This window comes from Zea mays, chromosome 8 (genome assembly GCF_902167145.1).
Source record: "Zea mays cultivar B73 chromosome 8, Zm-B73-REFERENCE-NAM-5.0, whole genome shotgun sequence".
NCBI lineage: Eukaryota > Viridiplantae > Streptophyta > Magnoliopsida > Poales > Poaceae > Zea > Zea mays.
In genome coordinates, this window is record NC_050103.1 from 154,150,558 (window position 1) to 154,222,646 (window position 72,089).

The following is a 72,089-nucleotide window of genomic DNA, read 5'->3' on the forward strand; positions in this document are numbered from 1 at the left end:
GCAAGGGCACCTTTCCTGTCGGCAAAATAGAGCTGCCTCTCTCCTTCGGTGTAGCACCCAATGCCCGAAGTGAGCAAGTGACCTTCGATATTGTGGATATGGTATATCCGTACAACGCCATCATGGACCGGGGCTCCATCAATAAGTTTGAAGCAGCCATTCACGGACTGTACCTATGCATGAAGATACCAGGTCCGTTAGGCGTTATTACGGTCTATGGCAATCAACATACTGCGCGCAACATAGAGCGGGACTTCGTCCCCGGACAAAGAAACGTGCACTGCCTCACGGCCCAGCGCGAGGTCCTTGCGGCCGCCAGCCCAACCGACAAAGAGCACGACAAGGCACAGCTGCAGAGCAACGACGGGACCAAGACTGTCCCCCTTGACCAGGCCACGCCCAAGCAGACAGTCACTATCAGCGAAGACCTCACTTCGCATGAAGAGGAGAAGCTCCTCTACTGCCTGTCCAAGAATAAAGATGTCTTCGCCTGGTCAGCCCTCGACCTGGTCGGGGTCAGCCGATCCATAATTGAGCACAGCTTGGGAATCGACCCTTCGGTGAGGCCGAAAAAACAGCGGCTTCGCAAAATGTCCGATGAGAAGACAGAGGCCGCCAAGGCAGAGGTGCACCGCCTCCTGGAAGCCAAATTCATCGAGTCGGGGGCTTACCCCACGTGGCTCTCCAACGTTGTGATGGTGCAGAAAAAGAGCGGGAAGTGGCGAATGTGCATCGACTTCACCAGTCTCAATAAGGCCTGCCTAAAGGACAACTTCCCGTTGCCGCGGATCGACAAAATAGTCGATAGCGCAGCCGGATGCGAAGTCATGTCACTCCTCGATTGCTTCTCCGGTTACCACCAGATATACATGAAGAAGGAAGACAAGGCTAGCACCAGCTTTATAACACCCTTCGGCACATATTGCTTCATCAGAATGCCGGAGGGACTCAAGAACGCCGGGTCCACCTTCTCAAGGCTTACCAAAACAGTGCTCGAAGGGCAAGTTGGCAGAAATATATTCACATATATGGATGACATCGTCGTCGCCAGCAAGAGCAAGGAGGACCATCTCGCTGACCTCGCCGAGACATTCACGAACATGCGAGACGCACGACTCCGCCTAAACCCGGAAAAGTGCGTCTTCGGCGTTCGCCAAGGCAAAATATTGGGCTACCTGGTATCACACCGCGGCATCGAGGCCAACCCAACCAAAATTCAAGCCATCATAAACATGACGCCTCCGCAGTCCGCCAGAGACGTCCAGCGCTTGACGGGCAGATTGGCCGCCCTCAACAGATTCATCTCCAGATCCGTTGAGCGAAGTCTTCCTTTCCTCAAAACTCTCTGTGGCGCAAAAGACTTCGCTTGGGGACCAGAGCAGGCAGCGGCCTTCGCCTCTTTAAAACAGTACCTGTCGGAGTTGGCAGTCCTTACAAGCCACGACTCTTCGCTACCCCTGTTGCTCTATGTTGCGGCTTCGCCGCATGCGGTCAGCGCAGCACTGGTGCAGGAGCAGACAGTTGAGGGCGTGATCAGGCAGTGCCCAGTCTATTACGTCTCCGAAGTGCTGACACCGTCGAAATGTAACATGACAGAACTGGAGAAGATTGCTTACGCAGTTGTTATGTCTTCGCGCAAATTGCGCCATTATTTTGAAGCATTCAAGGTCCGAGTCACCTCAGACAGGGGACTCAGAGAATTGTTCAGAAACCCGGAAGCATCGGTGAGGATTGCCAAGTGGGCGGCCGAACTCTCCGGCTACCATATCAACTTCGAGCCCAGGACAGCTATCAAGTCACAAGTCCTGGCAGACTTCGTCGTCGACTTGACTGGGCCAATAACACAACCGGACCCGTCCGCAGAGAAGGTTTGGACGATCCACTGCGACGGCGCATGGTGCCATGCGGGGGCAGGCGCCGCCGCAGTCATTACCTCGCCCACCGGGGTCAAGCACAGATATGCAGTGCGCCTCAGCTTCGCTCTTGAATCTGACAGATGCACAAATAACATAGCAGAATACGAAGCAGTCATCCTCGGCCTCCGCAAGCTGAGGGCCCTTGGGGTCACCACCTGCATCATCAAAACAGACTCCAAGGTAGTTGCCGGCCAAGTCGAGAAAGACTACGCAGCAAAGGACCCCGCACTCATGCAATACCTCGCGGCCATCCGAAGTCTCGAGAGACAATTTAAGGGATTCACCTTGCAGCACGTGGACCGGGCCAAGAATGAAGAGGCCGATGCACTAGCCAAGGCTGCCACCAGAGGCGAGTCTCTGCCCTCCGACGTGTTCTACCATGTCATCGGCACGCCAGCCGTCCGGAGCCCCGAAGGGCTCAAAATAACCAATGACAGCGAGGGCCACCGCATAGTCAACCTTATCATGACCGAAGACTGGCAGGCACCAATAACCCTGTTCCTACAGGGGTACTATCAACCAACCGACATCAACGAGGCCAAGCGCCTCAAACATCGAAGCCGGGACTTCGCGCTGATTGAGGGCCAACTCTACAAAAAAGGGGTCAGTCAGCCAATGCTTAAATGTGTCACCGAGACCGAAGGCGTCCAAATCATGCGCGAGGTCCATAGTGGTACTTGCGGCTCTCACGCAGGGCCAAGGGCCCTAGCCGCAAAAGTGATCCGCCAAGGCTTCTATTGGCCCGCAATGATTTGCGCTGCAAATCGGGTTGCAAGGTCCTGCGAAGCCTACCAGAAATTTTCTCCTCGATCAGGCAGCCCCTCGCAATTCACAAAACTGATCGGCCACACATGGCCTCTCCAGCACTGGGGTCTGGACATCGTCGGGCCCTTGCCTATGGCTCAGGGGAACCTTAAGTTCGCCTTCGTCGCTGTCGAATACTTTACCAAATGGATCGAAGCGAGGGCCGTTTCCACAATAACATCAAAGACTGCACAAAAATTCTTTTGGCAAAGCATTGTTTGCCGCTTCGGAGTACCGTCCGAACTAACAGTCGACAACGGCAAGCAGTTTGACAGCCAAGACTTCAAGGACTTCTGCTTCTCCATTGGCACCAAGCTTGCCTTCGCCTCAGTATATCACCCGCAGTCCAACGGAGTTGTGGAACGAGGCAACGGAAAAATTTTCACAACTGTCAAAAAGATGCTCCTCGACGAAAAAAGGGCAAGTGGGCTGATTTGCTACCTGAGGCGGTCTGGGCGCTAAACACGACTGAGTGCAGGGCGACCGGCTTCACCCCTTTCCGCCTTCTATATGGATCGGAGGCCATGACCCCACAAGAAATAAAACATGGCTCCCCGCGAACAGTTCCGTCAGCCGTCCCCGACGTGGACGAGCCCACTTCGAAGGATCTCATCGATGGAGACCGAGTCTTCGCTCTACAGGCCCAGAACAAATACCAAGCCCAGACAAAAGCATGGCGCAACCACACGGTCACCCCGAGAGAATTCAGCGAAGGGGACCTCGTACTCATCCGAACAGCTCGGACAGAGTCCAGGGGCAAGCTGGAGCCCAGGTGGGAGGGCCCTTTCATTGTCAAGACGAAGGCTTCCCCCAGCGCTTACAGGCTCACAACGCCAAACGGCGAAGACCTGGAGCACTCCTGGAACATCGACAATCTCCGCAAATTTTTTGTTTGACTCATCAGGGCCGGTTCGCCCTTGTAATTCGCAAAAACAATTTTATTCTGGCCCGCACTCTTTTCCTCCCGGGGGGTGAGGTTTTTAACGAGGCGGAGCCATGTAATATACAAGTGAAAAATCCCCCGCAAAAGCATGCGTCGAAAAAAGACCGCAACGACGGTCTTCAACATTCGACCAATACAAAGTCACCGCGAGGCTCAGCGCTGGCCACCCTCGCGTGCGACAACTCCGCGCAGAAGTCACCTAAGGGTGCAACCGGACTAGCACAATAAGTGCGGAAAATCGAAGTCTACCGCGAAGACTATCCGTGCAGAAGTCGCCTAAGGGTGCAGCCGGACTAGCACAATAAGTGCGGAAAATCGAAGTCTACCACGAAGACTTACCGTGCAGAAGTCGCCTAAGGGTGCAGCCGGACTAGCACAACAAGTGCGAAAAATCAAAGTCTACCGCGAAGACTATCCGTGCAGAAGTCGCCTAAGGGTGCAGCCGGACTAGCACAACAAGTGCGAAAAACCGAAGTCTACCGCGGAGACTATCCGTGCAGAAGTCGCCTAAGGGTGCAGTCGGACTAGCACAATAAGTGCGGAAAATCGAAGTCTACCGCGAAGACTATTCGTGCAGAAGTCGCCTAAGGGTGCAGCCGGACTAGCACAATAAGTGCGGAAAATCGAAGTCTACCGCGAAGACTTACCGTGCAGAAGTCGCCTAAGGGTGCAGCCGGACTAGCACAACAAGTGCGAAAAATCAAAGTCTACCACGAAGACTATCCGTGCAGAAGTCGCCTAAGGGTGCAGCCGGACTAGCACAACAAGTGCGAAAAACCGAAGTCTACCGCGGAGACTATCCGTGCAGAAGTCGCCTAAGGGTGCAGCCAGACTAGCACAACAAGTGCGAAAAATCAAAGTCTACCGCGAAGACTATCCATGCAGAAGTCGCCTAAGGGTGCAGCCGGACTAGCACAACAAGTGCGAAAAACCGAAGTCTACCGCGGAGACTATCCGTGCAGAAGTCGCCTACGGGTGCAGCCGGGCCAGCGCAATAAGTGCGAAGAATCGACTATCCGCGCAACAGTTCGCGCAAAGACCGACTACACGCGCACCAGTCCAGCATAACAATTACACCCGACCAAGTACGTAACGCCTTCGCGAGCATAGCCGAATGTGCGAGGGCACACAACTTCATCATACAAGCCATTACACATGTACAAGCGAGGGCATCACACTCTACATCGGCTCAACCTTTGGAATAATTCCCATCTCCCTATAGTTAAATAACATTATCCTAAGCTCCTCACCCGCAAAAAGACTTCGCAATTCCCCCTCACCTGTACTCACGGTGGCCGGCAAGGACAACAGTTCCTGCCGGCCAGCCCTACTCACACGAAGCCGACCGCCGTCCGCCCCACTCACTCTACGCTTCGCAACCGCCCTTCGCCGCTTACGCCCAGTACTCGGACCAGGCACATCTTCTGCATCCGCAGCGTGCGGTGAAGCCTCCGCCGCTGCCACATCCAAGGCCGCAAAGTAGTCCAAGTCCTCATCCGACGACTCATCAGTCCACTCAACCGAGCTCCCAGAGTCACCAAAATCAGAAAACTTAGATGCAGACCCATCCGATTTATTACCATCATCCACGGTCGAAGCCGCCAAAAAATTAGTAGTGGCGGTTGCGTGCGCAGGCCCAAAATCTTGAACCTGCGTAGCAACCAAGATTCAGCAACATATCCAAAATTCCCTAACTACCCACACCCACTACGCCACCTGCGAAGACCCAGCCGTCGCGGGAGCCTCCGCTGTCGCCTCCGCCGCCACCGTCACAAGATCCTCAGCCCTCGGCGCAGCAGTTGGCGGCGGGCCTCCGCCGGCCGCAGCGGCTGCGGGGGCATCAGGAACGCCTTCGGCGGTCTCCGGGGTCGGGCCTCCGCCGGCCGCAGCGGTTGCGGGGGCATCAGGGGCGCCTCCAGCGGTCTCCGGGAGCGGCTCCAGGGCGGCCTCCGCCGGGTTTGACTCCGGGTCAGGCAGCGCGCTGTTCAAAGCCCCAAAGTCATCCACCCTCTCACCACGCACCGCCTGAGACACAACACATAAATTCAGCAAACCCATACATAGCCCACATCCAACAAACACCAAACAAAAGCCAAACATTACCTGACCCCTCACCGTCTCGGCCCGTTCCCTGACCACCTCTCGACCGTGGGGGCCCCACATCCGGTCGTAGAGGGCTCCGGCGGATTCCTTCACTATAGGGTCCTCAACCTTGTAGATATCACGCTCGAAATCCTCATCATCTTGGTCGAAGACTTCATAGTGTCGGCACCCTTCACGAGAGAGCGCGTTCATCGCCCCCTCGCAGGTGACCAGGGAAGCATAAGACATAAACCCCTCCACGATAGTGGGGAGCGCCTGCAACTCCTATACCCACTCCAGGCAGCGAAGTCCGGGCTCTCGGTCCGGCACTTCGAAGTCAGCGGTCCGTGCGCCCAGCTCATGGTATGAATCCATAAGCTGTTTGCGAGTCCGCTCAGCCTCCGTGCGCGTCGTGGCCTCGGCCCTCTCCACACGGCTCTACAAAGCGCGGAGCCACTCCTCCAACTGCTCGGCGCGCTCCCTGGCAAGACCGCCCTCCACCCGCGCCAAATTGGCCTCCGCCTGCGCAGCCTGCGCCTTGGCGAGGGCCTCATTAGCCTCCTTCCTCTCCTCCGCCAGTTGGCGCCGGAGGTCAGTCTTCTCCCCCTCCAGCGCGGCCACCTTGTCCGCCAGCTTGCGGCACTTACTGTCGGCGGCCGACTTCTCCCGCACGACGTCAGCATGTTGCGTCCGAAATCTCTCGACTTCGGCAGACACAACTGCCGTCAGGGCCCCCGACGCCGCACGATCTGCGAAGTCAGCCGCCTACAAGACACACATAAGACCACAGCCCCGGCGCAGCCGGTAAAAAAACCGAAATCTAGCTCAACGTACCTTTCTTAGCGCCTCCTTCATCTCCTTCAGCCGGCGGGACACCGCACCCGCCTCGTCCCTCACAGCAGTGAGTGCCGGCATCTCACCGCCAGCACTAAGGGCACCGCCCTTCGCCTTTGGCACTACGGCAGCCGCCGTGGTCGCCGCGGCAGGCGGAACAACGACAAGTTGGCCTTCGTCCAACCCTGCGACGTATCAACAAATTACAAAAAAAAGAAGAAAATCGAGCCAACGACTTACCAACAAGATAGTCATCCACACTAATGTCGGTGGCGAAGTCGGCGACGCGCTTGCCCGGCGGCGGCAAACCTCGGCCCGCCTTCGCGGCCTCCGGCACCCTGCTGGACGCCGGTGCAGCCTTCCCAGACTTGGAACCACCGGCGGCAGCCGCAGCCTCCGGCGCCCTGCTGGATGCAGGGACGGCCGACTTCGCCGCCAGCGGCGGCTGGCCTCCGCCGGGGGCAGCAGCCTTCGCAGCCCCCGCTGCCTCTTCGGCCTGGCTTCATGAAGCCTGACGACCGCCTGGCGCTTCTGTACAGCTCCCTGGTGATCCTTGTCCATCACTGCCGACACAACAGCAGCAATATTCTGCCCGTAAGGAAACACTTTCCATTCACGAACCATGCGAGATGTAAAAAAGTCTTCGCCGGCCGCGCGGGGGATAGGAACATTCCTAGGCCACCAATCCCCGGTAACCCTCAGCATCCGCGCCGAAGACTCCCGGAGCTCGGGCGAAGTCATCCTTCCCCCCGGGGCCGCGCATGTCTTCATCAATTCTCTAGCAAAACCATCGGAAACCCCAAGTCCTCCCATAGCAGTACCTAGTTTCCTCTTCTTAGAGGACGGGGCGGCCGCCGGCGCGGGGTCGTCTCCAGACTCTACCACCGGGTTCTTCCCGCGACGATCCACATCGTCTTGGCCGGGATAACCGCCATACGACAGTCGATTCAATTCAAAAACCCTGTTCAAACGGTCATTCGACCCGCGGATATCCCAGCTACGCTGGCCCTCTGTCCTCGGCACGTACGACCAACGATCCGCACCGCCCCATCCTCCGCCTCACGCACAAAGGCGGCCGGATCGCGGCTTTGCAGATCCAGCGCGAAGACAGGACTTCGCACCAGCTTCCCACCATGGGAAGGCATCTGGCGAGGGCACACTTCGCCCAACGCCCAGCCATGCGCCAAAGGCCATACCCCGTACGCCACAAATTCCTCAACCAAATCGCGCCCACTGCTCAGGCCGGCGGTGCACCGAAGGGCCCCTTCGTTCGCCACTTCAAAAGGCGGGTATGCTGAGTAAAAATGCGAGCACATCTCGGACACGGGGAGCCTCGGATGGTCTTCGACGGTACCCTCCGCGACGTAGAACCAAAACTCATGCCAATTGCCCCACTTGTTGCGGGCGCAAGGAACCAACTCAACTACCTCCATCGTGGTCTTGCCGGTCTTCGGTGTAAATGTACAGGACCAAAACTGGGCAACTTCATCTCCAATCATCCTCTTCTGCCAGTGCAGGCAATAGTACTTCGCGAAGACTTCGACTGATGGCTGTCCGCCGTATGAAGTCATCGCCCAGACATACTTCGACAGAGCCACCACGGCATTCGGAGTCAACTGATGGATCTGAACGTTAAATCTACGCAGGACTTCTCCAACAAATCGGTGCGCAGGCAGGCGGAGACCGGCGGTGAAGAACGCCTCGAACACAACCAACTCGCCTTCCGGCTCGGGGACTTCCTCCGTCTCCGGGACACGAGCGACTCCGCCGCCAAAGTAACCCATCCGCTGCATATCTTGCACGCGGACCGACGACATCCGCGACACGCCAAAATCCACCGTATCGCCGGCGCGCAACTCCTCCGCTGCCAAAGTACTCAGCGTTTCCTCAGACGACGCGTCGGCCGGCGGCGTAGCGGCAGCGGAAGAAGAAGAGGTCGGCATCGCTACGTACCGTCGGCGGCGGCGGGCGGTCTGCTTCACTCGAGCCAGATCTCCGGCGAACAAGAGCAAGGAGGGCAGACGAGCAGCCAGACGGTGGAAAAGGCGGCTAGGGTTTTCACGGAGCGCGGAAAGTGAAGTTCAAAACGCGCCGCCCCCCGCCCCCTTTTATACACAGGGCGCGGCGCTTCGGGAAACCCGCAGTCCAACAGTACGGTGTCAATCAACGGTCATGTCAAAAAACCCCGCAGAACCACTTCGAGCGAGGGCAGCGTCTCCGCCATCTAGCGACGTCTTCAGCACCATATGACTTAGTCGAACTGGTCCCTCGGAGGGCAAATGTTGGGGCGAAGGCAAAGACGCCACCCTTCGCTCGAGGCCTTCGCTGCAGTCGTTGGTCGAACAGAGACAAGACAACGGGCAGGGACACCCTCCGCCCCATACGACATCAGACGAAGACCTGCAACGAGGTCATCCCACCATGCGGCCTCATCCAGCACGGAGGCCCACGTATGATCCGGCCCATTGTAACGGGCCCTGCGTGGCCGCTGCGTGTTACAGGCCTAATTTGTAAAGGGATCCCTGTAATTACAGTCTGTAACCCTGCTTTATGGGAATATTCTGGGGATAACCTAGGTGTATGAGGGCACATGCGTCCTTAACACAGGACGCTGGGCACTCAGATACCTATAAATACCCCCGCACAGTGCTCGTGAGAGGCTAGATTAACAGAGCTATTGCCATCGAGCGCGAGAACCCTGTTTACGTCACTACACCTCCCGTTGGATCCCCTTGCGTCAGAGAGCAAGTTCCAACATCGTCCCAGTTGGAGATCTGCGCAGGAGGCAGATGCTCCAGCCAGGCCCGGGCGGCGTCGGAGAGGAACAGGGGGAGGTTGCGGATGATGCGGTTGTCATCGTCTGTTCCACCCAGCTAGCAGGCCAGCCGGTAGTCTGCAAGCCACAACTCCGGCCTTGTTTCCCCCGAGTACTTGGTGATGGTAGTCGGGGCTCGGAACCGGGTCGGGAACGGCGCCCGTCGTATGGCCCGGCTGAAGGCTTGCGGACCTGGTGGTTCGGGCGAGGGGCTCCGATCCTCCTCACTGTCGTAGCGTCCCCCACACCTGGGGTGGTAGCCTCGGTGCACCTTCTCGTCGAGGCGGGCTCAACGGTCGCAGTGGTGGTGCTCGTTGCCAAGGCGACCCGGGGCTATAGGCGTCGCGTCCCGCGTGCGCCCGGTGTGGACCGAGGCCTCCCGCATGAGTCAGGAAGTCGCTGCGCGATGCTCCGGGGAGCACCCTTGCCTTCGGGAGGCAGAGCTTTCGGCCCGTCGGACCACGGCATCCTCCAGGAGATTCTTGAGTTCTCCCTGGATACGCCGCCCCTCGGTGCTGGATGGCTCTGGCATTACTCGGAGCAGTATCGCCACTGCAGCCAGATTCTGGCTGACTCCGCTGGAGGTCGGGGGCAGCCTTGCCCTGGCATCGTCAGCGATACGGCGCTGGACGTCCCGGGCCTGATGACGCGCTTCTCCGGCGAGTGCTCGGCCTGCCCACTCCTGCTCGATGTTTTGCCGGAGCTGCACAAGTTGCCCTGCTTCCTCGTCGAGCTTGGCCTGCATCTCGCGGATTTGCTCGAGCTGTGTGTCCTGACCTCCCGCAGGGACTAGGACCACAACTAACTCCCGTGGGATGTCAACGCGAGAAGCAGGCCCAGGGGGATCGTCATCCTCCAGCATACCAAGGTGGTTGCCTTCGTCGTGACCCCCCAGATCGACGTGGAAACATTCGCGACTTGGGTCACAACCTTCGTCGTCAAGGTTGTGGCCATCATCGGAGCAATCGGAGAGATAGTAGTCACATGCGGTCATGAAGTCCCGCACGACACTAGGATTACCGAGCCTGGAGAAATCCCAACCAGAGTCGGGCTCGTCTTCTTCCTCGGAACCCGGGGGCCCATAGGTCGAGACGGTCGTCAGTCGGTCCCAGGATGACCACATATGGTACCCCGGAAGGTTAGGATATGCCTTTATGAAAGCGCTCACCGAAGCGGGGTTTGCTTGGTGGATCGAAGCTGAATCTAAAAGGCACAGGGTGGAAAACGGACGGTACCTCTCGATCGATGGATGGTGATGAGGTCGCGTCGGGGACGAACTGCACCGTTATCTCAAGTACAAGGTTGACGCTCAGCAAGTCCTTCGCGAGATGCTGGCGTCATCTGTCCACTTGGGGTTGGCATGTTGCGGGGAAACGACACTTGTCGTTGTCTCAGGCGCGAGGACAACGCCCGACATGTCCCCCGCTGGGGTGCCGGCGTCGTCGACTCGCTCGACAGCCAACGAGGTGCCGCCTCCTGCCTGGCCACAGTTGCCCCGCCTCCTCCTCCTGCAGCGAGGAAGGCGGCGGGACAAACCCGGATGCTGCTCTTCCGCCACGAGGGGAAGACGTCGTCGAGTTCGCCGCCGCCGGGCGAGTTGACGGCTGTCGTTGTTGCTGTCGCGCTGCGGGCGAACGAGTACCATGTCGTAGCTGCCGTCGAGGGACATGAACTCGAGACTCCCGAAACGGAGCAGCATCCCGGGCTGAAGAGGTTGCTGGAGACTACCCATCTGGAACTCAACGGGAAGTTGTTCGTCAACACGCAGCAGGCCCCTACCTGGCGCGCCAACTATCGGCGTTTCGACCCCGGGGGGGTCCCTGGGCCGACGAGTAAATTTGTCGCTGCACGTCCCAGACCAGATGGGTTGGCGCGAGATGGAACACAAGGGGAAAACGCGGCTCGTGTTACCCCGCGCCAGGGGGGTGTGCTCGTAGTAGGGGTTACAAGCGTTCACGAGAGGGAGAGAGTGAGCCTGTTCGTCAGCTCGTTCCCCCGCGCGACCCTCTCGCATGAAGGCCCTGGACCTTCCTTTTATAGGTGCAAGGAGAGGGTCCAGGTGTACAATGGGGGTGTAGCTAGGTGCTAACGTGTCTGGCAGAGAGGTGCCTGAGCCCTGTGTACATGCCAACGTGGCTGTCGGAGAGGTGCTAGAGCCCTGTGTACGCGGTAATGTGGCCGTCGGAGGAGCGCTTGAGCCTTGTAGAAGCACAGCTGTCGGTGCTGCTGGGAGCTTGTTGACGTCTCCTTGCTTCCGTAGGGGGCTGAGAACCACCGTCGTCATGGACGCACGCAGGGAGCCATCATTACTTGTTACCGGGGCGAGCCAGATGGGACGCCGGTCTTGTTCCCCCGTAGCCTGAGCTAGCTAGGGGTAGGGCAATGATGTATCCCCATGGCGCGGTCGGTCCGAGCCCAAGGTCGGGCGAGGCGGAGACTTCTCCTGAGGTCGAGGCCGGGGTCGGGCGAGGACGCGATTCCTCCCGAGGCCGAGGTTGAGGCCGAGCCCTGGGGTCGGGCGAGGTGGAGACCACCTTCCGAGGCCTAGGTTGAGGCCGAGCCCTGGGGTCGGGCGAGGCGGACCTTCCTGTTGCGCCTGAGGCTGAACTTGGCATTTGTCAGCCTCACCCTGGCGGGTGGCACAGCAGTCAGAGCGGGGCGAGCGGCGCTGTTTTCCTGTCAGGTCGGTCAGTGGAAGGGTGAAGTGACTGCGGTCACTTTGACCTTGTCGATTGAGGCACGTGTGTTAGGATAAGGTGTCAGGCGATCCTCGCATTGAATGCGCATACGATACAGTCGGGTGGTGAGGCGATTTGGCCAAGGTTGCTTCACAACGAAGCCTGCCCGAGCTGGGCTTCGGGCGAGTCGAGGGTGCGCCCGTTGCTTGAGGAGGCCCTCGGGCGAGGCGTGAATTCGTCTGGGACTACTGTTCCCGCCCGAGGCTGGGCTCGGGCGAGGCGAGATCGCGTCCCTTGAGTAGACGAAGCCTTGACCTGAATCGTGCCCATCAGTCTCTGCAGCTTGTGCTGATGGTGGTTACCAGTCGTGTTTAGGAGTGTTGGGGGGTACCCCTAATTACGGTACCCGACAGCAGGTGTCACACCGAGCCACATACTATGCTATCTCTTTCTTCATCCCTCTCCACCAATATTTGGTTTTGAGGTCTAGGTACATCTTGGTGGTTCCTAGGTGGATGGAGTAGGCTGAGTTGTGAGCTTCATTGAGCAGGACTTCCCGTGCCTCTCCTTTTGGTACACACAGACGGTTCTTGAACCAAAGGACTCCTTGTTCATCTGTCCTAAGGTCCGGAAGTTGTTCTTTGCGAGCTTTTTCCATAAGTCTCGCTGTTTTCGTGTCCAGGCGTTGAGCCTTACATATGAGGTCTTCTAGCATTGGCTTGACTTCTAGGCTACCGTTGTCTCCCAGACATGCATTCAGCTGAGCTGATTCCTTCTTCCAATCGTCTAAAAAGTTGGTTCCCTTTATCCCGAAAGGTTTTCGGCTGAGGGCGTCTGCTACCACGTTGGCCTTTCCGGGGTGGTAATGGATCTCAAGGTCATAATCTTTGATCAGTTCAAGCCATCTTCTTTGACGGAGGTTGAGGTCTGGCTGAGTGAAGATATACTTCAGACTCTTGTGATCAGTGAAGATGTGGCATTTGTTCCCAATTAGATAGTGCCTCCATATTTTTAGGGCATGCACTATGGCTACCAATTCCAAATCGTGGGTGGGGTAATTCTACTCATGCGGCTTGAGTAAGCAGGATGCATAAGCAATAACTTTCTCATTTTGCATCAGGACACACCCTAAGCCTTGCCTTGAAGCATCACAGAAGATGACGAGTTCCTGGTGTATATCTGGTAGAGTGGTAGCGTCAAAACGGGCGCGGACGTGAGCTTTTCCTTTATGATATGGAAACTTTCCTCACACTTTGGGGTCCACAAAAACTTATTGTCCTTCTTGAGAAGTTCGGTCATAGGTCTTGCTATGCTAGAGAATCCTTTGATAAAGCGGCGGTAATACCCTGCCATTCCCAGAAAGCTTCGCACTTCACTGACGTTGAATGGCTGCTTCCATTTTGAAACAACTTCTACCTTGGATGGGTCTACTTCTATTCCTTATGCAGTCAAGATATGCCCAAGGAAGGCTATCTTTTCTAACCAGAATTCACATTTGTTGAGTTTAGCATAGAGTTGATGTGCCCTGAGTCTTCCAAGGACGATTCGAAGGTGATGCTCATGGTCCTTGCGATTCTTGGAATAGATAAGGATGTCATCGATGAAGACTACGACAAACTTATCCAGTTCTTCCATGAATACCTTATTCATGAGGTTCATGAAAAAGGAGGGTGTGTTCGTTAGCCCAAACGGCATTACTGTGAACTCATGTTGTCCGTATCTGGTGACGAATGCGGTCTTCTGAATATCTGCTTCCTTGATTCTCAGTTGGTGATATCCCGACCTTAGGTCTATATTGGAGAAATATTTGGCTCCCTGTAGCTGGTCGAAGAGATCGTCGATCCGAGGGAGTGGATACTTATTTTTGATTGTAACTTCATTCAAGGATCGGTAATCAATACACATTCTCATACTTCCATCATTTTTGGTGATGAAAAGGACAGGTGCTCCCCAGGGAGACGAACTGGGACGGATATACCCTTTTTGTTGCAGCTCTGCGATCTGAAGTTTTAATTCTGCTAACTCTGTGGGGGCCATGCAGTATGGTCTCTTTGCGATGGGCGCAGTGCCAGGAATGAGATCTATATAGAACTCCACTCCTCTTTCAGGCGGCATTCCAGGCAACTCTTCCGGAAATACATCCATGAATTCTTCTATTACGGATATATTTTCTGCTGCTAGATTAAACATTATTGGATCGTTTGCGGGCGGTTGGGCCTGACAAGAAACTGCTTTTCCTTGGCGGTCGGTGAGAAGGACGGTCTTGCTTGCGCAACTTATGATGCCCTTGTGCTTAGTTAGCCAATCCATTCCTAGGATCACATCAATCCCTTGGGATGGCAAGACGGTTAAGTCTATAAAGAACACTACCCCACTTAAAAGAATTCTGACTTGGGAGCATTTGAACTGGCATAGAAGGTCTGACCCTAGGGTTCGAGTGACCAAAGGGGTTTCTAGGGGTGTAGAGGGGATGCCATGCTTTTCCATAAAACTAGTGGCTATAAATGAATGGGATGCTCCTGAATCAAAAAGTACAGTAGCGGGAGTAAATTCGACAAGGAACTCACCGAGCACTACTCCCGGAGCTTGCTGGGCCTCTTGAGCATTGACGTGGTTAAGTCGTGCTCTGCCCTGATACTGGGTCCTGCTTTGCTGACTGTTGGAGGTGAGTGCCTTGGAGGCAGGTGCCAAGGTATTCTTGGGGCCATTCACCGAGTTGGAGTAGGTAGGTCCGGGTGCCTTCAACTGGGAGCAGTTATTCTTGAAGTGACTGGGGTCTCCATAGTGCCAACAGACATTTGCTGGCGGTTGGTTGTTTGCAACCGAGGGGGCCTGAAAAGGAACTCTGACTCTGCTGGCTGAAACGTGACGGAGTGGGTCCAGCTGGTCTATTGAAGCTTGGTCCCTTGGGTGGAAGCTCGAAGGATCGAGCTCTCTGGTGTCGGTCTTGCTGCTGAGCTCGGAGAACTTGGAATTTCCTCTTGAGGTGACTTTTTTCTTCTTCTTTTGCTCTTTCCACTTGTATGGCTTTGTTGGAGAGGTGCGAGAAGCTGAGGAAATCTTGGCTGGCGAGGATGGTCTTGAGTTCTGGTCTTAGCCCTTTCAAAAAACAGGCCATCATCTTGGTTTCTGTGCTGACATCGTCAGGCGCGTAACGAGCCAACTCTGTGAATTTGTGCACGTACTCACTGACAGATCTTCCACCTTGAGTAGTTCCCGGAATTCATCTTCCTTGAGCTGAACGATCCCCTGGGGTACATGGTGCTCACGGAAAGCAGTTTCAAATTCTGCCCAGGTAGCGTCCCTGACGGCCGTGCTGAAGGTATCCCACCATGCTAGGGCCATCCCAGAAAGTTGATGAGCAGCCAAATGAACATGTTGATTTTCGGGGCATCCGATGGCTTCCAATTTCCTCTTGATCGTGCGCAGCTAGTCGTCGGCATCGAGGGGATTGCTGGATCCAGCGAATGTGGGAGGCTTGAGTCTCAGAAATTCTCCCATCCTGTCCTGTGGTCTTCCACCACCTGGGCGTTGATTCTCCAGACTTCTAGTGAGGACTTCAATGAGTCGGGGTTGATTGGCTAGAACTTGGGCCAAATCTAGTGGTAGTTCCGGAGGTGCGGGGAGGTGGGTCTCACTCCCTTCTCCGCCAGCTTCTCCTTCCGCTCCTAGGGGAAACCCTGCTCCAATCCCGGAGGCGGTAGGCGTGGTTTTATCCGAAGCCATCTGCCAGGGAAAAGAGTTACTACTATGCACATGTCAATTTTTTTAACAAGTTACTTTATTCATTACACAAGTTCATTACGACATACAACTACCATAAGTTCATTACACGCGAGTGCTATCTAGGGTACTCCCGAACTCCTTCTCTAAAGTGTCCCCAAATTCCTTGAGAAGGTCATCAAGGCTAGCTAGGGACATTTCCTCGGTGTCGGACGAGTTCTCTATCCTGGTAGGAGGTAGGGCTGGAGGGGCTTCTTCCTTCTGCTCAGTCTGGCATCCTTGGCTTCTAGTCTTCTTGCAGATTTTCTTTGCGGGGGCGAGCTTCTTTAGCTTCTTGTCGTAATCCATCTTCAGGGTTCGGTAGGCTTCACGGGTGTTGGTTTCCTCGCCTTCTGCTATCTCGAGACTCTCTTGGAGGGACGCCTTTTCCCTTGTAAGTTCCCTGACTTGTTGCTCCAGGCTTTTCACCCGGGAGTTTAGGTGAGTGCAGTGGGAGGCAAGGTCATCATATTGGTTATCGAGAGTGTGGAGGTATCCAGCCATGTAGACGATGGTGGGGTCATCCTCGGTAGGGTCTCTCCCTGACAGGGCCTGAAGTCTTTTCCTCCAGGCGGGGGTATTTTTGTTGCTGGGTGGGAAGTAGCGAAGGGGGGTTTCAAAGACTATTCTGCTGTAGTTCTGGCATAGCTATCGGAGGGCTTTTCGGGCAACATTCTGGCAAGTATCTAGGAAGCGGTGTCCAGTGAAAGTGACCTGGAAAGAAGGGTGGTTTGGGTAGTTTCGGCTTTCTCCCAGGTAGACTGCCATAGAGCACTTCTACATTCCATTCTCGAGATACTTCTTCCAGACATATTCTGGCTTCTTGCAGATTCCCATGCGAAGCGCACAACTTCGCAGCAGATGTGGGAACCCCTCCACCTCTGAGCAGTAGGATGTCCTAATGACCAGGGAGTCTTCCATCTGGAATAGGAAAAGAAGGGTCTATTAATATTGGGGGAAGGAGAGAAGATTTTCCTTGGGGTAAGAGGTATTTTCTTTTAAGGCAGCTTTTAAGGTCAAGGCTGCGACCTACGACCAGTCCTATGGCTTTGATACCACCTGAAGCGTCCTGATCCTTTGGGACTCAAATGTGATACAATTACTAGTCCCAGGAGGCTAGTAACCACATTCCTTACTTCAAATAGTACAGAGTTCAAATAAAGGTTATTACAATACCGGGGTACAAGCTCGAGAGAGCCAGAATGTAAAGCGCAGTAGAAGGTACATTAGCCCAAGCCACAGGCAGAACTGGGTGCAGACACAGCCCTCTCAATCAAGCATAGCAGAAAAGAAGTCTTCGGCTGCTGAAAGACATAAATAAATCTGGGTGAGTGAATACACTAGGTATTCCGCAAGCCCATCCCGCTCCCGTAAAGAGAAAGAGACCTATATCATACATGCTTTATATGGTGGAGTTGAAGTCACTCTTCTTTTGCTCAGAGAAAGGTAGTTTATGTAGGGTTTATCCCAAGGAAATAAAATAACACAAAACTCAACCACCACTGAGCTTCCCGCTCTCGTGGCCTTGTTTTCTTTTTCAATACGCACTTACACACACATTTCCCTATTTATGGAGGTTATAAAACACGTCATACCACACCAGACTCGTCCATACTAGTGGACACGGACTATTCGAATAGGTTTCAACTCTGCGCAGAGGGGTACACTTTACCCACTAGTCCGGTTTCTGCGATCTCACCGTCATGAGACCCGAATGCCGAATCTCTTTCTTTCCTAGCACGTCCTAACCTTAACGGTTATACCGGAAGGAGTCAGACCACCGCCATGTCCAAACCGGACAAAACATTCCCCCTCCTTATCCTCTCGGTGCTCCCCAGCCTTCTTAACCCTGGGGTTGGACCGTACGAGTTCGGATTGAGTGACTGCCCACACAGTCTCGAGTGGTTGTACTATTTATGAGTACAAGTAGTGAAAGATGACAAACTGGTCCTTATATGAGGGGACAATCCTTCTGCTCACGCCTAAACCAGCTGAGCCAACACCTTAGGCCCTCCCCTAAACCAGGGAGTCCCTGATCATCCCACTCACAAGGTGATGAGGGTGAATACCCTTCATCGCACATTTTTTTAAAAAAAGAGCCTCGTTTGAAGAAACACACTGCCCTTTTTCCCATCCCACATTTTGTATTCAAAAGATGTATGTTAATGCTGGCTATCTCTATGCTCACGATGCAAATATTCCACCCTGTAATCACGGCTTAGGTAGTGGTAGAAAGAATAGGTAATTTATGCATCAAGGGAAGGATGGACTTGCCTTTGTCGAAGCTTTCCGGGCACAAAAGGTCTACCTCCGGGAGATCGGGCTCCGGCCCTTCTTCCGGGGCTACGGGTTCCGGATCGACGGTCCCCGCTTCTTCTAGTAAAACAGGCAATAAACAATACATCAATAGTGGTTTACTATGTGGAGTGTGTCAATTTCTAATATTATCATTTCATGTGACTTTAGAAAGTGTTTTGATAATTTTTGGTGCATAAAATATTGAGATATAAATAGCTAAAGGAGAAAAGGCTGAAAACGAAAAAGAAAAAAGGTTTTAGGTTCTGGTGGGTCGGGGGGCGAAATCCGGCCTAGCCGGGCGCAGGGGCGCGCGCGGGCGCGCCGGCCCAGCCACGGCTCACGGCGGAAAACGGCGCGGGCGCGCGAGGGACGACGCCGTTCCCATGGGGCCCACGCGCCAGAGAGAGTGGGAGGGGGAGACGGCGCCAACGGCTGACGGGGCGGGGCGAACCGGCCGACCGCGGGGGAAAACCCGGCCGCTGGTGGGTTCGACGGCGATTCGCCGCCGGCGACCCCGATTCTTGGGCATCAGGCAGGCGCCCTAGCATGAGGAGGGGTTGGCGAGCTTGGGGGAGGGTCCAATTTTGCCAGAGGAGGCTGGGAGGGGGCTGACCGCAGGGAAGTGGCGGAGCTCCGCGGTGGGAGTCGTCGCCGGTTAGGTTCGTGCGGGGATCGGGGCAGGGGAGTGGTGTTCTAAGCTCGTGGTGGTGTGGCGAAACTGATGAGCCTAGCTAATTGCTCACTGGACAACTAGAGAGGGGGGGAAGAGATGGGGAGGGCATACCGGAGTGGAGGAAGATGGCGGAGCTAGCGCGATTGAGCTTGGGCGAGGGGGAGATGAATGGCTAAGGCCGGTGCGGGGCAAGGAGGTGCTCGGGGCGACCCTTTTATAGGCGCCCGAGGAGAGGGGAGCGACGGAGCTAGGTGGACGTCGGTGAGGTTGCACAACGGCGGAGTTAATGCCGCACAATGGCGACGACGAGACCGCACGGCGGGGCAGTGCCGTGCAAGGACGCGGTGTCACACTCGGTTTTAGAAGGTAAACCAAATGTGAACCATGTACGTGCCAGGATCAGAAATTCACGTACACAGCGATTACATAAATGACTCATCATAGCACAATGCTTCAAATTACAATAAAGAGTAAGTAATAATATTACAGACTAGAGTCATTTACATAATATAAATCAAAGTACGCAGAATCGAAACGTAGCCAACGTAAACAACCCACCACAGGCAGCTGACTGGGGGAGGTCGCTAGCCTAATCCTCGAACTCATCAACGTCCTGGAACTCCTGGAGATCCACCTCGACGCCTTCTTCTTTACCTGAGCATAGATTGCACCAAAGGCAACCTGGTGTTTTGTGAAAGCAAGGGTGAGTACACATCAACGTACTCAGCAAATGTCCCGTTTGGCTGAGGTGGACTAGCTTTATGTGGGGTTAAGCTCAAGCAGTTGCTTTTGGTTGGTCAGGTATTTATTGTTAGTAGAAGCCAGATTTTATCATAAAACCCAAGTTATAATCCCAAAAAGTACCTCCTCAGAGAGGAAATACTAGAATACATAATTAAGGTCACCATCATTAACCATCATCATTAAAGTCATCATCTGAGGTGTATCCGGAGTATCTCTAATCAAAGAGGATCCCAAGGCTGCTCTTAACCGTGAGCACGGCTGATATATCAGTTTCATTACCCTCTGCAGAGGTCGCACACTTTACCCATGAGCCGTGATACCCGTTTTGCCCGGGGATCATGACTCCCCATTGATCACTTCCTAGGTGGTCCGGCAGGGTATCACTACGTAGCTTTTACAAAGATTCCCTAGAGGTACTAGCCGCCCGTTAGGTTTCTCCAGTTTGATAAACACAGTACCTCTCCCCGAAGGGGGGTGACTAACAAAAGCAAAACGAAAGAACCTCGGCACCCAGCCTCGGCAGAGCAAGCACTGTGCCTGGACCCCATTGACGACACGACGGCGAAGCAACTACACCTCTAGTTCCTCTAATTAATTAGCTAAGGGCACCCCATTTCACCCTCATGGTTGCACTGTTATCCCGGGTGGTCTCTCAACGAACAGGTCCTTACGGAGAGGTACTCGGGAAACAGCCCGAGTCCCCTAAATGCCACAAGTATATCATCATATCCAGAATAAAATCATAGTATCATCATTGTATCTCATCATGTTCATTGATTAAAGTAAAGCGCTAGCATGTAGCTAACCATAGTAACCCAAAAGGTAAATCAAGGACAAGGTAAATAGAAAGCTAGTAAATCCTTAGGTTGTTCATAGTATGCGGGACATTGTATTATAAAGTAAATGGGACATAATGGGTCAGAGGACACTTGCCTTCACCAAATATATGCTCAGGGTCTTCAATCTTGTAGGACTTGAAGAGCTTGCTCACTTGGTCACCAATGTTTGACCGTCGATTCCTCAAAGCTCGGAAACGAATCGCGATCTATTCGCGACGCATAGCGAATACAAACAAGAACAAACAAACAAACATATATATACGCATAAGAACATTACACCATACAAGATAAAATGTTATAAAAACATGCAACATAAAATAGAGCTCGACACTACGGTCACGCGAGAAGAAGAAACGTCGAACTCGAAGCTACGGTTGAGAGATTAGCGCGTTATCACTAAACAAGTATTAACTATAACTTTTAGTTCGACCTTATCAAATATAAATATTATATACCGTTTAGTTCGATTAATCTGCTACACTAACAAATGTCAGTTAATTAAGTAATTTTAATTAAAACGGGAGATTCTAAGCGAGTCGAATTTACGACGCGTGAAACAGTACGACCGCACACGATCTAGCGCGCACCACGCGCTGCACGCACAGACAACGTGACGTCGGCGAACCCAACACGACAGCGTGCAAACGATACGCGGACGCGCGCGACATAGCACGCTGACAACACACGAAACATCGCGCGCGACCGGCGCAAATGACGCGCGAATCAGCATGCCACCACGAGCACATCACGCGCGAATAGCGCGCAGACAGTGCGACGACGCGCGATGATCGCTAACAAATAACGCGATTACACTAAACAAGTATTGTTAGAACATTAGTTCGACATAATTATATTGATTGACATTTATCAAATGTAAATTAACAACTACAATTCAGTTTTCACTAAATTACTGTTTTAATGGTGGACGATTAAACTAATAATTAATTAACTGACCAGAGCGATTATAAGTGAACGATTATAATGAAACAATTAACTAATATGCGCGGATGGCGTGCGATACATCATACATGCGAACGACACACAGCATTGTGCGCGACACGCGAAAACAGCGTGCGCGACACACGCAAATGATGCGTGACAACGCGCGACAAATGCGACTTAGCGCCCAGACGACGCGTGTGAAAAAGCACACGCAACATCGCACGAACTACACGCAAAACAGTGTGACGCGCGGAAGGCACATGATTCAGCGCGCGGCAACACCCGAGAATCGCTATCAGATATCGTGTTTTATACTAAATAAGCATTAATTCAAAAACATTTGTGTAGATATAATCCTATTAACAGATATAAATAAAGCGTGTCTAAAACTATAAATTAGTTTAAGTAAGCTACTACTTTAGTAACTCAGATAAATAAATAATCAACTAATTAATTAGAACACGCCTCGCGACGAAATAATGTTACTAACAGGTTGGCGACGAGGTTTACAAAGTTAAAGCGACTGAAACGAACAGAAACGGGTTTATGGCGCATTATATATGAAATAGCTAACAATTCATATCTAATAAACAATTTTATTAAAGCGCGTGAATCGCGACTCGCGCGAACGACGGCTCGTGGACAGCACGCACGAACGTCGTGTGGACACACGCGACACGCGAGCATTACAGAAATCGCGTCTATACTAAGTGAGTACTTATTCAGAAACATTTGAATTGATATAATAATATTAACATGTATTTTAAAATCGCAAAGTAAGAGTATAGATTAATTTTAATTGCAACTCTACTTTAATAATCATCAAATAGACAAGAGATTAAATAACTAATTAGAATATGTGATATGACAAAATAATATTTTAATACGCAGACGACGTTGTTATGGAATTAGCGTAACTAGAATGGTCCAAAACGTATTTATAACGCATCATATACTGAATAAATAACATTTCGCGGATTATAGGTGACATGGCACGATCTGGTTGGTCGAACTGAAGCCACACGAAGGGCCACATGGGACACAACCACATAAGATGAAAGGGAGTGGGATCTAGTGTGGCTGCTCCCTTATCCTAGCTCCACGGATGGACAAACCGCACAACCGGTTTCTTCTCCACGGGCGATTCTTCTTCCTTGTTCCTTCAACCACCCACCAGGAAAACACATCGAGAGGAGGGGGAAATAGTGAGGTGGCCGCCGACTAATAGGGAAGGGGCACTCGTGGGTGGGTCTTCGGCTGGACGCCATGGCCATAGCCCGGTGGAGCGCGCGCAGCAAGCAGGGGAGGGGAGAGATGGGCTCGCTCTGTATGCAACAGCAGGGAGGCACGACTGCAGGGGCTCGTTCGGCAAGGGAAGGGCTGGGCAGGGAGCGCCATGGTTAGCCGAGAGTGGAGCTCGCTGGGGCGCTGGCCGCCGGGACTGGCTGGGTCGGCCAGGGGGTCGCTCGACCAACGGGGATGGAGAGAGGGACGGGAAAAAAGGTAGACTGGGGTTCTCACCTCGGCACGGAACGACAGCGACCAACCAAGCTCTATCGCTCGTCATCCCCAGCCGACTGAGGTGTACCAGGGGCTCTCGCGTGAGGGGGACCATGGCAGCAACAACAGATCGGCTGCGACCGCGCCTTGCCGCATCGACGGGAGGGAATGGGGAATCTAGCGTTGCACGCAGGGGAAGCACACGACATGGGAAGGCAGTGGGAATTTCGGGCGTCCATTCTCACATGTGGACGACCAACAGTACAACGGGCGTGCAAAGGCCTACGCTAGGAGGAGGTCGCGCCTGGAGAGGGGCTTTCACGTTTGGGCGACTCGACATTAGGAAGAAAGGCAACTCAACAGTAGGAAGAAAGGAGAAGGGAGAGAACTCACATGTGTGTGAGGATCGGCGACAGTTCCTTGGGCACGACGGCGAGATCGACATGCACTCCGGCGCATAGGCTGTGCACAGCGGTGGGGGTGGGGCAATGCAGGTGTATGGGAGGTGATGTGGTGTGACTTGTGAGGGAGCAGGGCATTTAAGAGAGTGGTTTGAAAGAGAACTAGCAAGCGGTTGTCGAGCTCCTTACGATGTGGCTGATCTAAGCGGGACTGGAGGTTACAGGGAGGAAGATGGTGGGTGGGCTTCGTCGGGCAGTCCTAAGCGTGGGACAAGAAGCTTGGGAGGTTTGGCTGATGGGTCAGGCGCGCATGAAATGGTCTTGCGGGTGAATATAGGCGAGGTATTCGGGCACAGAGGAGGCAGGGTGGTTACGGCTGCGTCCGAGTGAGACTAGCACGTGTAAAAAGGACAACAGTTTGAGGAGATGAAGTCGACACGCGAGCTCCGAATGACAACGAGAAGAACAAGTGAGGGGAAAACGGTTGCACGCACAGCACGTGAGGCACTAAACGACGAGACGAGGCAATGTGGTAGGCGGGGGTAGACGAGGTAGACCCCAGCAGCACGACGTTCGTGAGGAGAAGATCGGTTTGACGATCTCGCAAAAAAGGGCGAGACCCAGAACAGGATTGACGAGAGGAATACTTATATAATATTCGGTTCTCGAAATAATTTTGGTTTTCGCAACTACTAATTTTTTTAGGATTAAATTAATATATATGTTTATATATAAAAAACTAAAGTTCACATTTAATATTTGAAAAACATTTCGAAGGTTCTAGACATAACTAGAAACACCCTCAAGATGATTTGACATGTTTCAAAAACTTTTTGCAGTCATAAACACTATGCAATGACATGAATGTACCAATCAAAGCCTCTCTAGGGTTTTATTTTACTTAGCTTAACACTTGTATATAAAACAAAATGACTCTCTATTATTTAGAAAAAGAAAAGAAAAGCAAGGAAAAGAGAGGGTAACACCTGAATTTGGTGGATATTAGAAAATAAATTTTATACCCCCAAATTCAGGGTGTTACAGATCTAACCCTCTTAATAGGAATCTCGCCCCCGAGATTCAAGAAGGAGCTAGCAAGAAAACGAGGTTGGTTCATCGGTTGTTTAGAGTTGCTTCCATTCAACTTTGACTCTATCAGCTTAACTTGTGGATTGGTTGCTTTGACCTTCATATGCTCGAGACCAATTGATACAATTCTTGAGGATCCCTTGGACTTGTGGGTTAGGACCCACACATGCTTTCGTTGTGCCACTTTGATCTTGTTGGTTGATGTTGATCGCATTGTCTTCATTGGGGTTAGTGGCTAACCCCCTTAACAGGAGTGTTGATACACAATTGATGAAGATGCTGCCGACTCTGATCTTCATTGATTAAGAGAAGCTGGAGGATGCCAACCGGACAGGTGCAAGAGGAAAGGGTATGGATAGAAAAGGTACGCATAGATGAGTTAAAGAGAGAAAGGGAGAGCACCCAACTACCTAACTATATGGCACTCAGCTAGTAAACTGGTGTTATTGCGGACCAAGGGCCACAACACATCCACAATCATCACAAAGAAGCAAATCAATCTTCACACAAAGACAAACAACACAAGCACACATCAACAGGCACCTCGTTGCTACACGTTAATGTTAACTAGATGGTGGTCTTTCCTTACAAAGGGAAAACTACTCTAAGGCCATCGAAAGGCAAGGGGAATACTAAGACATGCAGGATAGGGGCATGAGCATAATAAAGGATGGAGCAAGGATTGTATCCGACAGGGAGAGAATGCAACCAAGGTCAGGATAGGTAAAACACCATTCTCGAGTTGAGATGGAAACGATGATATTTCAAAAGGTAGGAATGATATAAGCATCATGGAAAGAATCTAGATATTAGGAAGGTGAGGGTGATATCGAGCAAAAGCTAAGACATGCAACGCGATAGAGGAAAAGGGAACGAACAAGAGCGGGATGGGTAAGACATCACTCTTGAAATGAAATGGGAGAGATGGCTTTAAAATGCAGGTATAGGATAAGCATCAAGGTAAAGATCGAGGGATGACAAAGGTTAAGGTGATAACAGACAAACACACAATAAAGGATGTATTTTGAACAGGACTTGCAAGGTGTCAAAGAAGGGGAGCAGTCAACGATGAAATAGGTGAGGCATTATCCCTGAACAGGGATGGAAAAGAGGAGGCTTCAAAGGGTAGGTTCAATGTAAGCAGAAGGCAAGGGAATAGATATCACGAGGGTCTAAAGGTGATAACAGACAAGGATGTAGGAGAGAGGTAAATGGGTATAAGAACGAAGGATATAAATACTACAAAGGGTGGAGTTAAGACAGAACGTGCAAGTGAAAAAAAGAGGGCACGTCCAAGGGCTAGATAGGTAAACTGCCACTCTCAATTTGAGGTGGAAGAGGGGAGATTTTTTTTAGTATGAATAAAGATGAGTATCAAGGCAAGATCGATGGATGACAAGGTGATGGTGATAGCAAATAAAAACACAGCAAATGATGGAATTAAGACAACACTTGTAAGGTGTTAAGGAGCAAAAAAGAAATCAAGGGAGAGATAGGTAACTCACAGCTCTCAAACTTGGTCGAAAGAAAGGGGAGGCTTTTAAAGGATAAGTTCAAGGTAAGCGTTTAAGTAGAAGACATAAATATCGCAAGGGTCAAAGGCGATAACAGACAAGGGTACGAGAGAAAAGATGAAGGTATTAGAGAGCCAGTGGTATGAGTACAACAAACAAAGGAGGTCACATCCAGGCTTTCACGCGATAAGAAGAGGATATTGCCAAGGGTAGGATAAGTAAAACACCGCTCTCAAATTGGGATAGGAGGTTGGAGATTTTAGAGAATGAACAAAGTGTAATCACCAAGGTAAGATCTAGAGATGAGAAAGGTAAAGATAATACCCAACCGAAGCACAACAAAGGATGGAGTTAAAAACTCGCAAGCGACAAGGAAGAGGATACAACCAATGGAAAATGGGTAAAATACAACTATAAAATTGAGATGGAAGAGAGAACATTTTAAAGGACAGGTATAACATAAGCATCAAGTAAGATATAGAGGTGACAAGGGTAAAGATGATAATGATGAAAAGCATAATCCGTGGACAGAGTTAAGGCAAGATTCACAAAGTGACTAAGTGGAGAAAACAATCAAGGATAAGATAAGTGAGGTTCCAACATAAGAGTTGAAGTAAAAATTCATTACTGAAGGAAGTTACAAGGAAACAACGAGATTATCACGGTTGTGCAAAATAAAATGATCGCTCATGGATCATTAAGAAATAGGGGTGGTCAAGGACATGTTAACTGAAATGTCTAAGTAGGCAGTAGAAATTTAGAGGCAAGTATTTGAAACAAGAGTATTAAAGGGATACAAGCATGTCAATACCAAAGAACTAGAGTTCGCCAGATGGTAACAACTTAATGACGAAAGAGGAAAGAATCCCAAAAAGACAAGAAGGTTATGGTCAGGGGGCATCTACAAAGATGTCGCAAGCACAACAGTGAGATCAGATCTAATAGATTGAGAGAAGTATAGACCATACTAGAGTAAAATACTTTTGGCAAGGGGCATATAGGAACACAACATAGAATTAGTCGAGGCGACTAATATTTTGAAGCGGAATCAAGGATGAGGTGAAGTAATAATCAATAAGTCCTTAAAACGGCCATTGCTACTCTAGGTCAGCGGTCCTACAGTCAGCAAGGCTTTGATACCACTTATGTCACACTCGGTTTTAGAAGGTAAACCAAATGTGAACCATGTACGTGCCAGGATCAGAAATTCACGTACACAGCGATTACATAAATGACCCATCATAGCACAATGCTTCAAATTACAATAAAGAGTAAGTAATAATATTACAGACTAGAGTCATTTACATAATATAAATCAAAGTACGCAGAATCGAAACGTAGCCAACGTAAACAACCCACCACAGGCAGCTGACTGGGGGAGGTCGCTAGCCTAATCCTCGAACTCATCAACGTCCTGGAACTCCTGGAGATCCACCTCGACGCCTTCTTCTTTACCTGAGCATAGATTGCACCAAAGGCAACCTGGTGTTTTGTGAAAGCAAGGGTGAGTACACATCAACGTACTCAGCAAATGTCCCGTTTGGCTGAGGTGGACTAGCTTTATGTGGGGTTAAGCTCAAGCAGTTGCTTTTGGTTGGTCAGGTATTTATTGTTAGTAGAAGCCAGATTTTATCATAAAACCCAAGTTATAATCCCAAAAAGTACCTCCTCAGAGAGGAAATACTAGAATACATAATTAAGGTCACCATCATTAACCATCATCATTAAAGTCATCATCTGAGGTGTATCCGGAGTATCTCTAATCAAAGAGGATCCCAAGGCTGCTCTTAACCATGAGCACGGCTGATATATCAGTTTCATTACCCTCTGCAGAGGTCGCACACTTTACCCATGAGCCGTGATACCCGTTTTGCCCGGGGATCATGACTCCCCATTGATCACTTCCTAGGTGGTCCGGCAGGGTATCACTACGTAGCTTTTACAAAGATTCCCTAGAGGTACTAGCCGCCCGTTAGGTTTCTCCAGTTTGATAAACACAGTACCTCTCCCCGAAGGGGGGTGACTAACAAAAGCAAAACGAAAGAACCTCGGCACCCAGCCTCGGCAGAGCAAGCACTGTGCCTGGACCCCATTGACGACACAACGGCGAAGCAACTACACCTCTAGTTCCTCTAATTAATTAGCTAAGGGCACCCCATTTCACCCTCATGGTTGCACTGTTATCCCGGGTGGTCTCTCAACGAACAGGTCCTTACGGAGAGGTACTCGGGAAACAGCTCGAGTCCCCTAAATGCCACAAGTATATCATCATATCCAGAATAAAATCATAGTATCATCATTGTATCTAGGGATGGCAATGGGTCGGGTTCGGATCGGGTATGGTAAATATCCACCCGCGACAATACCCACGGGCATTACTCATACCCGCCCGTGACTATACCCGCGGGTAGGATTTTGTACCCGTGCCCGTACCCATCGGGTATCGGGCGGGTATCGGATACCCGTGGGTATAGTTACACTTCACACAAAAAACACATGGTTGTGAGTATTCAATTCACACTTGAAGCCACACTTGAACCAAATTCAAAGTATTCAATTCAACAAAACAGTAAAGGTCTCTTGGAGTTTTGGACATGGCGCTGGAGGACGGCTTCACGGCGACGTGCTTGGCTGCCGGTGTCCGGGCGGACAGGGGCTGGGCTACCGGTGGCCGGGCGACGTGCCCTGCCTGGGATCTGGACCTGGATGCCGGAGTGCTGGACTGCCGGTGGCTGGGCGGCTGGCAGTAGCAGCTTGGGATATGCCTGGGCCCGGTGGCCGGCTCCTGCCTTGGAGTGCAGTGACGCAAGGGCCTTGGAGTGCAGTGACGCAAGGGCAAGGAGCCAGGTGCTAGGGACACAGGATCCTAGGGTCGCTCGACGCCTCGGCTTGATGCCTGCTGCTGGCGGGTGGCGGCTGGGTGGTTGGGGCAGGTACACCGGACGCAGGACGACAGGGTCGGCGCGCGCGGTCGCTCACTCGCTCGGCTTGATGCCTTGATGCCTACTGCAGTACTGCTGGCGGCCGGGACACCAGGTGGGACTTGAAGAGCTTAGGGTTAGCCCAGTCGGTCACAAGTTGGGCCTGCAATTGGGCCACAATTGACTACTTGGCTCTGTGGCTCCTATTTACATATTTTCGGATATCCGCGGGTACCCGCGGGTAAAGTACAATATCCGAACCCGACCCGATGTTACCTCGGGTCGGGTATGGGTAAGACCCGTGGGTAAAATATTGTACCCGAAACCGAACCCGACGGGTCGGATATCCACGGATATCCGAACCCACGGGTAATATTGCCATCCCTAATTGTATCTCATCATGTTCATTGATTAAAGTAAAGCGCTAGCATGTAGCTAACCATAGTAACCCAAAAGGTAAATCAAGGACAAGGTAAATAGAAAGCTAGTAAATCCTTAGGTTGTTCATAGTATGCGGGACAGTGTATTATAAAGTAAATGGGACATAATGGGTCAGAGGACACTTGCCTTCACCAAATATATGCTCAGGGTCTTCAATCTTGTAGGACTTGAAGAGCTTGCTCACTTGGTCACCAATGTTTGACCGTCGATTCCTCAAAGCTCGGAAACGAATCGCGATCTATTCGCGACGCATAGCGAATACAAACAAGAACAAACAAACAAACATATATATACGCATAAGAACATTACACCATACAAGATAAAATGTTATAAAAACATGCAACATAAAATAGAGCTCGACACTACGGTCACGCGAGAAGAAGAAACGTCGAACTCGAAGCTACGGTTGAGAGATTAGCGCGTTATCACTAAACAAGTATTAACTATAACTTTTAGTTCGACCTTATCAAATATAAATATTATATACCGTTTAGTTCGATTAATCTGCTACACTAACAAATGTCAGTTAATTAAGTAATTTTAATTAAAACGGGAGATTCTAAGCGAGTCGAATTTACGACGCGTGAAACAGTACGACCGCACACGATCTAGCGCGCACCACGCGCTGCACGCACAGACAACATGACGTCGGCGAACCCAACACGACAGCGTGCAAACGATACGCGGACGCGCGCGACATAGCACGCTGACAACACACGAAACATCGCGCGCGACCGGCGCAAATGACGCGCGAATCAGCATGCCACCACGAGCACATCACGCGCGAATAGCGCGTAGACAGTGCGACGACGCGCGATGATCGCTAACAAATAACGCGATTACACTAAACAAGTATTGTTAGAACATTAGTTCGACATAATTATATTGATTGACATTTATCAAATGTAAATTAACAACTACAATTCAGTTTTCACTAAATTACTGTTTTAATGGTGGACGATTAAACTAATAATTAATTAACTGACCAGAGCGATTATAAGTGAACGATTATAATGAAACAATTAACTAATATGCGCGGATGGCGTGCGATACATGCGAACGACACACAGCATTGTGCGCGACACGCGAAAACAGCGTGCGCGACACACGCAAATGATGCGTGACAACGCGCGACAAATGCGACTTAGCGCCCAGACGACGCGTGTGAAAAAGCACACGCAACATCGCACGAACTACACGCAAAACAGTGTGACGCGCGGAAGGCACATGATTCAGCGCGCGGCAACACCCGAGAATCGCTATCAGATATCGTGTTTTATACTAAATAAGCATTAATTCAAAAACATTTGTGTAGATATAATCCTATTAACAGATATAAATAAAGCGTGTCTAAAACTATAAATTAGTTTAAGTAAGCTACTACTTTAATAACTCAGATAAATAAATAATCAACTAATTAATTAGAACACGCCTCGCGACGAAATAATGTTACTAACAGGTTGGCGACGAGGTTTACAAAGTTAAAGCGACTGAAACGAACAGAAACGGGTTTATGGCGCATTATATATGAAATAGCTAACAATTCATATCTAATAAACAATTTTATTAAAGCGCGTGAATCGCGACTCGCGCGAACGACGGCTCGTGGACAGCACGCACGAACGTCGTGTGGACACACGCGACACGCGAGCATTGCAGAAATCGCGTCTATACTAAGTGAGTACTTATTCAGAAACATTTGAATTGATATAATAATATTAACATGTATTTTAAAATCGCAAAGTAAGAGTATAGATTAATTTTAATTGCAACTCTACTTTAATAATCATCAAATAGACAAGAGATTAAATAACTAATTAGAATATGTGATATGACAAAATAATATTTTAATACGCAGACGACGTTGTTATGGAATTAGCGTAACTAGAATGGTCCAAAACGTATTTATAACGCATCATATACTGAATAAATAACATTTCGCGGATTATAGGTGACATGGCACGATCTGGTTGGTCGAACTGAAGCCACACGAAGGGCCACATGGGACACAACCACATAAGATGAAAGGGAGTGGGATCTAGTGTGGCTGCTCCCTTATCCTAGCTCCACGGATGGACAAACCGCACAACCGGTTTCTTCTCCACGGACGATTCTTCTTCCTTGTTCCTTCAACCACCCACCAGGAAAACACATCGAGAGGAGGGGGAAATAGTGAGGTGGCCGCCGACTAATAGGGAAGGGGCACTCGTGGGTGGGTCTTCGGCTGGACGCCATGGCCATAGCCCGGTGGAGCGCGCGCAGCAAGCAGGGGAGGGGAGAGATGGGCTCGCTCTGTATGCAACAGCAGGGAGGCACGACTGCAGGGGCTCGTTCGGCAAGGGAAGGGCTGGGCAGGGAGCGCCATGGTTAGCCGAGAGTGGAGCTCGCCGGGGCGCTGGCCGCCGGGACTGGCTGGGTCGGCCAGGGGGTCGCTCGACCAACGGGGATGGAGAGAGGGACGGGAAAAAAGGTAGACTGGGGTTCTCACCTCGGCACGGAACGACAGCGACCAACCAAGCTCTATCGCTCGTCATCCCCAGCCGACTGAGGTGTACCAGGGGCTCTCGCGTGAGGGGGACCATGGCAGCAACAACAGATCGGCTGCGACCGTGCCTTGCCGCATCGACGGGAGGGAATGGGGAATCTAGCGTTGCACGCAGGGGAAGCACACGACATGGGAAGGCAGTGGGAATTTCGGGCGTCCATTCTCACATGTGGACGACCAACAGTACAACGGGCGCGCAAAGGCCTACGCTAGGAGGAGGTCGCGCCTGGAGAGGGGCTTTCACGTTTGGGCGACTCGACATTAGGAAGAAAGGCAACTCAACAGTAGGAAGAAAGGAGAAGGGAGAGAACTCACATGTGTGTGAGGATCGGCGACAGTTCCTTGGGCACGACGGCGAGATCGACATGCACTCCGGCGCATAGGCTGTGCACAGCGGTGGGGGTGGGGCAATGCAGGTGTATGGGAGGTGATGTGGTGTGACTTGTGAGGGAGCAGGGCATTTAAGAGAGTGGTTTGAAAGAGAACTAGCAAGCGGTTGTCGAGCTCCTTACGATGTGGCTGATCTAAGCGGGACTGGAGGTTACAGGGAGGAAGATGGTGGGTGGGCTTCGTCGGGCAGTCCTAAGCGTGGGACAAGAAGCTTGGGAGGTTTGGCTGATGGGTCAGGCGCGCATGAAATGGTCTTGCGGGTGAATATAGGCGAGGTATTCGGGCACAGAGGAGGCAGGGTGGTTACGGCTGCGTCCGAGTGAGACTAGCACGTGTAAAAAGGACAACAGTTTGAGGAGATGAAGTCGACACGCGAGCTCCGAATGACAACGAGAAGAACAAGTGAGGGGAAAACGGTTGCACGCACAGCACGTGAGGCACTACGCGACGAGACGAGGCAATGTGGTAGGCGGGGGTAGACGAGGTAGACCCCAGCAGCACGACGTTCGTGAGGAGAAGATCGGTTTGACGATCTCGCAAAAAAGGGCGAGACCCAGAACAGGATTGACGAGAGGAATACTTATATAATATTCGGTTCTCGAAATAATTTTGGTTTTCGCAACTACTAATTTTTTTAGGATTAAATTAATATATATGTTTATATATAAAAAACTAAAGTTCACATTTAATATTCGAAAAACATTTCGAAGGTTCTAGACATAACTAGAAACACCCTCAAGATGATTTGACATGTTTCGAAAACTTTTTGCAGTCATAAACACTATGCAATGACATGAATGTACCAATCAAAGCCTCTCTAGGGTTTTATTTTACTTAGCTTAACACTTGTATATAAAACAAAATGACTCTCTATTATTTAGAAAAAGAAAAGAAAAGCAAGGAAAAGAGAGGGTAACACCTGAATTTGGTGGATATTAGAAAATAAATTTTATACCCCCCAAATTCAGGGTGTTACACGCGGCCACAACAGCGAGGACGAGGCGGTGCCAAACTTCCCTGTGCGGCGAGGGGATGGGGTGAGGGGATGGGGCGAGGGAGAGGACGGTGGTCGGAGGTGACCGCGACGAAGTCGTACGCAGCGAGGGGATGGGGTGGCTGACTGGTGGGTCCACCTGTCAGCGGTGCGCAGGCGCGAGCGAGGGCGAGGGGGAGGCGACTGACAAGTGGGGACGACGTGTCAGCGGGAGCAGTCACGAGCGCGGAGTGGGCCAGAGGTGGGCCGAGGGGGGAGAAGTCGCGAGCAGGAAGGGGGGAGTGGCCGCGAGCGTGGGCTGGAATCGGCCCAGCCAGGGGAGAGAAAGGTTTCTCTTTTTTTATTTTCCAATTTCTATTTCTATATCCTTTTATTTTGAACAATTAATTAACTAGATAATCTTAGGTGCTAAAAATGTAATCTAAGTGAGGTGCTTCTAATCAAACAAAGTGTATGCATATGATGAGAAAACCTAGGGGAGATTAGGGAGAGATAAAAAGGGGGGTTGGATTAGGGTTCCAAACCTCGGGTTGAAAATTGGGATGTTACACGCTCCCCCTTGGTCCTGCAAGAACCAAGTGCTCACTATGAGATGATCATTTGCCTCTCCAACATGAGGATGGTGCTCAGGCCTAGGCACTTCGCGAATTGGCCGCTCTCGGGTTTTCTCAGAGTCACTCCACTAAAAATCATCGGACTGTCCAGTGAGCCAACGGAGCAACGGTCAACTGCACCCAACAGTCGACTACGCTGACAACGGTACAGTGAACAGAGCAGGAGTCAGAACTGCAAAGTCAGAACGCATCGGACTGTCCGGTGTGCCACCAAACTGTCTGGTGCCGCAAGAGGACAAAGGACTTCAACGGTCAACCGCTCCAAGCCCGAACGGTCGGCTGACGTGGCACGCACCAGACAGTGAACAGTGTCATGTCCGGTGCACCACCGGACTGTCCGGTGTGCCCATCGACAGCAACGGCTGGAATAGTTGTTAGGCTATAAATACCCCCCAACCACCACCATTCAAGCCATCCAAGTTTTCATACCTTCACATTCAATACAAGAGCAAAAGCATACACTCCAAGACACAATCAAAAGATCAAATCCTCTCCAAGCCTCAAATTCAACTTAAGTGCTTAATGGCTTGAGAGATGGTGTTTTGTGTTTCTCTTGTTGCTCTTGTTGCTTGGATTGCTCTCTTCTTCTCACTCTAATTCTTCTAAGTGCTTTGTAAAGCTAGCAAGAGACACCTAATTATGTGGTGATCCTTGCGGGGTCTTAGTGACCCGTGTGATTAAGGAGAAGCACTCAACCGGTCTAAGTGACCGATTGAGAGAGGGAAAAGAGTTGTAATAGACCCGACCTTTGTGGCCTCCTCAACGGAGAGTAGGTTCCTTAGAACCGAACCTTGGGAAACAAATCACCATGTTCATTTGTGTTGATCTCCATCACTTGATTTATTTCTCCCCTCTCCTCTCTCTCTCTAAAGTTTCCTTGCTTATATTGTGTTGAGTTTGCTCCCAAAGTTATCCGCATTGATTGAGTAACTCATAGCAAGGAGAACTATCTTCTGCACTCCGGATTATTTTTAACACTAACCTCGAGCATAGTGCGTGTTCAAAGTTTGTAATTTTCAGGTTTCGCCTATTCACCCCCCCTCTTTAGGCGACTTTCAGTTGGCACACTGGACTGTCCGGCGCTCCGCGCGGACTGTCCGATGATTTATAGCCGACGAATGCTTCATTTTCCCGAGAGCGGCCCTTTCAGTCGAACCGTGCACCAGAGCGTCCGCTGCTACGCGGACCAGTCCAACTTTCTCTCTTTTCATTCCAATTTTCTTTTGCTCCTTTTGGCTTGACTTCATAAAGTCTCTAGCACTTAGACAATATATGATTAGTATCCAAAACAATTGACTAAGTGTTCAGAGCTTACCTTTTTCACTCGGCATCATATGGATTTGTGGTATGCCCACTTTCAAGCCTAAAAGTGTATTTTTATCAATTTGATATAATTTTCTGTTCTCATTGCTCATACAAGATGATGTTAGTCTAAACACAATGTGATGATGATCGTTGTCGTCATATGATGTGATTATTTAGCTATTTTGTACAGAACTCCTATTAAGTAATAAAGATGTGACTTTCATTATTGTATCATGAGTCATTATATGTGTAAGACTTGATCTTAACATACATTTGATTCGTGCCTGGATTTACCCTTAAATCCAGCTGTGACAATTTGACTCTCAAGTCTCCTAATTTTCTCTAATCAAACCATGGTCAACTCAATGGTAACAAGAGCAGCAGGTGTAATATTTTCTTAGACAACAATTTTCACCGTTATTTTATGAGCATACAAAGCTGAGATTTATATTAACGTAGAAAAAAATAAGACATAGTTAGTGTATATGGTATAGAGAATAGAAGATATAATTCAGATACACCATAAAAAACTGAAACATGCAATGGGTCCCTCACGAAGACGACGGGCGCGGGCGCGGCGTTGTTGTCAACTTTGCGCCGGCGGGCCTGCTGCGCGCGTGTGACGGTCTGGCGTGGCCGCGTGGCAGATGATGGGCCAGAAAGCAAAGCAGCGAGCACGGGGTTGCACCCCGCAATCCCGCATCCGACCCATACGCTATCCATGTCCACTTCCGTCTCCTCTCAAAACTTTTTCTGCCTTTCTCCTTGTGATTGAGTTGTGCTGGTTGCCTGGTTTCCCTCGCTTTCGTTCTGTTCACGTGCGGGCTGACGCGGACGGGGGATCGCGCGGTGGGGTGACGCCGCCCAGCCCTGCCCTGCCCGGCACAAGCTCGGGCTAGACGCAGGCGCGGTGTCTGGTGGGTTGCGTCGGGTGGGAGTGGAACTCAACTGTCGGTGGATATGGAGGCAGATTGATGCAGCGCGGCGACGATTCGCAAGGCCAGCTAGCTCGCGATCCGGGTATGTTTCTTCGGAACATGGCCCGAGTATATACGATATGATTTGGAATATTACACGATCTCGGGTTCTCGACTGAAAGCCATCGGCCGTCGCCTGGCTCTGGCTGACTGAGAACTGAGCTTCTCGAAAAAAAAAATTTGCTGTTCTGGACGGGACTGGGACGGACGCGGGCAGATGCATGCTCCCTTGTCATCTCATCTTCGCCTCCGATCCGGCCCTCTACTGCCACTTACCACCTCGACGAACCCAAACCGTTTCGTACTGGTAGTCGCCGTTCGGTTCCTCTAGAATCGTGGTCTTTCTAAATGAATTACTTGTCTAATTTATATAAGTTTTGATCGACTGCAACGATTCTGGAGTGAAATCTAGAAGAAACTAATAGGACTGTCGGAGAGGAAATTCTCCGGCCGGGTGGCGGAATGCACCCACCCTAAACCATAAGATGAGGAGGGGCCTAAGCGTTTTGCATGTCTACTAAACGATGAACGAACACAAAAACACACAAGGATTTAGAGTGGTTCGGACCGCTGGAGCGTAATACCCTACTCCGATGTGTGATGTATTGAGCTTGAGAGCTTGTATGAACTTTTGAGCCTGAGCTGGGTCTAAGTGTGTCTGAGTCTCCTTTGTAACGTCATGTGCCCTCCCTTTTATAGCTCAAGGGGGCACGTACAAGGATACTAAGCACCGACATGCGGGCCAGGGACATAACAGATGTAATACTTGAAGCAACTAATCCCGTCACCAGTGCAATCTCCTTTCGCCCTGATATCCGCGGTCTGCGTAGTATTGGCGTGCAGCGGAAGCTTCCCTAGCAACGTACGACTTATGATGAGCACAGCGTATGCCGCAGCACGGGCGTACTGCCTGCCACCGGAGTGGACAGGCACGCCGCCTGCAGGATGGCCTGGTCGCCGCCCGTCAACAGAGCGGACATGGCTCATTTAATGCTGAGACGGCACATCGCTTGTCCGTGGAGTAGACAGGACGCATTTAATGCTGATGCGGCACATCACCTACCTGTTTGAGAGAAATTTGGTATTATGAAACACGACGGATGTGGCTTCGACGAAATAGAGGCTCAGGCGAGGGTTTCTCCGTTATGGAAATGCTGGGCATAGCCAACACTTTAAAATGGAAATGACAGCTCTATTAACAGGTAACGACGACCTCAAACTCACGCCGTTATATTTCCGTTACCATATACGTAGGCCTGCTCGCTCTTACCGCCGTCCACCCGAGTCTCCGCCCAACCCGGAAGCCCAGGCGGCGGAGGTAGATGAGCGCGGGGCGGAGCTGGTCGCGGACGCTGCAGGCCAGCACGCGCGGGCACTTGATCACCACGCGCCAGTGCGCCGACTCCGGCACGCCCAGGTCCGCGGAGAGGAAGGCGAACACGGGGCAGAGGTCGGCGCGGACGTTGGCGGTCAGCACGGACGTGCACATGCCGAAGACGCGGCCCAGGTCCTTGAACTGGAGCCCGCGGGACTGGAGGAACGACACCACCGCGTGGATGGACTCCGGCGCCGCGTCGCGGAGCGCCGGGCTCTGCTCCAGCGCGCGCCCATAGTCCACGCCCATCAGCTCCAGGCTCAGGATCTTGTCCTTCACCTGCGACGGCAGCTCCGGCAGGTGCAGAGACAACGCTAGGCTCGTTGTGGCCACGGCCGGCGTCACCGTCGCCGCACTGCGCATCGGCACAGTGGTTTATGCGGACTGCGGCTCTTGGTCGGAGGCAGCGGCGCCCGGCTATGGAGAATGCGACAGAGATGGAGGAGAAGGGGGACCGGGATGGAGGGGACCGGGATGGAGACCTAGCGACGGAGAACGGACGGCGACGAGGCTGGTGGACGAAACCAGGTTAATAGAGTTGTTAACCTGTTAATAGAGCTGTCATTTCCATTTTAGAGTGTTGGCTATGCCCAGCTTTTCCATAACGGAGAAACCCTCGCCTGAGCCTCTATTTCGTCGAAGCCGCATCCGTCGTGTTTCATAATACCAAATTTCTCCCTGTTTGAAAGGCGACACGCCTCATCCGCGATAAATGCGCGCGGCCCAGAGGCCTTACGTCCGGCTCCGCCCGTTGGCTTACGTCACGGGCAGCTGGCCACGTGGCAGCATCGGGTCTCCACCTGAGCTGGGAGCAGAGGCATACGCAATATGGTCCGGACACGTGTTGGCTCCGGACCCCCGCCTGGCCTTGATTAAGGTCCGGGTACTCCTTCTCCTAGAATCCCGAGACCTTGTTGTGAGTGACCTGGACCCCACACAGGGAGGTCTAGGACCCGTCTCGGGGCCCCGGTCTGTACTCGCGGAGGTCCTGGACCCTGCCCGGAGGTCCGGACTATGAATCCAAAGGTCTGACACATTCCCGTGGGGTCCGGACCCACTGTTGACACCATGGAGTATATCGTCTCCTCCGGCCACGCGGCGGCCCCGACCCTGCCCACGTGGTGGGGTCAGGCGCTGTTTGCCACGTGGCTAGAGGTAGCCGCATGGACTCCACGCCTTCACACTGTAGTAAGGGGTACCACTGATTCAGGGTACCGACAGTGGCCCCCGGGCCCGCTTCAGGGGAGGAAACGAGCCTGCAGGTGGGGCCAAAGCTAGATTGGCGATTGGCACGCTGCTTCTGTGCGCTTACTGACACAACTACTGCCAGTCCGCCTTCGGTCACGCCAACTGTCACGCCTGTCCCGCGGCTGACTGACTCGTGGTCTCCGCACTTGATGTTTTTGCTGGGCCACGCGCGGGGTGTCTCGATACCACTGCATTGGTTTTGAAAGTTCACCTTTTTTATCCTTTGCGGCGGTCCTGAGGGGGCGCAGTACTGGCGTGAGCGGCGGTTCGACTTCTCTACACCCAGGGACCGGCGCCCAAGGAGGATGACTCGTGGGCCCGGGCCCCCGTGTCAGACACTGGGCTGTTGGTTTTGGCGGAGGTGAAGAGACGTACTACCGCGGGCGACGACTTGCTCCTCCACGGCGATTCGCCTCCTTCACACTCGGAGGTCGACACCTAAGGAGTATGACTCGTGGGCCCGGGCCCCCGTGCCAGAGGCTGGCCCGCTGCCTTCGGCGGGGATGAAGAGGCACGATGGTTCGCTCCTCGCGTGGCGGTTCGCCTTCTTCGCACACGGAGGCCGACGCCCAAGGAGAATGACTTGTGGGCCCGGGCCCCCATGCTAGAGGCTAGCCCGCTGTTTTCGGCGGAGATGGAGAGGCGCGGCGGTTCGCTCCTCGCGTGGTGGTTCGCCTTCTTCGCACACGGAGGTCGACGCCCAAGGAGTATGACTTGTGGGCCCGGGCCCCTGTGTCAGAGGCTGGGTCACCTTGGCGCACGTCGGGCGAGATCTTCTGCGGCGCTTCGGGCGTCAGTGGGGGAACCTTTCTTTAAAAAGGGGATTCCCCCGAGTGCGATAGCCATTCTCATCACTCGCAGCGCCTTTTCACCCACGAGTTCTCCGCGCTCTTCTGCCGTCGTAGCCGCCATGGCCTTGCTAGACCCTCCCGAGCGCCTCCAGCCCGAGGTGGCACTCAACTTGGTGCGCAACCTGCTCGGATGGGGTGTGCCGGCGTTCGTCGGAAGGATCCGTGTCGGCTCCTCTCCTTACGGTGATCCCGCCGCCGGAGAGTTCGTGCTCTTTGTCTCCAACCTCCCTAGCGGGTTGGCGTTGCTGATCTCGCCTTTCTTCGTGCTACTGCTGGAGGAGCTCGGCCTCCAACCTCAGTACTTCACGCCTTGCTTCATCCTTCAGGCGGCCACCATCGCCTACCTCTGAAAGATGTCCATGGGGGCGACGCTTCTTCCTCCAGCATTCGGTTTCAAGGATGTTCATCAGCCTTGCGGAGGTGGAAAGTGAGTTGAGCTGCGGCTCCATCTTTCGCGTGAGCTTCACCAGTGCCTCATGGTACACCGCCATGAACTGGTCTAGCTCCAACTCCATGGGGTGGGAAGCGAGCCGAGCTACGGCTCTATCTCTTTGGCTTTGATGGCTTCGGTGCCGCCTCCAATGGTGACCGTTGGCCCGGCTGCTGAAGACGCCACCTAGAAGGTCGTACAAGATGTCGCGGAGATGGCGGTCGCGCGCTTCCATCGTGACCCTACTGATATCGAGTAGGTCATTCCTGTAGACATAAGGCTAGGGCCCCGCTTGGAGGCGGATGTAATAACTTTGTTTTTGTAAGGTACTTTTGAGTATTACTTATCGAGTAGTATTAGCACGTATCTACATACTATTTGTCCCTATTGTGTGTGGCGTTGCCGACTCCTCCCTGGTACCTGGCCCCCCTAGGATGTAGGCTCGACGTGTCGAGGCTGGATACCAGCATACCTAAAAGAGTTGGCAACGGCCCCCAGGAGGCAGCCTCGACTGGGACCTGGACCTGAACATAACTTCAGCTATGGAGCATTAGTAGCACACCCATAGGACCCATCGCTTGATACTAGCCATCCTTTGATATAGGCACGGGACCTGCAGGATTTAGTCTGGGAAGCCAAGTTGTGTGTCCGGACCCCTGGACCGCGGTTCTAGATACTAGGACACCCGTCGCAGAGTGGTGGAGTGTGCAAGCTTACGGTACGGGACCAGGCTAAGCGGCTACACGGCTCCGGACCACCCCAGGAGACAAGCATCCATTCTCTAGAACCGGACCCTAGTTTACCGGACCCACAGGACTATAGCTTCAAATACTAGGGTATCCGTCATAGAGTGGTGGAGTGTGCAGGCCTAGGGTGCGAAACTAGGCTAAGCGACTACACAGCTCCGGACCACTCCATGGAATGAGTTCCCGTTCTCCAGAGCCGGCTCCCAGGCTACCGGACCCTCCTGCTTTCGCAGAGGGGTCCTAAACTGCAAGCCTAGCCATTCAATTCGTATGCCATCATGTCAGCAGGGGTGGGAGACCGTATGGGTGGGTTAGATAAAAATAATAATATCTAGAATATGTAGCAGAATAAAACCATCACAGGGGCACATCTGAGGGGGTAAATTCTTTCCTTATAACTTGACATGCATGAGTGCATACCAACAGGTCGGGCTTATGAGGGCGGACCTCATCGGGCTGGCGTACACGTATGCACAACCTAGTTAACAGAAGAAATCATAACCCCTCAGACTTGCTTGTGTGGGTAGGACTTACAGGAATACTCTATATTCCGGGGATTGGGAAGAGGCACCCCTTCAGTTGTGGAGAGGCGGGTACTCCCGGGTCGGCATACTTCCGTCACCTTGAAGGGTCCTTCCCAACTGGGGGAGAGTTTGTGGAGCCCTTCTCGGTTTAGTACTCGCCGTAGGACTAGGTCCCGGACCATGAGCTCCCTACTATGCACGATCCGCTGGCGGTGGCGCCCGAGCGCTTGGTCATACCGTGCATTTCAGGTCGCCGCTTGCCAACTGCGTTCGTTGATGAAGTCCACGTCCTCACACGCAGCAGCTATTCCTGCATAGACTCGTTAAAATACTGGACCCGTGAGGATCACATAAAGGTTTCCAAGGGAAGGCAGGCTTCAGCCCCGTAGACCAGGAAGGGCGGGGTCTCCCTAGTGGCCTCACTAGTTGTCATCGCCGGAGTCAGAGTTTTCGGTGAAGACATCCTTCAGGACCCCCTCGGGTGACTGATACCCGAGGTCCGGTTCTCCCACAACTACCTCGCCGATGTCGACCCTTTCCTTGCCAGGCCGACGGCGAGGAGGGGGGCGTCCTTGGAGGTCTGCTCGCGCCTTTCGCTGACGCGCTTCGCGAGTTCGATGATCTCGCGACACTCCGCGGCGCTATGGCGACTGTTGGGGTGTACAAGGCATGAGCCACTGTTACCCCTCTGCGGCCGTGGGCGCTTGTTGCGCTCGTTTCGACCCCCAGTCGCAGCTGCGACGACCGGATCAACAGACGACGACCTTTCGGAGCCGCGATTCTTCTTCTTCTTCTTTTTGCCGTCCTGAGTGACGACACCCGAGCCACCCGTCTGGGCAACCCCGGTCTGTGGTGCCGAGTGCCATGCACGGCCCTCGGCAGCCCTGGCGCACTTGTCGGCCAGAGCGAAGAGCGTGGTGACAGTTTCCACGTCATGCGTGGCCAACTTCTCCAGCATCTTTTCATCACATACCCCCTGGCGGAAAGCAGTGATGATGGATGCATCGGAGATACGGGGTATAGTTCCTCATACCCTAATGAAGCGGGAGATGAAGGTCCGGAGAGTTTCCTCGGGCTCCTGCCTCACTGCATGGAGGTGAGCCTCCACGCCATGCCGCTGGTAAGCACTGGCGAAGTTCGCTGCGAACCGCGCACAGAGCTCTTCCCAGGAGTAGATTGATCCTGGGGTAAGGTTCATGAGCCAAGTCTGGGCAGGCCCAGACAAGGCAACATGAAAATATATTGCCATTACGGCGGTGTCTCCACCTGCTGCCATAATGGCGGTGACGTACACCTGCAAGAATTCCGACGGGTTGGACGTACCGTCATACTTTTACGGCAGGTGCGGCCGGAACTTGGATGGCCAGGTCGCTGCGTGGAGATGATCTGCGAGTGATGCGCAGCCCACGCCGGCTAGAGGGACACTCGCCTGGAACCGGGCGCCTATTGGGGTTTGCGGTGCTACCGCAACAAAGTCTTGATCGAGGTTCCGACCCTCGATGTTTAGTCGGCGCTCACGCGCCCTCTCTAGAGAGACTCGAGCGTCTTCGCGACCCTTGAAGTTTTGTCGGCGCTCCCGCACCCTCTCTTGAGAGGCCCAAGCATCCTCACCCGCACGCCTGCGGTTGAGCTCTGCTCGGAGGTCGTCGGTCTGTGCACCCCTCACCGAGGGTGAGCGCACAGACGTCGTCGCCTCATGTTGGCGTCGGGATGACCGCGACCTAGACCTGGTCGAGCCGGAGTGCGCCATGCCGAGCAGTCGGTCGACGTCATCACGCCACTGCTTCATGGCCCCCGGTGAGGCCGTGAAGCTTGGAGGGTGGCGCAGCAACTCCCTGGCCACAGACAACGCCCCCAGAGCTGCCCTTGACAGAGTCCGGGATGTCTGCGCAGTTGTATGCTGCTGCGCAGCGTGCACAGCAGCAGTGCCCGACACTGGGCGGTTGGGAACCCGTGGCGTGGAAGAAGCAGCTTCCTCCTCCACCAGGAAATCCTCCGAAGTCTCGGCGCGGTGCTCAACGATTTGCACCATCTGCTGAACAAGAAAACAAGCAAAAACCTAAAGCCTAGCCCCCTACCTGGCGCGCCAAATGTCGGAGAGGAAATTCTCCGTCGGGTGGCGGAATGCACCCGCCCTAAATCCTAAGATGAGGAGGGGCCTAAGCGTTTTGCCTGTCTACTAAGCGATGAACAAACACAAGAACACACAAGGATTTAGAGTGGTTCGGGTCGCCGGAGCGTAATACCCCACTCCACTGTGTGATGTATTGAGTTTGAGAGCTTGTATGAACTTGTGAGCCTGAACTGGGTCTAAGTGTGTTTGAGTCTCCTTTGTAACGCCGTGTGCCCTCCCTTTTATAGCTCAAGGGGGCACATACAAGGATACTGAGCCCCGACATGCGGGCCCAGGGACATAACAGATGTAATACTTGGAGCAACTAATCCCGTCGCCAGTGCAATCTCCTTTCGCCCTGATATCCGCGGTCTGCGTAGTATTGGCGTGCAACGGAAGCTTCTCTGGCAACGTACGAGTGATGATGAGCACATCGTATGCCGCAGCACGGGCGTACTGCCTGCCACCGGAGTGGACAGGCACGCCGCCTGCAGGATGGTCTGGTTGCCGCCCGTCAGCAGAGCGGACATGGCTCATTTAATGCTGAGGCGGCATATCGCTTGTCAGTGGAGTAGATATGGCGTATTTAATGCTAAGGCGACACATCACCTATCAGTTTGACAGGCGATGTGCCTCATCCGCAATAAATGCGCGCGGCCTAGAGGCCTTACGTCCGGCTCCGCCCGTTGGCTTACGTCACGGGCAGCTGGCCACGTGGCAGCATCGGGTCTCCGCCTGAGCGGGGAGCAGAGGCGTACGCAATATGGTCCGGACATGTGTCGACTCCGGACCCCCGCCTGGCCTTGATTAAGGTCCGGGTACTCCTCCTAGAATCCCGGGACCTTGTTGTGAGTGACCTGGCCCCCACACAGGGAGGTCCGGGACCCGTCTCGGGGGCCCGGTCTGTACTCGCGGATGTCCTGGACCCTGCCCGGAGGTCCATGCTGTGAATCCAAGGGTCCCGCACATTCTCGTGGGGGTCCGGACCCACTGTTGACACCATGGAGTATATCGTCTCCTCCGGCAACGCGGCGGCCCCGGCGCTGCCCACGTGGTGGGGTCAGGCGCTGTTTGCCACGTGGCTAGAGGTAGCCGCATGGACTCCGCGCCTTCACACTGTAGTAAGGGGTACCCCTGATTCAGGGTATCGACAACGGCCTGAAGGTGTTTGGTTCCCATGAGCAAGGAGGTATTTGGATCCCCTTACTAAACTTTACTCACTATCACATCATCGAATGTTTAGACGCTAGTTAGAAATATTAAATATATAGTCTAATCGTAAAACTAATTACACAGACAATTAGGACTAAACGATAAGATGAAACAACTAAGACTAATTAGTTCATGATTCGAACTCGAGATTTCTATCTTTGATATCATATTAGAGTGCACATACACTAACCATTTCAATCAAAAAAATTAAGCCGTTAGGAGAAGATAAACAATCTCACTTATACACTTCAACGGTGAGGGGACTAGAGGAAGAGGGCAGACACCGTGTTGAAGCTGGCATTCATTCTGCTCAACGGCCCAGGATGCCTGCCTGCATGTGCTATGCTGGGTTGGTTGGTCCCAGGGGTTGGATTTCTCGAGCGAGAGGACCGGTTTCTCAGTAAATTTACTGTTTTTGGTTGAATACAAAACATAATTTTTGGTCCAATTTTCCCGTTTTCTATGTATTTCGGTTCCAAACAAAGGCCAACATTTTTTTGCCAAAACAAAATTTTGGAACAATAAAAACAAAAAAGGATGAACCATGGTTGGTCCACTTCGTCGGAAACGATGTGCCGGTAGTCAATATCCTAAACTTTTAGGATGGATGCGCATCGGAAACCCGTACGCAAGCAATGACGCAACGGGCCCCTCCTTCCAGTTTAGGATGGATGCATCATGTTCATGCATGCACATCCACCTCACGGCCCACGTTAGCATTTATGCATCGCCGTCTTCCAGGTCCAGACAGAGAAAAGAAAAATCCTCCCCGTGGATCGGCATGATCGAGACAGGATTCGAGATATCACGAGCACGTACATGCGCAAATGACGACCCATGCATGCATACAGCCGATCCATTCATGGTAGGCCAAATCATTATATACCGATGGATGGACGTCCCTTTTTCGACGGGCGAACATTGAACGCACGTACGCATAATCTAATCGTGCCTATGAATGGTCAAGCGGAAGCGGACATCCTCTGATCGAGATGCATGGGTGATTACCTTTTAGCGCAAGTAGAATAATATACTACTAGGATATAGCTAAGCTGAACCCAGTGGTGAAGGGGACAAAAAAAAAGAAAAGAAAAGGAAGGGGGAAAATCGAATGAACAGTAATAAAAACAATTGTAAGAAAAAAAGCTATTAGTACTAAAGAGCTAACTACTATATAAATTTAAAAAATAGACTTTAAAAATCTCTATCTCTACTATATTAAAGCACCAGTTTCGACGGTCGTTCCACACCATATTTTTACAACAAATAACTCCTTCTGTTGTTTGAAATGGTCCACAAGACATATTCTCTTCACATCGATGGCATCTAATCCAATTCGTCTATCAACTCCTCGTCCTCAGCGAAACCGCGCCCCACACGGTGCACGAGCGCCTCAGTTACCCACACAATGATACAAACCCATGCACGTCGTGTCAATGCACTGCGACAAGAGCCCAACAACCCATGCACGTCGTTTCGTAGGGGATGGGGAAAGCGATTTCAGCAGACCCACACACGCCGCATCTTCCATGCATAGAAACGAGGGGAAAGCAGTTTCACCAGTTGCGGGGTGTAGCCATTTTACCCATCCTAATCTGCCCACCAACATGGCTACAAAAAGTCGTACCGAGGTCCCTCAAGCGATAGTGGTGGTGGATCTGCTCGCCGCCGGTGGCCTGACACTCTCCAGCTACTCTGACTCGCCTACGTCCTCCAAGGTACGCACGTACGTACATCTGATTTTTTGGCTCACTGACTCCACATGCATCTTCGCATGTCTGTCCACCGGTTCGTGTCACGTTCGTGGAACCTAATAGAGACGGACGCTGACGGGATGGAGGGCATCGGCGGTTAGGCATGGGCCACATGGAGGGCATTGACAGCAAATCACCACCCATAGGCACGACGACGGGCATTGGCGGCAAGGCGCCAACCTTCGGCACGACGGGGGGCATTGGCGGCAAGGCGCCACTTTTGGCATCAGGGGGTACTGTAGTTGACATAGGGGGCAGCGCGGCGGTGTTCGACACCACATGGATCTGTGGCACGGCGTCCACCGCGAGAACCGTCGGTGGCGAGCATCAGTGGAAGGGTGGCCACAGGCATGATCGACGGCTTCGACACGACAGGAATGCCTGGGACGACAATAGGAGCGACGGGGACAGGGCGTGAACAAGATGTTGCACGCGCCCACCGCGGGAACCGTCGGTATGGCGAGCATCAGTGGAAGGGTGGCCACGGGCGAGCGACGGGGGCAAGGCGTGAACAAGATGTTGCACACGCCCACCGCGGGAACCGTCGGTATGGCGAGCATCAATGGAAGGGTGGCCACGGGCATGATCGACGGCTTCGGTACGACAGGAATGCCCAGGACGGCAATAGGAGCGATGGGGGCAGATCGTGAACAAGATGCCACACAGTGTAGCACGTAGTGCTGCCGTCGCCGATGAACATGATGAGCGCTATCATCACGAGCGTCGTGGCGGGGAAGAGAGACGAAGCGTCACAAGTCATCGCTAGCGGCTAGGAGAAGTGCTTCCTCATGAGTGAGGAGCTACAAGGCCATCGCGCGCTTGCGACGGGTTCTTGACGAGCATTTTATTGTAGCTCCATTCAAAGTTGAGCGTGTACTGTTTCGCGAGAGCTAGGCCAGTTGGGAACGAGATAGAAATGGTTGGTGACCTTCCGATGCAAAGCATGGACGACAGATACGTAGTGGATGGCTTTTGTCCGAGGCATTTGGTTCATTAGCTCATCTGTTTCTTGTAGATGGATCGGAATTAACCGCCCCTCGTGCATGACATAAGACGATATTGGGCACCGCTCAACTCATGCATGGCTCATGTATGGTGCATCATGAATTCCCACATGGCCTCTATTTGATAATTGTTGAGGCATGTTTTCTTCTCTATCAGATTATTGTGCAATAGTCAGAGACATCTTTATGGTTCTATCTATCCATGAATTATGCGTTTAATGCGTGTCTAAGAGAAAATAAAAGTTACATAGGTTCAGTGAAAGATCTTGTGGGTCTTTAAAACCGACAGTCATACCGTGTGTTTATATGGAGTCAATGTCTTGAGTTACAAGTTATCAAGGTTGTTACAACATATATCGACTGTGAGAAGCCGACAAGTCCAATACGACAGGAAGCCGTACACATATAGTAATACCCCATTAGCTGAAGTAGGACGAGCTACAGAGAACTCTATAAAAATAGGGATTAAGTTATTTTTCAACTCATATTTTTCTCGGTCTTTTGACTAAAATAAAGCGTAATATTTATTCGTATCAATTTAATATCGGGTCTATAGACAATATGCTTACTTTGATATTAAATTTATTTATTATTGATATTTTTTGGAAGAGTCCACGTGACTGATTTACTTCGCTCAGTTATGATTGCATTATGGATACGGTCTCGTCTTTCCTAACTAATATCATAAAATATGATTATATCGTCACAATGTATGGATATTATACTAGTCTATATATAACCAGCGGTAGATTAAATTATTGCTAGCGCTGCTGCTATGGTCTTACCGATTGTTCTCCGTAGGGAATCTTTTGATCTTTCCACGCACACGCGTACGTGACGTGGGCCACCGATCATCACTTCATCATGACGGGCAGTTGCCTTGGGTTGAGCCTAGCTTTGCCCCGTTTGGTTTGATGGTAAATCCAACAGCCTCACTATCCTCTACCCGAAAGTCCGATTTAGAGATTCGAGGCCATCTGTGTGGCCTTTTCATGCATGTGCCCTCTCTCCCGCCACAAGCCCACGTTGGCAAGAGTTTGTAGATTTTTTTTTCTTTACATGGTGATGAAAGCCTATTGACGTGGCACTTTTGAACATATATGGAGACTGAATTTTGAAGAGTCTGTTGGAGTAGTTAACTTTTTTTTGTGTTAAATCTATTTTATAAAGTAGCTAAATCAATAAATTTAACTGATTTTTTGGCTAATCTCTTGGAGAAAGATTAATCTCTCCATTTTAGTCTCTAAATTACTAAACGGCGAGAATAAAATAGAGACTAAACTGTTTTTAGTCTCTAGTCCCTCAAGGAGTGACTAAATAGACTAAACCATATAAATTTTATTTTTGCCCCTCCTTTATTTAAGCTACACGTACTAATAACAGGAGAATACTAATGAGTATATTGATACACTTATGATTTATTTAATATGTTTTGAATAATTTTAATCACTAGAATCAAATAAGGTAGAGACTAAAACTTAGTCTCCTGAATAAACTTTATTCGGTGGACGCCCAATTTACCCTGGCTTCTTGCATCGGGTCGTGTGTCCAGGTCTCCGCCCGCGTGGGGTACTTGGATTCATGAACGGCCAGCATGCATCCATGCATAGCTAATTAACCAGGCAAGGGGGAGGTCGATGTCGATCGATGGTTTTCCTAGCCACTAATCAGTCTCCTCTCTTGACCCCGCGCACAAGCAAATGTGAAGCCCCCATCCGCCGATCGGTCCTGCGCGCATGTATTAGGGCATGTACAGTGGTGTTTAATGTGGGGGCTCTTAAGATGTTTTAGGGGGTTATTTGCAAAAAAATCTTAGAGCCGTCTCTCCGTGAAGAGACGCCTCTGGCTCGTAAACCAAGTAACAACAGACGCCTCACTTCCCACTGTACGAATTTGTCGTCTGTTCTATCGATCTGATGCTATACAAATACATTTAATTCTGTATTTGTTAATAGACTACGTTTATAGACACTCCATTGTACAATAGAGTCTCTTAGTTGTCTCCTGTGCTTGGAGAACCGTTTTAGTGTCTCTCCACTGTACATTACTAGCTAACTGACCACTACTACTGTCAGTTGTCATTATTGCCAGGGGCAAGAAACCGACGAACCGGTCGGCTGAACAAGACGGCGCGTGTGGAGCCATGCTTGCCAGCGCGACGAGAGCAGGGACGTCGTCGACGACCAAGCCCGACCACGCGGCGGGCGCCGTCCACGGAGCCGGAGCCGGAGCCGGCGGCACCCCCATCGTCGTCACCGACGGCGGGCAGGAGGTCACCGTCTCTCAGTTCGTCGCGCAGCTAGGTTCGTTCAAAACAGAGCCCCGGTTCGAGCTGGAGAGATCGTTCACCACTTCACCCCCTCTATTATTAATTTAATTTTGTAGTGAGACTGTGAGAGTGATACGACGATGATGATAAGATGAGTGAGATCGCTATGAAAACCTGGGGTGCGGAAAATCGACAGGTTTCAGCTGTGTTTTGACAGATGAGGCGGCGCGGCGGAGGCTGGACAGCATCCACCAGAGGTTGAGGCTGCTGGAGCAGCAGATGGAGACGCTGGAGGCCGAGGTAGGCAAAGCCACCAGCAGTAGAATGCACACCTACGCCTAGTTTGCTAGCGGCGGCCTTGCCAGATCGATCCATCGACCCGAAGCAGACCACAGATCTTTGTTTTTCTTGATTAAATCTTTCTCATGTACATGTACGATGATCACAGCCAGGGCCGGCTCTATGATTTCAATGGCCCCTGGCCAGCTAGAAAATATAGGCCCTATAGACTATTTTTCTTTTTAAAGTTTATCGTATAATTAAAGAGATAATATTAATAATGATATATATCTCTACTATTAATTAAGTAGCTATTGTAGGCGTCCACAGTCTTACAGTGGCGCACGGTTCTGCCGTCTCCCTCCGCGCTCCCTCCACGCTGCATCAACGCCCGCAGTGCCTCTGCCTCTCACCACGCCCCTTCCCCCGCCGCACCCCTCCACCGCGCCCCTTCCCCCGCCGCGCCAGAAAGCGTCGCGGATCCACCGTACGCCCGCCCTGGCACCGTGGTTCCACGCCTTGGATCCACCACCACCTCCTCCTCTCCCCATAACTGCGTCGTCTGCCCCCGCCGTACACCTCCACCGCGCCCCCGTCTCCGGCGTCGGGAGCGAGACCCCCACGGCGGCAGTGAGGTCCGGGAGCGAGACCCCCACGGCGTCCTTGTCCCTGTCTGCGTCCCCGTCCCCATCCGCGCCCGGGACGCCCACGGCCGCGGTCGCGTCTCCGGCGCCGGTTGCGGGGCCCAGGCTGGCGACGGGGTTTACGGAGAAATCGCCACTTCACCTCGCCGCCTCCCCCACCGCGCGTCCGCAAGAGCCAAGAGTGGGCGTCTAGATTCCTACACCATGCCCCCGCTCGCGCAATCCTCGCTCCCACGGAACCCTAACCAAGAATCCGACTCCGCGCTAGACGAATCGGACGGAAGGAAGACGAGAAGGCCCCGAGACGAGCGGGGGAACAAAGAAGAAGATGAAGGTCCGTGCGGCGGTGAAGCGCCTGTGCCGGTTCTGCAAGGTGGTGAAGCGTCGGGGAATCGTCTTCATCAAATGCACGACCAACGCCAAGCACAAGCAGCGCCAGGGCTTCTCCACCATCGCCGAAGCAGCCGCTGTCTCGTGCGTTCACCTGCCTCCGCCGCCGCCCGCTAGCTGTTCCGCCTCCGCCGCAACTTTCGCAGAGTAAGATGATCCTCCACTCTCATGCCGCAACTTTCGCAGAGTAAGCAGTTCCGGAGTCACTTATGCGCCATCGATTACTGGAATTATTGCCTCTCGTTATACACTCTGGTAAACCTTAATTATGTAGATTGATCGCAACTCTTAATCTTTCCTGGTCTATGCAGGGGTTCTCGACACTGAGGAATTAGCCATTGTAAACAGCACCTTTCGTAAGGCCCAAGGTTCCAGGCTATCTGGAATCATTGAGGAAACGAGGAGATCAGGGGAGTCAACAACCTCAACTCTGGAAAGTGAAACCTGGGCGATGGAAAGCCTTGAGACTGAACTATTTGATAATGTCTGTGCTTCGATCCAGAAATCTCTTGGCAAACCTGATAAACTTTTAGGTCGGCCCGTTGCTGCCTCAACCCCCTAAAGGCCACAGCAAATGCACCTCGTGTTGCAGGTAACAAGCCTCAAATGCTGACACAACATGCTAGGTGACATGAGCTTTTATGTTCTCAGTACCAGCACATACTATGACATTGAGAAGCATCACGTCGTAGCCTTGCTGCATTGAGAAGCAGTGATCTTTGTTCTTATTTGGAAATGGTTATACATGACAGGTGTTGCATGTATGTCATAGCAATCACCGTATGCACGCGGTCATACTTCTTTTTCTTGCATTTCTGGTTTGCAGCTGTAGTTCGATTCAATATTGAGTGAAGTGTTTGTTTCTTTTCATGAAGTAGCATTAGCAGATGAAGAGGCGGAATATTCTTCTTGGGATAGTGACGACGAGTACCAGAAATTCATCCAAAACATCAATCGATTCCTGACTTAACCTCCAAGGTATACTGACCACTTCTTCAACAATTTCCTTGTTTCAGAAAAAATTAATTCCTTACTTAACCGGTTGTCGGAGGTGAATCTTCTTCTCTTCTGCTCACAGATTGCGAGGCTTGGGCTGAGAAGTTAATTTAGCTGCTCTTTTTTTACGTGATGGCCCGGTTCAGAGACAGTAATGGAGGAGGCCTCGCTCGGGACGATGGCGGAGCCACTGCTGGTGAGAGCAATCAGAGGGAAAAAGGTCGAGAGGGCACCAATCTGGCTCCTGAGGCAAGCCGGGAGGTACATGAAGGCAAGTCCACTTCCATTTTGTGACAGTCTTCTGTGTTGGTCTGCTAAGTAAGCATTTCTGTAATTAACATTCCAGTGCGTATCTCGAAGGAATGATCTAAATTGGTTAGTAATATTATATAATAGTAGTCTCCAAAACCGATTGATAAAGTATTTTAGAAATGGAGGAATTAACCAATAATCTTCATAGTAGGGAACATAAATGCTAAATGTTTGCCGAGTGATGTGATATGTGTCACTTCATGATCTGTTATATAACGTGCTTTCGAACCGGGCCTTATTGCTTAGGAATATCTCCCACATGGTATTATTGCAATTTTTAATATTAGATTACAGATATCATACTGTACCCAGAAGTTGCCTTCACATGAGATACAAAGTCTGATTTTATTCTTGACCCAAGAAAATGATGGTTTTTGATGCTGAGTCGCTTAGATAGTTCATAGTTTGGGACGCCAGAAATACTACAGGTTTTAAATTTCTTCCGTTCTGGTTTCGAACTATCATTAGTTTCACCTTGTATGTGTCTGATGTTGTGGGAGAATGTTGTGTTAGTGCGGCTGTGAAATTGGGATTGTCTTAAGAGGTTATTATTTTATTTGAGAGATGGGATGCTAACCTTGGGTTCTGTACTGTTTGTGTTTGATGGTTAAGTGTCTGGTGAGGTTTGTGTGGAAGTTTAGTCTATATGGGGTTTTCCTGCTTTTTAAATGCTTCCATCCCTGTGAAACGATCCTAGTCTATTTTGTGGGTTGATTAGTTTATCACATCAATATGTAGTGTCGACAAATACTATATGTTCTGTGCCTCTGATCACATTGCTGGATTTGATTGCTTTTCCTTAAAAAGGGAATACCCATCGTTGACAACGTTGGAATCTGGGAAGGGAATTTCTAGACAGCCTTAACCCTGCAAAATTCTGCTCGTAGGCTGATTTAAACCCAGGACTGATAGGCAACAAGTGGAATTGTCACGCCCACTCTTCTGTAGATGTGATCGATAGCTATTAGGTTTTTAAAAGCCAGTGCTAACATCTAAACTATTTTTTGGTTGTGTTCCATGCAAGGTTTACTTTTTTTTGGTTCGAAATCACCGAATTTCAAGGGGTTTTAGTTTTCTCTACTAACTGAAAAACGAATTTTGGTCCGATTTTAAATGGATTTGGATTCAAAATATAAAAATACAAAAGTCAAATTTTGGTCAACAAAATGAAATTTGGATCATTCCAAACAAAATTGTGGACCCTCGTTCCATGGTGATGAATTGATGGTATTGCATTTTTTGAGTAATATGTAGACCATGGAGCTGGAAATTTAATCTCATATATCTTCTAATTTTCTATTGCTGTGACTTAAATATGTTGTCTATTTTTTTTTGACTATGCAGATGGCAAGGACACAGAAGAACAAAGCCACTGCTCACCATCTTGGTCTTCTGAAGGTAACTTGAAATATACTCTAATCTTTATCTTAGAACTCTTACCTATGGTAATTTCTGTCATTCACTTTAATGAGTTTAAGATTCCCACTCCATATGAGGCCATTAGGACATCTGCATATCATTTCAAGTTTAAGAGCATGATATAATAACACAAAAACATCTTCTCATAGCAAAAAGGGGTCAACATTTTGAAGCAAGAAGGGGTCAAATTTGGGAGCTTTGACATCCTTACAGATAATGATGTTCGTGAAGGTATGAAGAAGTTCTCCAACTGGCCCACTGTTCCTCAACTCTACTGCAAAGGCGAGCTTCTTGGTGGATGTGATATTGTTATTGCTATGCATGACAGTGGTGAATTGAAGGATGTTTTTGAGGAGCACAATATTCCCCTCAAACCACAGGGTAGCAAAAATGAAGAAGCAGGTCAGCCCGAGTCTGCAACTGAGAAGGGTGGTGCAGTTGCTGAACCAATCGGGCTTACTGATGCTCAGAAAGCTCGTTTGGAAAGCCTTATTAATTCCAGCCCAGTGATGGTATTCATCAAAGGTACACCAGAGGAACCAAGGTGTGGGTTCAGTGGGAAGTTGGTCCACATACTTAAGCAAGAGAATATTCCTTTCTCAAGTTTTGACATCCTTTCAGATGATGAGGTTAGACAGGGGCTGAAAGTGCTCTCAAACTGGCCCAGTTACCCTCAACTGTACATAAAAGGTGAGCTGGTTGGCGGCTCAGACATAGTGATGGAGATGCACAAGAGTGGTGAGCTGAAGAAGGTTCTGTCTGAGAAAGGGGTTATTCCAAAGGAAAGCCTGGAGGACAGATTGAAGTCCCTGGTTTCCTCTGCACCGGTGATGCTTTTAATGAAGGGCACTCCAGATGCTCCTCGTTGCGGCTTCAGTTCGAAGGTTGTGAACGCCTTGAAGAAGGAAGGGGTTAGCTTTGGGTCCTTCGACATCTTATCTGACGAGGAAGTTAGGCAAGGTTTGAAGACGTACTCCAACTGGCCTACCTTCCCCCAGCTCTACTACAAATCGGAGCTGATTGGGGGATGTGATATCGTTCTTGAGATGGAGAAGAGCGGAGACCTGAAGTCGACCCTGTCAGAGTAGACACCTAGCTAGCATTCTTGCTTCGCTGGCATTTTTACCATATTGCCTGCATTGGATCACTCTACTCTGGTATTCGTAGATCCACGTTGGTACTTGTCTGCAGTACCACATTGCTAGAATTGTGACACATCTGCAGAAGGAATAACTCACGCTTGTTCGGTACTGATTGCATTGTTCTTATATCACCAGTTCTATTGAACGGATGGAAGCTTTTTTGTTCGGGTATTGTCACGATCTATAGACGGATGAAGTAAAATATTTCTAGAGTATGTGTGTTCGTGTAATTGTGTATTTAAGTCATGCCATTGTTCTTGGGAAGGCACATGTGAAAAAATTGACTTTCACGACGAACAAGCTTATATAAATCTAATTTCAAAATGGTTCGTACAACATTTATTCACGGGAACGGAGATAAGGAGCTGTAAGTATTCTCAGACTCATTATTCTAATTCCACGTGAATGGGAGTGGATTAGGGTGGACTTTGACTTCTATAGATTTAAATTGACTCAATACCATCCAGTATAGAACTAATTTACACCATAAATCATCTTAATCTATGTGGATTGAGGTGAATAAGAGCCTTAATCTATGTGGATCGAGTGAACGTATAGAATTAATTTACACCATAAATTATCTTAATCTATGTGGATTGAGATGAATAAGAGCCTTAATCTATGTGGATCGAGGTGAACAAGAGAGTATCCAAACAAGCTTTAATTATGTATTAACTAATTAACATCACTATAAATATGGTATATCGCTCTTTATTCACTAGAAAATATCGACAAGATACCTAGGAACGAATCTATCTCCTCTCTTTTCTTTTAAATTTTAGTGAATTGCATGGTTATCCCTAATCAGAGATGCAACTCAGTTTTCACTCTATTTTTTTTAAAGTTTACACGTGTCTCTCATTTTTCGAAACTACCAGACATTTTATCCCTACTAGGTGAATGCCCGTGCGTTGCGATGGGAGTAAAAAAATTTGTATGAAATATATAAACGGAACGACAAATATCACTATAATATGTAAAATCCGTGTGGTAAACATTATCAATATTACACAAATTATTTCTAAAGAGTCAATTTAGAATTTTGTAATGACAGACAAATATGTCGACAACCATACACTAATCTAATCCTTTTTACCACGACGTAGGTGCCCGTGCGTTGCGACGACATACAAAATATTGAATAAAATGATAATGCACAACTAAATCAGTTCAAAAAGATATGTAATGCTCAAAGGATAGTGTTTGCGGATATTAGAGAGTGAGCGGACGCTCCTGGATAGCGAAGCGTGGAGAACGAGCGAGCGGGTGGGAACGCGACGCACAAAAAACCACGGCTGGAACTATTAAAAGTAGTCCATTATAGTAGTAAATAATTTGTGTGTCGTGGTCTATCATGTTGAGTTTGTGATCCAAATTCTGCATATGGAGACAATGTTGACGAGCGGAACGGAGCCCCGTCGCGCGGGAGGCTTGGGCCGGAGCGTAGCGACACAAATTGGCCCATCGGCCAGCAGCCTTGCACGCCAGGGGGGCTAATTATGGTTTGTTTCGCGTAGTCATTTTACTCCTCTTGTAAGTCGTCGTCTACGAATGACGTTTTGTAAACACTACACATGTAGTGAAGGTTTTATCTGGCTGATGCCCGTGGTTTTTCCCTTCGCATTGAAGGAGTTTTCACGTTAATTTGTGTGTCATACTCTGTGATTTGTTGGTTGATCTACTTTGTTTTTCCTACGGTTTTCTGCTAACATCTCACATTGTGTAGACAAGTTTCCCTCCGTGCATTATTTCTTGCCTTATTTACCTCCGTGCAACAAACAAATGCGAGTGCGAGTGATGTACAACCACCAAATTTTAGGCGAGATGGATCCCTCCTATATTTTACTCTGCTCTGTTTCCTTGAACGTGTGAATCTCTTTCCTTCCCAAATTTCTCCATTGATAAAAGGTGGAAATCGGCAGTGCCCTCACCAGCTATAAATGGAGCCACACTGATCTCCCTTTCTATCTGTTCTCCCTCTTTTCTCAGGTAATTGTGTTGAATTTGTGATCTATCAGAGTACGAATCCCACACACGTTGAATGGTGGTTATCTATTTGATGTTTCTTGTGTTTTTATTCCCTTAACTACGCGAGACATCAGTGCTTACATGCTCTGGGTTTCTTTCGTTAAGAATATCGCAATATAATTCTAACTGCTGAGTTTTGGCTTACTCTGGGGCACATATTGTAGTCGTCGGTGCCTACTACTGATCACGCATATCTGGGCCAGGTTTACCCACGTCGCCGCCTAAGAAATAACACACAAAGGGATTCACTACCGCGACACTGACATTCCTCTACGCGTTATTTATAATATATTGTTATGTATCTATGTTTAATCACGGATTTTGTCGTCATTATTGTAATCACGTTCCGTGGCATCGCACGGGCACGTACCTAGTATATATATATTTGTAAAAACTATGTCTATAATACAAACTAGTCCTATGAATAATAATGCTTTAGTCCTTTAAAAAAATCTCCTCCGGTGTTTGTTGATGCAAAATCATTAAGAATAATATAAAGATCAATGTTATCTAAAATATCCTTGTCAATGCTGCATATAGCCAAGCAATTTAGTCTTTGTTGTAACATAGTTGATAACAAATATTTTTTCAGAAATTTCAATTTTAAGAAGCTTCTTTTAGCTGATTGGACGACATGACACCGTGAGAAATCAAAATCTTTTTCTTTGCCGGCTAGCCGATTCTAGACAACAGTCCATATGTGTTGGTGTTTCGATCCGAGGGTCTTAACCAACAAGTGAATTTGTGCTACGTGCCCTAATTCAGATGGGTGATATAAGAAGACACAAGGTTTATCGTGGTTTCAGGCAAGAGAAGGCCCTACTTCCAGTGAGGGGATGAGACTTATATTATCCTCCAAGTAGAGGTGCTCGTAGTAGGGGTATAAGCTGAACGAGAGAGTGAATCCCAAGTCTTTGAGAGTGATTGAGGCAAGTGCCAATATCGAAAGTGGAGCGCAAACGGTGAAGTGTTGTCCCCTTGTCCCCTGGGGAATCTGGACTCCTTTTATAGCCGCAAGGGGGGGGGGCAGGAGTACAAGGGTAGTCGGACTGTTGTAATGTTGAGAGGAGGTGAATCCGAGCCCCTGTAATAGTATGGTCCTTGGGATGACCCTTGTCCTGGGTGCTGCTTTTGATCAGGAGAAGGATGTTCGGTCCTTGTAGCCTGTGCTTTGACCAGGTAGAGAGACGGGGTCGAGGGCTCGGATGCGTACCCGAGCCTGTCCTGTGGATGAGTCGTTTGAGTCGCAGTGGTTGAAACAACGCTCAACATGGTAAAAAGTTCGTGGTAATCTGGCTCGTCCGTCAACCGAGATGGCGGAAAGCAGATGGGACACTGGCCCTGCGGTTCTGTAGTCATCCCATCTTCAACGGTGTTCGCGGGAGGGTTGGCGACGTCGTATGTTTCTCTGTTGATGTTGTTGGCCAAGGTCGGGCTCGGACGAGACTTCTCTCGAGGCCGAGGTCAGGTCGGCCCACGGGTACGCAGCCATGCCTGGAGTGGTTGGTACAATAGTCGGAGTGGTCTCATGCGGGATTTGCGGGAGAGTTGGTGGCATTTAATGCACCCTGCCATGCCAGGGTAGTTGGCCGAGGCCGAGCTCGGGCGAGGCGGAGTTTCCTCCCGAGGCCGAGGCTATGTCCAGTCGTCGCATGTCCTGTCCGGAATTGTTGAAACAGTGACCGGAGCAGGGGAAGAGCAGGGGAACAGTGCCCCTAGATTAGACCGATGTCGCATCATCCTTTGTTGACTTTATTGCCCTCAGCGGGGCAAGCGTTCGTACAGGCTGCATTTAATGCGCACGTCTGCGCCTGTGAGAACTTTGGCCGTGACTGGGCTCGTGTAGAGATGTCAATGGGTAATTCCCCATCGGGTTATAGCATCCCAGACCCATCTCCATCATGTTTGATACATCCCCATACCCATACCCATCATGGGTACAAAACTCATCCCATACCCATCCCCATTCGGGTTTCGGGTCCCAAATGGGTCCCCATCCCCAATTAAGGAATAACTAGGTACTAACATCTAGCACAAACTATCCAGATTTCATACATCACCACATCGACAAGCACTCATCCATGAACCATTATTCATTCATCCATCCATCAGAAAAGAAATCAGTACTTGGGATCAATATAAGAAATGGAGTCTGCCGGGTTTGATGGCGACTCGGCCTCAACTCATTCATACAAACAGGACAGGTGTACGCATATGAAATACCCATGGGTAATCGGGTTCGAATTATTGCTTCCCAAACCCATACCCATTTACCCAATGGGTGAAGATTTTGTCCCATATCCATACCCATGGGGACAATTTTTGTCCCATACCCATACCCTAATAGGGGAATTCCCCACGGGTTATCGGGTATCGGGTCCCCATTGACATCTCTAGGCTCGTGGGTGGACCTTCGCGCGAGATGCCCTCGGGTGAGACGAATATTTGTTTTCCGTCCAAGGGTGCTTCCCGGGTGAGTCGCGGACCCTGCAGGCGTAGTGTTCACCCGAGGTTTGCTCGGGCGAAGCGTATCTGTGCACCCGGCATGCGGAGCCTCGGGAGAATCGTGATTTGGTCCTGTATGACCTTGGAGGTCGGAGAGCGTATTTTGCCCTGTGATTCCCTAGTACTCGTGTGTTTTGATATGTTTATAGACATAAGTTATGTACCCCTAATTATAATACCCGATAATATGTATAGTCATATACTATTTGTCACGTTGGATGATGGACCCAAGTAACCAACGGTCCATCACTCACACCTAATGATATAATCGGATCAACCAACCCGTGTAGCTGACTCGGTCGAATGCGTTCAGTCGCAAATTCAGGTGACAGATTATTCAAAACGTGGTCACTAAGGAAACGTGGGATGCGCAAAATCGACTGGTTTCAGCTGTAGTCGCCTTGTGTTTTGGCAGATGAGGCAGCGCGGCGGAGGCTGGACAGCATGCAACGGAGGTTGAGGCTGCTGGAACAGCAGATGGAGACGCTCGAGGCCGAGGTAGGAGAAGCCACCAGCAGTAGAATGCACACCTACGCCTAGCCAGATCGATCCCGAAGCACACCACACATTTTGTTTTTCTTAGATTAATCTTTCTCGCGTACATGGACGATGATCACAGCATGAAAACAGAAAATGAGAAATTTCCGCGAGACAAAATAATTTATGTAAACCTTGATCAATTTTTGTCCGCTACGGCCACGGCACAAGGTCGAAAATAAGCTAATTTTCTGGCAGCCGAAGAAAATTACTAATTTATGTTGGCCAGGGGCAGGAGCTAACACAAATTAGTAATCTTGGTCAGAAGTCTGGTTTTAGATGACAGAAAAATTTAATTTTCGTCGGATTCTTTCCCTAGTCGATGAAAATTAGGTAGTTTATTCCTACCTACCCGGTTTCACGTGTGTCTCTATCTCTCTCCTCGCTCTCGCGACTTTCCTCAAACGTCCTATCACCATCGCCACATCGGTCGTGTCGCCCTGCCCGTTCGCCACGGCATGCTACACAACCCCCAACGCGGTCTCTACCCTCGCCTGACCATGTTGTCTCGATCGCCTGCCACACCATAGCTATTGCTTGGGTCGTGCCACCCATCCAAATTGCCCACACTTGCTCCGGTCATCCTATCCGAATGTTTAAAAGTTCTTCAAACTTATAAAATCTTTAGAAGGGACATTGTATGAATACATGACTGTTACAATTGTAGCTTTTATGGCAAGACTTCTAATTTGTCAAGTGCAATTTTGCATTCTAAAAAATTGCTATAAAGATCTAGCGAACATGACCAGTGATGTCCTTCCAACAAATCATAAGATACCCAAAGATGTGCACTAGTGGAAAAAAATATTTTCAAGTCTCGACATGGATCATGAGGAGATTGATGTGTGCCAACATAATTGCATGATTTTATGGAAGGAGCATAGTAATGTGAAGAAGTGCTTAAAATATAGACAACCTAGGTTTATAGAGGTTGTAAATAAAGATGGTAAAAATATAGCAACGAAAATTGCACATAAGCAACTTAGTTACATGTTCTTTATACCTCGGGTGAAACATCTGTTTATCTCAAAGAAAACATCTAGGTAAATAAGATGACATAAAGAAGGTGTACGTGAGAACAACCAAGTGATGTTGCACCCATCTCATGGTGAAGCTTGAAAGGTTCTAGATAATTTTGACGCTGATTTTGCCAGGGATGCGGCAAAAATGTTCGCTTCAGGTTGGTGACAAATAGCTTCACGCCTTTCAAAGAGAATGTTGCATCGTATTCTTGTTGGCCTATATTTACTATACCATACAATCTTCCACATTCTGTTTGGATGAAATATGAGTTTATGTTTCTATGCCTCATCATACTTGGGCTGAATCATCCTAGACCACAACTTAATATGATGTTGAAACCATTCATTGATGAGTTAAAATAAACGTGGGAAGGAGTCAAAAGTGCATGATTGTTGCAAGAAGCAAAAAAAACCGTTGTGTTGTGTATTTATGATTGGTCCATGGTTTCATGACATATGGTATTTTTCGGATGGAGTGTTCATGAAAATTTGACATATCCCATATGTGGTAAATACACTAATTAGTTTCGCTCCAGTTTGGTGGGAAGATATCTGTCGGGTACCGTAATTAGGGGTACCCCCAACACTCCTAAACACGGCTGGTAACCACCCTCAGCACAAATTGCAAAGACTGATGGGCAAGGTTCAGGTCAAGACCTCGTCTACCAAGGGACGCAATCTCGCCTCGCCCGAGCCCGGCCTTGGGCGGGAACAGTAGTCCCGCACGAATTCACGCCTCGCCCGAGGGCCTCCTCAGGCGGTGGGCGCACCCTCGGCTTGCCCGAAGCCCAGCTCGGGCAGGCTTCGTCTAGAAGCAACCTTGGCCAAATCGCCTCACCAACCGACCGTATCGCAGGCGCATTCAATGCGAAGATCGTCTGACACCTTATCCTGACACGCGCGTCTCAGTCGGCAAGGCCGAAGTGACCGCAGTCACTTCGCCCTTTCACTGATCGACCTGACAGGAAAACAGCGCCGCTCGCCTCGCTCCGACTGCTATGCCACCCACCGGGGTAAGACTGACAACAACCAAGTCCAGCCTCGGGCGCAACAGGGAGCTCCGCCTCGCCCGACCTTAGGCCTCGGCCTCGGGAGGAGGTCTCCGCCTCGCCCGACCCCAAGACTCGGCGTCAGCCTCGGCCTCGGGAGGAATCGCATCCTCGCTCGACCCCGGCCTCGGCCTCGGCCTCGGGAGAAGTCTCCGCCTCGCCCGACCTTGGGCTCGAACCTACCACGCCACAAGGGATACATCATTACCCTACCCCTAGCTAGCTCAGGCTACGAGGGAACAAGACCGGTGTCCCATCTGGCTCGTCCCGGTAACGGGTAATGATGGTTCCCCGCGTGCGTCCATGACATCAGTGGTTCTCAGCCCCCTACGGAAGCAAGGAGACGTCAGCAGGATCCCAGCCGCACCGCCAGCTGTGCTTCTACAGGGCTCAGGCACTCCTCCGACGGCTACGTTATCGCGTACACAGGGCTCTAGCACCTCTCCGACAGCCACGTTGGCATGTACACAGGGCTCAGGCACCTCTCTGTCAGACATGTTAGCGCATAGCTACACCCCCCATTGTACACCTGGACCCTCTCCTTGCATCTATAAAAGGGAGGTCCAGGGCCTTCCTGCGGGAGGGTCGCGCGGAGGGACGAGCAAACGAACAGGCTCACTCTCTCTCCCTCGTGAACACTTGTAACCCCTACTACAAGCACCCCCTAGTGCGAGATAACACGAGCCACATTTCCCTCATGTGTTCCATCTTGCGCCAATCCATCTGGGCAGGGGCACGCAGCGACAAAATTCACTGGTCGGCCCTGTTGAGGGTCCCCCGGGGTCCGAAACGCCGACAATATCTTACTTTGATTGTTGTGATGTTTCCTACCTCGGAATCACCCCTTTAGGTTAAAGAGGAACACTTTTACAAAGGATACTATCTTCAAAAAGGGGTCATCAAATCATCTAAGTAGACCAAAGATTATCGATATGTTGAATGGACTGGTCCTACCTCCCGAAATAAATGGATTTAGATGATTTAGAACCGAACATAATTGGACTCATATATGTGGATTATGTGATCTCCCATATAAAAAAGTATTGAACGTCAATCACCATGGAAGGACATAGCATTGATAAAAACATTATAATGACATACAAGAATTTCTTAGATAAATCACAGGACAGTGAAAAGACAAGAAAAGACTTAGCATAGATTTATCATCAGCCTACTCTTAAGCTGATAGAAAGTGGTGGCCAACCACACGCTCCATTATGTATGGAATCTAAGCAAAAGGGAGACGAAATGGAATGTTTTTTTTGAATTTTTTCGATGGTTTCGCTGCTGGATTCAGAAGGGCTTCGAATACGAAAGTAGGAAACTTAACTTGGTTGAAGAGCCACTATTATCAAATAAACATGGAACAACTCCTTCCACTAATGTTTCGTGGCTACTTGAATGAAGTCATGTGAATGGTGCTAGCTTAACTAAGCTATGTTTACAAACAACTTTGTACTAAATAAATTTAAAAAGATATGATGTATCAGCTAGAGAAAGAGATTTTGGTCCTTGTATGCAAGATAGAAAAAATATCTCTCTCATTAGATGGTTCAATCTAATACGACATTTACTTGTCCATATCCTATATGAAGTTAAGGTAGACGACCCAATGTAATATAGGTGAATGTATCTTATTGAAAGAACCCTAAAAAAGCTTAGGCCAATGGTTGATAATAAGACAAGAGTAGAAGGGTGCATCATAGAAGATTTAAATTCAAAGAGATTGTATACAATGTATACTTCATAGAGTAACACAATGCTAATGCACCTACTGTGTGGTACCATATACATATGAAGATCATTCTTCTAGCAATCTTAATTTTTTCAATGAAAGGGTAAACGTGTCAGTGCTTGCATGACCTATTATGTCATTCAGGAAGAATGAAAGTCTTGTTTAGTTTACATGTACACAAATATGCATGAGATGGAACAATATTTTAAGTAAGGGTTTATTAACCTTAATTTTATATCAAAAAGAACAAAAGTCATTTTCATTGATCTTCTTATTTATTTTACTTTCATACAGGAAAAATACAGATGTCAACCTATATCAAATCAACTAGATGTGATGCAACATGAAAGAATACGAGGTCCTAATTTTATCATTTGGTTTAGAGAACATGTGAACACTTATTATTGTACCATATTATATTTTAAGGATCTTATAAACATGTACGACTAATAGTGCGTGCAAATTGCCAATGTACATGAAGACATGTGCCAATTATCTTATGAAAGTGTAACTATCAAAAGCCAGAGTAGGTGTGATGTTAATAGGTTTCACATCCAATCAACCAAATTAGAAGTTACTCATACTCTAGCTGCATGTAACATTGAAGTTGTAACTAGGAGCATTGATGCACAATATCAAAAAATTAATTATTATAAAATAATCCAAAACATACTTGAGTATAGCTTTGCAAAAAATACAAATCTTAAAATGTTATTTTTTCTATGTGATTGGTTTGATCCCAACCCTAGAACTTAACAAAATCAATATGACATGGTTGAAGTCAACCACGACAAACAAAACGATTACGTGGACATTACAATTTTATCCTTGCTCACTAAGTCGAGCATGTGTATTATATGTCAGATTCATGTACAGGCTTGAAATCTTAGTAAGTAGTATATAAAGTTAATCATCATGAATGCATGTACACACCTAGTGATGATGGTTATTGTGAATGCCACTTGGAGTCTAAGAATGATTTGACATTGCCCAAAATAGGGATCTGCCGAGCACATATATTGACATGTTACTAGATTTTGTCAGAGATCATGATGATGTAATGATATCTGAGAAAAGAAAATGAGGGCATTTGATGAAAAAAGTGAGATGGCAGCTCTGAGAAAGAAGAGGACAAATTGATCCTTGATGATAATTGAGATATAATAATTTTTACTTTTCCAGTTATATTTCTACTTTGTGTATAACATATTTTACTTTGTTAAGTTTTCCAATTATGATATATTAACTCATGTTCAAATAGGGTGATCAAGAACTTAGCAAGGATTTTTCTCTGGTCTAAGATTTGTGATTTGTATGATGAGGATTGATATGAATGAATATATATATATATATATATATATATATATATATATATATATATATATATATATATATATATATATATATATATATATATATATATATATATATATATTGTAAACGTATACACGCCCGCCCATGCCCCCTTTGCGTATACACACATACACACAACATGCCAAATAGCTATTTGGCACTCTAGGCGTCAAATAGCTATTTTACACTAGCGTACCCTTTTATATAGAGTTCGGACAGAGCCCACCACACGCAATTTCGTCTGATCGATCTGTTCGGCGGCCTCCCCAGCGTGCCTCCTCGGGCGTGACCCCATCACTGATTAGCCAGTGCCACCCTGTAAGTCGCCATCGATCAAAACCGTGCCTACCCACAAAAACAATAAAAATAAACTAGGACGCAATGACTGAAGATGATGAATGCTTGACTATATGAACATAATGAATGACTAATTGATTCTCCTGAATTGTATTTGGTACTCAATAATTCTTATGAACATCTAGACTAAAAGATGGAATGACTGAGTATTCATATAATGACTGAGTTTATTTACTTCCTTTCATATTTCCTGTTTTTTTAAAAAAATTGTCTGACTCACTAAATAACTGCTATCTCAGTTATTCTCATGAATGGCATGAGTACCCATAGAGAACGAAGGAATTGTCGCGTGAGAAAGGGAAAGGTAAACGAACGAAAGGTTGGATCATATTAAATAGATGGAGAAATTTAGGCCGGCTCTGTTGGACTGCTGAGACGTCTCGGTTGAGAGACAGGATGCCAAATAACCAAATAGTTATTTGACATCTAGGGAGCAAAATAGCATTTATATACACACACTATGTGCAGATATAAATGATTAATTTGCATCTGGTAAGTTCTAACCAGCTAATTTTTATCGGTTGGCCGTAGCACATAGAAATTAGGTGATTTCCATCAGTTTCACCTGACCGATAAAAAATAGATAATTTACATCCTTCATCCAAAAAATAACTAGTTTTCGTTGCTTAATATGCAAGAGATAAAGACCCATTAGCTATTTTTTGTGGTCCTTTACGATAGAAATTGTTCAAAATACTGTTGTGGATTAAACAATATACATGATGACGCATGGATGTTGTCGTCGCTAAAACTACCTCGACAGTTTTGGGGCGACTTGGAAAAGTATGGCCTGCGTGGAAATGAATGCCGTTCCAAGCATGCATGCTGGACTTTCTGAATTCTAGAAGAACAGTAGTAGAGCCAATCTCAGTTGACTAGGGGTATTCAGAGTTCAGACAGTAGCTGATCGAGTGGCTGGTCCCTGGAACCTTTGCAACAGCAACTTCACAAGATTGACACCTGATAAACTTATGTGCAGAGCAACCCCAAGAGTTTAGGTTGAGGTTGACAACTTGCACAAAATGATATCATAGAATATTTTTCTTACTGTTGCTTAGCATTTTTTTTCTGAATACGCAAGAGAGTTGTGTATCATTACAACAATAATAAGAAGAAAACCCGATAAAAACGGCCTCCAACCCCAGGCAAAGAAAGAGGCCAAATAGGAAACCAAAAGAAAGGCTAACCAAACCAACAAGCAAGAGAAACCCTGACCACAACAACTAAACTAAAACTACCTATGAATTCCACAAATCAAGAGCACGTAGACCAGCCGCTCCAACAAAATTGCTGGTGTGCTCATTTTTACTCTCAATCGTGTTTTTTCTCAGTTTTGTCTTTCTATTCTATAGCACTGGAATAGTACTAGAAGAACAAAACTGATAAAAAACATGACTAAAGATAAAAATAAGTACATCAGCAAAATCAAAGGCACTACCTTAAAAAACCCTTTTGTTTTTTATGGAGCCAGACCCTATCTGCAAGCGGCTCTCCGGTCCTTTGAGGTCGAGCGCCACTAACGTTCCTATGCTTCCAAAGAATCCACACTCCTAGGCAGTACTAGTAACAGTAGTATCCAAACAAAACAAAACGATATTTATAGAAAAGGGAGAAGTATCACTTCACCATGAACAGATGTACATTGAAATGTCTTTTGCATGGAACTAGAGCAAAAGTTCATTACACATAATTTCCTTGAACAAATCCGTTTGACAATACAATAGTTTATTACATCTCTTGTGGTACAAATAGTACATAAATACTCAACTAAAACGAAGAACGGATCACATCGTAACAACAAGAAACAAGCAAGCAACCACCAACACAAACCATATAGCCACACGAAGAGCATCAAACTGCATCGCTATTCACAGGCTAGCTTGGTCCCAAAGCTGCTGAGGCTGATGGCAAATGCTTGAAACGCGGAGAGTGGTTGCCGGTAATCCATTGTGAACATATCGCTATCGACCTTACCAAACTGCAGCAGAACCGTTTCATCATCCACGTTGGTAGTAGGCTCACTGGGGTCGGCAGCAGCCACAAGCTGGAAATTCTTGACTGATGCAACTGTTACCCGCCCATGGAAGTTTAAGCACCAGCATTGCAGGTGCTCATGCCAGCGGGGTGCTTTATTTCGTAAAGTTGTGGGGCCCAGGGGGCGCCTGAACTTTGTCTTGAGTGAGTTTTCCCAAGTCTCTTGGGCTGAAGGGCATTCGAGAGTGCAATACATTCTCCTGGGGCCTCTGGATTTGAGCAAGTTGTATTTGTATGAAACCTGTCCAACTTCATAATTGCCAGCCGATACCTGGGGACTAATCCTTCTGCTTCCGAAACGACGACTAGATCGACTACTTGATGCTTTAGCACCATCATATGGTGGCTTGCTATCATATATTTTGAAGTTTGTCCCCCAGAAATCAGATCTAAACAAGGTGCAGAAGTAGAGTTGTATTTTAAGATGGGGAAAGAAGTTTCAATACAAGCATTAAAACATAACAGGAGATCAATAATCTACTCCCTCAGTCCTGAAATATAATGGGGTTTGCGCTGTCCTAGTCAAAACTGTCCAAAGTTTGACCAAGTTTATAGAGAAGAGTATTAACATCTACCAATCAAAGAGGTAAATTAAGAAAATATATTCATAATGTATCTAATGATGCTAACTCAGTGTCAGAAATATATTGTTCTGTGTAAGTGTAAGCTTGGTCAAACTTATGACGGTACTTAGGACAACTCAAATCCCTTATATTTCAGGAGGGAAAGAGTATGATGTCCGCACAGAGAATTTAAACAAGGGGAAGTGTTATATAACCTAACCTAAGAGTCTAAGACAGTGAAGTGCTAACTTCTCCAACATTTAGATGGTCAACGAACTTTTGCAATACCAAATATGTCAGCAGTGCAAGAACACAACTTAAGCAGTCAATTGCAAAGTTGCAATGGATTCATGTATTGCAAGCCCTAATACCAAGTAATGTACAAGGCATGCTAGCAGGTTCAGGGAGTTTGTTCTTCAATAAGAGTACATAGACAGTGTACCGTGTAAACCATCAAAACATATTACCAGGTAGTTGAAGGGCAAGGCATATCAAAACACAGGTACCAGTTGGAAGGATCCTGCAACTTCATTCATTTTGTGTATCTTAAGTTATGCTTTCAAAAATATTTTGTCAACTACATGAAATGTATGTGCCACCTAATCACACCAGAACACGTCACTTTCAGCAACCAATTCATAAGCATAGGTAATCCAAGAAGGTTCAGGAGAACTCTGGAATCATGTTGAACCTCACCTCAGTTTCCCCATGTATGCATTGCTCCCTTGTGATAAGTCTTCTGCATCAAGAGATATAATGTACTCGGTATGGGGACCACGCCTAAATCTTCTAGCAGCCATGAGAAACTTCCCTTTATCCACAGGTGCTGTCAGATGCCCAAAGAGAGAGAGAGAGAAAAGGTATTAATCATCAAGTATATCTGACGGTGAAAAGGCTGAAGAAAAAATACATCTAATGTACAAAAAAAGTTACAACCAGACGTCTATGTAAACATAAAAGTACAAATCCACACCCAGCTTGGAATGTGTATCTGTGCACTTCAAAAGAATTCTACATAAAAAACATGTAGCGTTTGATGGAATATACACACAAGCATAATCATAAAAAATATTATCATGACGTGTACTACAAGAGCGAAAGGGCCCCTAGCCTAGCGGTTAAGGACTTCCGAGTAGCACCTCCAAGTCCTGGGTTCGATTCCTATCGGGAGCGAATTTTCAGGCTTGGTTAAAAAAATCCCCTCGATGTGCCCCATCCGCTCTCGGGTTGCGATGTCCTGTGCGCCACCCTCCGGTTGGACCGTTGCAGAGTGGACAGTTAACGCCGGCCCGTTAGTGATGCGGGGCCAGGGTTCAGGGATTTTCTCGGTCGGGACCATTGTTTCGGTCTCTTCTTATATGGAATACCGGGAGGGCGGTCTTTCCCTCCCCGGCCGAGTTTTACGTGTACTGCAAGACTTCTTTTAACCCAAACTAAGACAATAACAGGGAGTCTCATAAGGAAATAATTAGCCTCACCAACAGTGAGCTGTTGAGGGTAAGTAAGAGCTTGTACAAGATAATGTGAAGTACTGTTACTATCCATGATTCCATGTACGTTACAGGACTACAAGGGCTACAAGTAATTATTCTAGTATAGTGTTCATGTAAACTGTTTGTTCTGTTTCATTATCCAATCTACTTTGTTTCCATATGATCACAAATGAGTTAAACCCAACTGCATCCCACTGTCCAGGAACTTATTCTATCATGCTGGTCCAATTAATAACCTAATGACAAAAAGCAATTAGGTATGGAAGTGGAAATGCAGAATTCCATAAGAAAGAATACATCGTGCAATATTTAACGATGAAAAAGGTGCACACGTCATATCTTCTACTTACAACTTGTGAAGCCAAGGTAGAGGTAGAATGTAGAGTTGTTCTTATTCCTCTTGATAAAGCACTGCATTGGTCTCTCCCTTGGCCCTGGCTGTGTTTTGAGAAATGGTGTAAGATTTAGGTACACAGATGTCAAATAAAAAACACTACGACACTGAATTGGCCAGGAAACTTCTCAAACTATATCCTAAATATCTGAATGGCCGGTACGTATCAAAACCGCTGATGACGCCATATAAGGGAAGCCATGCAATCGACCTGCCAGGTTATTTCTCTCATTAGAATCTAAATAACAAAAGTAACTGAGCTAACAAAGATATTCAACGAGCACTGCCACGACACCCCAGAAATGGCTAACTTCCGCACTCCATCTGCCAGCTTAGTTTGTAGCAAAAACTAGACATTTCTGATTGTGGAATGTTTTTGTAAATCCATGGCCAGCATCAAACATCACTGGTACCATTAGATAAAATAAGCGACCGAATTTAGTCACCTCCAAAAGCTAACTCTGAGCACACGCCTGAAAGTTATACTACCTCCATTCTCAAATATTTGTCGCCGGCTAGTTCATTTTTGAACTAAAACGCGACAAATAAAAAAGAACCGATGGAGTATATATAAACTCTCATACAGATTGTTGGGCCAAAAGTATGTCACATTTTGGACATAGGATGGAGCATGTTGCTACTTCAATGACCCTGTACACCTGATTGAATGGGACTCAAGAAGCACCACGCCTGCCACCTACTGCTACTGCCATCTTCATGTCGTGGTGTTTCACAACATGAGCACCGCGCCATTGTTTCCTGCCCTCCCCTCCGTTGTCTGACAGGCTTGCCTATGCCTACCTTCCTCTGCTGCTGCTGATAAGGTCCTTTGGTCTTCCTCCTCCACTACTGCCCTCCATACGACTCCTTTCATTCCTCTCATAGTTGTTCTCCTGGCTCTGGCGCCCCCACTCTGCCCACCTCCTGTCTCTAGCGGCTCCTGCCACTGCATCCACCGTCACTGCCAGTTCGGCAGTTCCTCACCAACTGCAACTAAATGTACCTCCCCCATCACCAATTCCCACCACCACAAATCCCCAACAACAAAACCCCCAACCCCTAACCCTAAGCTTCGCTGCAGTTCATGGAGTTCTTCAGTTTTCAAGAGATGGAGGTCAACTCGAATCATTTTGCAAAATCGTGAGGTCAGCAATTCGACACTAGAATCTATTAACCCTGCCAGTACTCCAATTTCTCAAAGTTGCAAGAGTAAGCAACCTCATGGTTTCATGGCCTGAATTGACGGTCCAACAGTACGTTAGATTGGCCCTCAGATTTCACACAACTACCTAGTCCGGTGCATCAATACCATCATCCATCAGGGAAGCTTCGTTAACAAGGACCAAAATCCCATATTGCATCGATCTCTCCTCAAAATAATCGAGACGGCATGGTCAAGCTTCGTCAACAAGGACCAAAATCGCATACTGCATCGATCCCTCCTCAAAATAATCGAGACGACACGGTCACATGGATATACACAGACCAACGCCGCCGCACACATTGAATTGTCAGCTAAGAGCCTAAGGCACTCTACTGACCTCTGTGCGAGCGACCAGCTCAAACCGCAGCTTCCGTCCTCACCTGCTTGAGCGAGGAGGGGAAGGTGATCTTGCCGGACTCCGCCGGCGGACGCACGACGGAGACGGCGGCCTCCCGCCACCGGCGGCACACGCAGGCGCAGGAGACGACGTCCTTCCGCGCCGGCCACCGCTCGCCGCCGGACGCCTCGACGCGCCGCACCACGTCGGAGAGCAGCTCCGGCAGCAGCCTCGCCCACCTCTCCTCCTGATCCTCCGCCTCCGTATCCGGGTCCGCCTCTACCACCTCGTCCATCTCGCCGCGCTCCGGTGGCGGCGCCGCCTGCGCGCCATCCCGAGGCATCTTCCCACAATCCCACTACAGTCGCGGGCCTCTCCTTTTTCTTTTTCTCTCTCTTCTTATTTTTTCGCTCGCTTGTTTACTCAAAACCGCGGAACTGTAGGCTGTAGCTGACAAGTACCGTGGTCACCGTAGAGTCCGTCGTATGTTTTTTATTAAAAGAAATGGTCCACCGTATACTCTTATTGTTTAATATAGATATAGATGCATTTTTTTTATATTCAGCGCAAAGAAGTAGGATGCTAGTACGCAGTACTATTATAGCTTTGTCTTAAGTTAATAATCTAAAAAAAGAAATATATTAACATCTACCATACTATCAAAACAAATTCCCTATATATTTCATGGTGTTTGAATCTAGTTAATGTTAATATAGTGGATATTTATATTTTTTAATAAAATTGATTAA

General features: G+C 49.3%; 2 protein-coding genes across 11 annotated transcripts; one reads left to right on the forward strand and one right to left on the reverse strand.

Annotated features, from left to right (window-relative positions):
• Positions 1-35,840: 35,840 nt before the first annotated feature.
• On the forward strand, positions 35,841-55,022 carry LOC103636167 (monothiol glutaredoxin-S11). 10 transcript variants are annotated; one of them, XM_008658519.4, is made up of 7 exons: positions 49,486-49,581; positions 49,664-49,847; positions 51,172-51,452; positions 51,736-51,838; positions 51,939-52,127; positions 53,513-53,566; positions 53,737-55,022. In XM_008658519.4, the coding sequence occupies exons 5-7, from the start codon at positions 52,011-52,013 to the stop codon at positions 54,673-54,675; spliced, it is 1,110 nt and encodes a 369-aa protein (XP_008656741.1). In that variant the 5' UTR covers positions 49,486-49,581; positions 49,664-49,847; positions 51,172-51,452; positions 51,736-51,838; positions 51,939-52,010; the 3' UTR covers positions 54,676-55,022. The 10 variants fall into 10 exon arrangements, with proteins under 10 accessions (XP_008656737.1, XP_020398296.1, XP_020398297.1 ...); XM_008658518.4 differs by having other exon boundaries at positions 52,003-52,127; XM_020542711.2 differs by lacking the exon at positions 51,172-51,452 and having other exon boundaries at positions 49,431-49,581; positions 51,739-51,838; positions 52,003-52,127.
• An 11,959-nt stretch (positions 55,023-66,981) lies between these two features.
• On the reverse strand, positions 66,982-71,724 carry LOC100193706 (TUB transcription factor). Its single transcript, NM_001138798.1, has 4 exons — positions 71,384-71,724; positions 69,756-69,843; positions 68,609-68,738; positions 66,982-67,738 (listed from the first exon to the last, which is right to left on the reverse strand). The coding sequence occupies exons 1-4, from the start codon at positions 71,681-71,683 to the stop codon at positions 67,180-67,182; spliced, it is 1,077 nt and encodes a 358-aa protein (NP_001132270.1). The 5' UTR covers positions 71,684-71,724; the 3' UTR covers positions 66,982-67,179.
• Between the last annotated feature and the right edge of the window lie 365 nt (positions 71,725-72,089).

Bases quoted from the DNA above. Each gene is read 5' to 3' on its own strand.
- LOC103636167 (XM_008658515.4), top strand. From the start codon at position 36,019: ATGCAGCGCGGCGACGATTCGCAAGGCCAGCTAGCTCGCGATCCGG. The intron at 49,582-49,764 runs GTTCGTTCAAAA...GTGTTTTGACAG, and splicing joins TCAGTTCGTCGCGCAGCTAG to ATGAGGCGGCGCGGCGGAGG. The intron at 49,848-53,512 runs GTAGGCAAAGCC...TTGACTATGCAG, and splicing joins TGGAGACGCTGGAGGCCGAG to ATGGCAAGGACACAGAAGAA.
- LOC100193706 (NM_001138798.1), bottom strand. From the start codon at position 71,683: ATGCCTCGGGATGGCGCGCAGGCGGCGCCGCCACCGGAGCGCGGCGAG. The intron at 68,739-69,755 runs GTAAGTAGAAGA...GGCATCTGACAG, and splicing joins CTACCTTGGCTTCACAAGTT to CACCTGTGGATAAAGGGAAG. The intron at 67,739-68,608 runs GTGAGGTTCAAC...CACCTTGTTTAG, and splicing joins GCATACATGGGGAAACTGAG to ATCTGATTTCTGGGGGACAA.